This window comes from Symsagittifera roscoffensis, chromosome 4 (assembly GCF_963678635.1).
Source record: "Symsagittifera roscoffensis chromosome 4, txSymRosc1.1, whole genome shotgun sequence".
In the NCBI taxonomy this organism is placed as follows: Eukaryota; Metazoa; Xenacoelomorpha; order Acoela; family Convolutidae; genus Symsagittifera; species Symsagittifera roscoffensis.
Window position 1 is genome coordinate 67,629,758 of NC_087065.1, and position 69,920 is coordinate 67,699,677.

General features: G+C 38.2%; 3 protein-coding genes across 4 annotated transcripts; all 3 read left to right on the forward strand.

Moving 5' to 3' along the window:
• The first annotated feature begins 866 nt into the window (after positions 1-866).
• On the forward strand, positions 867-47,472 carry LOC134843987 (uncharacterized). The gene is made up of 8 exons (XM_063860414.1): positions 867-877; positions 32,143-32,329; positions 33,089-33,222; positions 34,233-34,348; positions 35,131-35,239; positions 45,221-45,573; positions 45,842-46,074; positions 46,983-47,472. The coding sequence occupies exons 2-8, from the start codon at positions 32,150-32,152 to the stop codon at positions 47,379-47,381; spliced, it is 1,524 nt and encodes a 507-aa protein (XP_063716484.1). The 5' UTR covers positions 867-877; positions 32,143-32,149; the 3' UTR covers positions 47,382-47,472.
• Positions 3,803-16,622, forward strand: LOC134843986 (extended synaptotagmin-3-like). Of its 2 annotated transcripts, XM_063860411.1 has the most exons (6): positions 3,803-4,066; positions 4,457-4,864; positions 9,609-9,746; positions 10,234-10,376; positions 12,198-12,432; positions 15,385-16,622. In XM_063860411.1, exons 1-6 carry the CDS (start codon positions 3,805-3,807, stop codon positions 15,807-15,809), a joined length of 1,611 nt encoding a protein of 536 aa, XP_063716481.1. In that variant the 5' UTR covers positions 3,803-3,804; the 3' UTR covers positions 15,810-16,622. The 2 variants fall into 2 exon arrangements, with proteins under 2 accessions (XP_063716481.1, XP_063716482.1); XM_063860412.1 differs by lacking the exon at positions 9,609-9,746 and having other exon boundaries at positions 15,385-16,621.
• Positions 18,651-28,744, forward strand: LOC134843988 (peroxiredoxin-like 2A). Its single transcript, XM_063860415.1, has 4 exons — positions 18,651-18,765; positions 26,887-27,024; positions 27,987-28,095; positions 28,323-28,744. Exons 2-4 carry the CDS (start codon positions 26,920-26,922, stop codon positions 28,457-28,459), a joined length of 351 nt encoding a protein of 116 aa, XP_063716485.1. The 5' UTR covers positions 18,651-18,765; positions 26,887-26,919; the 3' UTR covers positions 28,460-28,744.
• Positions 47,473-69,920: the final 22,448 nt, after the last annotated feature.

Below are 69,920 nucleotides of genomic sequence, written 5' to 3' on the forward strand. Positions count from 1 at the left end.
CATATGTGACCGAAGTAGGCGACTGTTACATTTCACATCTTTAATCGTTTTGTAAATATTGTTAAAAAATTTTAATCCTGATGATGCACAAAATGTGCGAAAACGTTTGAATTAATATTTTAAATTTCTTGGAACAATAATATGTCGTGCATTTCGATATACAAGCTAAGTGGTAGTAATTTGAGTCTGACAAGTCGATCAACGTATGACAGCTCAGTGTCGACAATCCAGCGTGTAGCTCGTTTCTGTACAAGTTCTATTCGTATCAGAGCTGTCTTTGTTGGGTACCATACTTGTGAGGCGTAAAAAAGTATTGGAACAACTATACCACAGTAAACATTGAGTTTTTTAGATTGACTCGCACTGATAGGGAAATTCCGTTTGATCAGAAAAAAGCAACCCATTATCTTAGAAAAATCGGATTCAAACTGTTAAGGGGGAATTGTTTTAATGCAGGTTCGTATTCGTTGAGCCACAAACTGGCCAATAATGCAATTATTATAATAGTTGTAATAGTTACAGTAATAATAATAATGATTTGAGAGTGTCTAATGTTGTGACGGGAATGTAGTCAGTTGATCGGCGTATTGAATAAATATCATTCAGCAGTTTGACCAGGGCATAAGTAGTTGAGGTTTGTTTTCGTACACAAGTCACCCGAACACTCGTGCAAGAATAGGAGTTAAAGAGATGGGACACAGGAGGTAATAAGTTATTCTAATGCGTTATGCAAACAGGAGGTAATGTGTTGTTCTAACGTTTTTTGACGTTAGAATAACGCATCTGAAGAACAACTCGAACTTAAATAAAATGACTGAACAAGTTCTGACGATAGATTAAAACGCAAAACGAAATTCCTGTTTGATTTATTAAATAGGTATTATGAAAACCTTTTTTTTTTCCAGATGAGATCTGGTTTTTTTTTAATTTTTTTATTTTATTTTATTTTTTTTGAGACGCTTTTTCGAAAAATTCGCTTTCCCAAAAAACTACCCGTCAGATTCTCATAAAAGTGGTACCAATGGATTCAGTAGCGTTTCACCTACCTGCCTGCATAAAATGTAGGGCAATTTTTACCCTACCCCACCCCCTACGGTCTTAGAAAAGCTTCACAACTCGGTACTTTTTTCACTTTTTGCCCATTTTTTCGGAAATTTTCGATTTCCTCAAAAACTACCCGTCCAGATTTGGGATTAAGGGTTTAATCGATAGACCAGGTTGTAGGAAACTCCCATGCACAAGCGGCTGGTCCCTAATTTGCTTAGGGGAAGAGCTATAGACTTAGGAAAAGTCACTTTTTTGATTTTTTTTGCCTATTTTTCGGAAATTATCGATTTCTTCAAAAACTACCCATCCAGATTTGGGATTAAGGGTTTAATCGATAGACCAGGTTGTAGGAACCCCCCCTACACAAACGGCTTGTCCCTAATTTGTCTAGGGGAAGAGCTATACACTTAGGAATAGTCAATTTTTCGGTTTTTAGGCCATTTTTTCAAACTTTTTCGATTTCTTCAAAAACTACCCATCCAGGTTTGGGATTAAGGGTTTAATCGATAGACCAGGTTGTAGGAAACTCCCCTGCCCAAGCGGCTGGTCCCTAATTTGCTTAGGGGAAGAGCTATAGACTTAGGAAAAGTCACTTTTTTGATTTTTTTGCCTATTTTTTCGGAAATTATCGATTTCCTCAAAAACTACCCATCCAGATTTGGAATTAAGGGTTTAATCGATAGACCAGGTTGTAGGAAACTCCCCCGCACAAGCGGCTGGTCCTTAGCTTGCCTAGGGGAAGAGCTATAGACTTAGGAAAAGTCACTTTTTTGACTTTTTTGGCCTTTTTTCAAATCTTTCCGATTTCCTCAAAAACTACCCATCCAGATTTGGAATTAAGGGTTTAATCGATAGACCAGGTTGTAGGAAACTCCCCCGCACAAGCGGCTGGTCTTTAACTTGCCTAAGGGAAGAGCTATAGACTTAGGAAAAGTCACTTTTTTGGCCTTTTTTCAAATCTTTCCGATTTCCTCAAAAACTACCCGTCCAGATTTGGGATTAAGGGTTTAATCGATAGACCAGGTTGTAGGAAACTCCCCTGCCCAAGCGGCTGGTCCCTAATTTGCTAAGGGGAAGAGCTATAGACTTAGGAAAAGTCAACTTTTTTGATTTTTTTGCCTATTTTTTCGGAAATTATCGATTTCCTCAGAAACTACCCATCCAGATTTGGAATTAAGGGTTTAATCGATAGACCAGGTTGTAGGAAACTCCCCCGCACAAGTGGCTGGTCCTTAACTTGCCTAGGGGAAGAGCTATAGACTTAGGAAAAGTCACTTTTTTGACTTTTTTGGCCTTTTTTCAAATCTTTCCGATTTCCTCAAAAACTACCCATCCAGATTTGGGATTAAGAGTTTAATCGATAGACCAGGTTGTAGGAAACTCCCCTGCCCAAGCGGTTGGTCCCTAATTTGCTAAGGGGAAGAGCTATAGACTTAGGAAAAGTCAACTTTTTTGATTTTTTTGCCTATTTTTTCGGAAATTATCGATTTCCTCAGAAACTACCCATCCAGATTTGGAATTAAGGGTTTAATCGATAGACCAGGTTGTAGGAACCCCCCCTACACAAACGGCTCGTCCCTAATTTGTCTAGGGGAAGAGCTATTCATTTAGGAATAGTCAATTTTTCGGTTTTTAGGCCATTTTTTCAAACTTTTTCGATTTCTTCAAAAACTACCCATCCAGATTTGGGATTAAGAGTTTAATCGATAGACCAGGTTGTAGGAAACTCCCCTGCTCAAGCGGCTGGTCCCTAATTTGCTAAGGGGAAGAGCTATAGACTTAGGAAAAGTCAACTTTTTTGATTTTTTTGCCTATTTTTTCGGAAATTATCGATTTCCTCAGAAACTACCCATCCAGATTTGGAATTAAGGGTTTAATCGATAGACCAGGTTGTAGGAAACTCCCCCGCACAAGCGGCTGGTCCTTAACTTGCCTAGGGGAAGAGCTATAGACTTAGGAAAAGTCACTTTTTTGACTTTTTTGGCCTTTTTTCAAATCTTTCCGATTTCCTCAAAAACTACCCGTCCAGATTTGGGATTAAGGGTTTAATCGATAGACCAGGTTGTAGGAACCCCCCCCCCCTACACAAACGGCTCGTCCCTAATTTGTCTAGGGGAAGAGCTATACACTTAGGAATAGTCAATTTTTCGGTTTTTAGGCCATTTTTTCAAACTTTTTCGATTTCTTCAAAAACTACCCATCCAGATTTGCATAATGAATGCATAAGCTTCTCTTTCACTTTTTTTGCGTAGGAAGGGCGCTATCGACTTGAGAAACCTGAAATTTTAAAACAATTTTAAAATAATCAATATTAAAATAATCAAACAGGTCTCTCCAGCTTTCAGCTGGGCCCCTAGTCAGTATGCTGAAAGAATTTTAAATGCGGAACTTTTAAGGGGGATATAATAGGTTCGAGTTCATCGATTAATGGAAGTTTGGTACAAATTTACTTGTTTGGTCCCGTGAGAAAACTAGTTAAGTTGATTGGTCCCGCCTAATTACTAAAAACAAAAGCAAGCGCGGGATTCGAATCTCACTGGGCCTGGATTACAAAATTCGTATCCGCTAAGCTATAACTAAGCCAGTTGTGTCATCAAGATAGAGAAATTAAGATGCTTAATGTGTGAATTAATCCAAATACTATATACTTAAATTTTTGTTAAGGACCACAGCAGTTTTGAGGGACTAAACAAGTACCGGAAGTAAACTAGTACCGGAAGTTTTTTATTCGTTTCACTTTGAATATTTAAGAAAAAAATGGCCGAAAAAGAACCGGTAATTGAAGAGAAGGAGGTCCATGGAGAGGAACTTATCAACTTAATTGTTGCAAGACTATGGAAACATTTAGAAGTTTATCTTAACCAAGAAGAAATAAAAGAGAAGGTTATGGCAGCAACCGACAATTTCGTCGAACTGAGAAAAGTAAAATTATGGGATCCTATGGTTCTTCTCCAGGCGAAAGTATTGAAAAGACCGTGGCACTTGAATCCCGCCGATGAGTCTATTGTCTTCGAATTTGGTCGGTAGATTTATCTATTCAGTTCATCAAATGGCTTCTGATCTGTTAAGTGGGTTTTAAAATCCATACAAGAAATCTCTCAGATTAAGGCAAAAATTTCAAATACAGAAAAATCTATCAAATTAGCGCGATGAAAATTTTTTAATAAACGTTCATATCAACCCTACAATTTCCCTTCCAAATCAAATTAGGGGGGAGAAAATCAATTAACTTTGATAATAGCCTATATTCATTCAAAATTAAGCGTTTTACTTAAAAAATTGAATAGAAACAATAATGTAAGCAATTACCAACAATACAAACGCAATCCCGCATACAAAAATGTAGAAACCGTTCAATAATAACCGTTCCAAGCCTTCAATAATAACATTGTTAATTTATGTTTTTCAGAAGCAGATTTCAAGAATATCGAAGTTTTGCTCGCTGACGCAAAAGTTGGAATTCCATTCGGGTTGGAGGTGTCGTTTAGATGCACAATCAGAGTTACATTGAATCATCTGACTTCGGATTTCCTGCCTCTGTATGAAGCTGTAACCATGTACTTCACTGAAGACCCAAAACTCCATTTCAATTTTCTCGACGCCGGAAACGTCTTAGACATGCCTGGTCTGAAGGGGAAACTGAACAGCATAACAAGAGACACGATGAACTCATTGCTCGTTTATCCAAACAGACTGGCGTTCAAAATGAACCGAGACGTGGAACTCTCGAGGTACCAGTTCCCATTACCTATAGGACTGCTACGTGTTCAGGTGGCACAAATCGAGAAGCTCAGTGACAACCACGAGGCATTTGGAAGTGAGTGAATTATTCCTGTTTGATAAAAACAGGTATCGTGAAAATATATGGGAATTTTATTAAAATTTTATTATCATTATTTTTTTTATTAGTACTTTTTGAGACGCTTTGTAAAATTTTTTCACTTTTATGCAAAAAATGTAGTTCTCAAAAACTACTCTATCGATGGTACCATTGGGAAGTCCGCCCACTACCCTGTGTGCAGGGTGGCCACTTGGTATCTTTTTAGATACTGGTATCTAAAAGTCACTATTTGGTATCTTTTTTTACGTAAGTATCTATTTTCAGACGTGAATGGGAAAGTGCAGGGCAACCAGGACTCTCAACAATTTTTGGATTTGTTGCGAAATATTTTCGATCAATTTTCAACTTTTCCCCCAGTTTTTTTGTGTCCTAAAAAAAAAGGTCGTCGGACCTAAAAAAAAAAGGTCGTCGGACCTAAAAAAAAAAAAGGTCGTCGGACCTAAAAAAGGTCGTCGGCTGCCAAGGTCTGTACTGTAGACACCCTGACTGAATGAGGTATCTTTTTTATTCCCAACCAAGTGGCCACCCTGCCTGTGTGCAAGCGTAATTCCCTAGGCTATTTCTTACAACGCTTTCTACAGCCTTCGAAGTGTGTGCGTGGATTTTTGACCTATTTTTCTGGATTTTTGACATTTTCTAGAAAACTAACTTTCCAAATCTCTGATTTTGAATTCAATGGATAGAACATGTTGTGGGAAGCTCCCCTGCGCAAGCGGCTACGCCCAATTTTTTTTACACTATAAGTTATGGCCCTCAGAAAAGTCAAATTTGAGATTTTTTGACAGTTTTTTGATTTTTTTTCTCTGAAACTACTCACCCAAATCTGAAGTTGTGGTTCCAATTGGTAGAACGGGTTGTGAGAATTTCCCCTGCATGAACAATTACGTCCAATTTATTTAAACGAAAATTATGACCCTCGGAAACAGTCAAATTTATGGTTTTTTGACCATGTTTCGATTTGTCCCGAAAACTACCATCCAAAATCTGAGGTTTTAGGTTCAATTAAAAGATAAAGGTTTGAGCAAAGTTCTCTTGTGTAAGCGCTCACGTCTAAATTTTCTATCAAAAAAGTTATCTCCTTCAGAAAAGTCAATGTTTTGATTTCTTGTCCGTTCTTTGACACTTTGATTTCTCGAAAACAACTCAATCTGCTATTAATTGTTAAATCGAGGCAACAGGTTGTCGGAAGCTTCCGTGCATTAGAGTCTACGCCTTGAAGTTTGTGCCAAAAAAGTTTTTGTATCTGGGAAAATTCCAAAATCAGTAAAATTTTTCACTCATTTTTCAATAAAGCAACAACTAAGGTTTTGGATGAAGCTCAATTTTTAAAAATTTTTTGAAAGTACCTACGTCATCCCGGATCAGTACAATAATGTCAAAATTATCAAACAGGCACCTCCAGCTATAGCTGGGCCTCTAGTTTATTATACGAAAAGTTTTCAATGTTCTGATATAAAATATATTCTTAACTATGTTTAAGAAAATTTTACTGCAAAGTATCAACTTTGTTCATTTTATCGAATATCACAAGAAACGTTTGATCTGAAATAGAACGCTGGTTCTGAAACAATTTAAAATTTTCTAGATAGTCGACAAAAAAATTTGATTTTGTATAATTATGTTTGATTTAAGTTGATTTTTTTCGCTTAAATGGGTGCGGTTACTGCTAGATTGACTTGGTTACCTGATTGTGCGTTGGTTGAAATGCGAGAGTACATTACTCTGCTTTTTGTGTGTTTCATAGAGAGCGTAAAAAGTCGAATTTCAATATTTTATTGCACTAACTTTCCTGTGACAGTTTGTTTTCAGCTCAACCGTGTCCGCTTAGTTGCCGCTCGGTTAATGATTTTGGATGCTAAAATAGCGGCGATGATTGTTTTCCTTGGCGTATCTTGCGATTTTTTTTTTTTGAAAATTCAATATTTTTTTTCGACTTGGTTGCTTCCATCTCATTTTCTGTCTGCTAATTTAAAATGCTATCGAAAGCTTCGACATTTTGTGAAATGCATTGTTGCCTTTTTTTAAACTTTCTTTAATTTAACGTGCGAGAGCTTTCCTTACAAAACCGAAGGAAATTGACCTTGCTTAATTATGGAACCTCAATCTATTTTAGACCCCTACTATTTTGGCCTAGGGTAGAAGCACACGTCTTTTGAACATAAGACTTCGAGGACCGATCAGAACTCGTTTTTCTTCAATATGTGTAGGAAAAGTTGGATTGTAGGTTTTTTTGCTATCTAAATTTATCATCATTTTTCGACTGATTTTAACAACTTAATTGTAATTGATAGTCGTTCTTTTCATGTAAGTCTACCCGCTCTGATTTTCTTAAATATTAGTTTTTCGATTAAATTCGATCGGTTTATGATATATGAATTTTTTATCGCAATAATTCTATCGGCTCATGTGTTATCTGCCAACGTATTGTAGGCTTGAATCCCGATCCGTAATTGATTTTAAATGCTTATGTAAGGGCGATGGTTGTTTTGACATGTTGTATCAAATTGAACATGTTTGGAGACGAATGTGAGTTTTTTCGAACTTATTTGAAATTGTTTCTTACATTTTCTCTGCTTACCTGAAATTAAAAACAAAGCGTTATTGTAATTAGCAAATTAGGGGCCTTTTACGCGATTTTCTTTGTTCTATTTACACAAGCAAAGCTTGTGTTAAAGCATGAACTCTCTTTTTTCCAACCTTAGTCGCAAATATTGTTGCGACCCAAATATTGTTGCGACAAAATGTGTTCATTTTGATCAATAAATAGCTATTAAGTACAGCCAATGCTAAGGATATTAACAGTGACTATTATATTACAAATAGCACTTTAGCTTTAAGGTATCATGAATCTGTAGCGTAGAGGTAGGGAAGGAGACCCGCAACAAAATAAGAGGGTTCGAACCTGGGCAGGGTCGGATATTTTTAATGAATTTTTTTTTCGTATACTAGTTAAAATGCGTACGCTCTATAAATTGAGGCATGTTAGTTGGTAATTTTTTTCTCAAATTGACTGGTACAGCTAATGCGTCATAATTGGCTTGCGTCACTTAGCAAATATGTAGACTCATAATTGACGTGCGTCACTTAAGAAATTTTTGGACTCAAAGTTTTGCTCATTCAGTATTTCCCTGTAGCGTTATCGGTCATATTTTTGCTTGTGTATGCGAAGCACAGTTTCGCCTCTTTGTAGATTTTAAGTGGCAATTTAATTCGGCTCAAAAAAGTCCAATTTATGCAATTTTTGCCATTTCAGTTAGTTTATAGACGAGAATTATGTCACGTTACAATTTACGCAGCGCGTGGAACAAGAATTTATTAAAATGAAAAAACTGTTTTTTTTTAATTTAAATGAATATCTGCAATGTAAAGTTTCTGATTTAAAAGTATCTCCATTGTACAGGTTCTCACTTAAATTCATTCGTATCCTTGCAGTTTTTCCTCAACTAGGCGAACGTTAACAAAATTCTCAAAAGTGGTTCATGCTCAAATTTGGTTTTTCGTGGTTTGTTATTTGATTATTTTCTATAGTCCAATTCATTTGTTCAAAGGGAGGCAAATCACTTTATCCAATTAAAAAAGGCGCGAATAAAATTACTTTCTTTTTTGCAAGTGAATTTTAATTTCAGATTTCCCTGCAGATTAGGAAAAATTTCTCTTCATCCAGTTTTCTCAAATTGATCCGGGTTAATTTAATGAAAAAGGGGCTAATATGTATTTTTTTTTAATTCAAAGAGTGATTTATATTTTTTCGATTTTTGAAAGTTCAAATTGAATCAACCTTTTGTTGGGTTTTTTGATAATTTGCCTCTTTTCCAACTGTCTGTTGACTTTGTTATTGTTAAAATTTGTTCTGGCTCAAATGTACTTTTTCGAAGCTAGACTTTTGTTATAAGGGAGGCAAACGCCATTATTGAACAGCAAAAAGTTAAAGGTCACGAAAAAGGTGATCGACTTCTAGTTTCGAAAAATATGTTTGTTTTTCAGATTCCCAGCGAAATGAAAACTTTACTTATTTAACCAGTTTTCTCAAAGTAGGTTAGTTTTATGAAAAAAATGCCAATTTTATATTGTTTTAGAAATTCAAAGAGCTTTAGGGGCATCTATTTTTTTTTAAATTCGAAAGTTGAGATTTTTTCAAAAAATTATTCATCCATTTTTTTCTGTTTACTTGCGTTTATTTACTCTTTTCCAACTGTCTGTTTAACCGTGGACAAGAATTTTTCGGTTGAATTCAAACATTTGAAATTATATTGCACCATACCCAGAAATATGTTTGCACGAAGAAATTAGCTTGATCCAAGTGAGGTAGAGGGTGTGCAAGATATATTAATCGTACCTTGTTTAAAGGAACTATGCAAGCGGACCGATCTTAATTTTCAGTTAGCACATGTAAGTATCGCAATACTTACATGTGCTAAATTAAGTTTGCAATGCTCCACATAAGTTCTGATTGAGTTTATTTTTCGAGTTTCCAATCACGACTGAAAGAGCTTCAAAAGAATGCAACTAACGATGCAACAGACGCAGTTTTTTTCTGAAAAAAATAATTGCGAGCTTCACAATAACTACCTTGATTTCTCACGTGATGTAAATCTGTATTTTGAATTCAGCGTTTCTGTGTAAGTTGTCTTTGGTTGTTTTACAATTCTGTCCATCTGTCTTTCTTCTGTCTGCTGTATTATGTCATTTTTGGGTGTGGTAGTTTGCATGTTCTGTTCAGAGTTCCGTCGGTTGCAGAAGAGCTTTCGGCGTGGCGTCAATTTCCTCGTGTTCTATTGGCTCACCTCTGCCCATTTCTTCCGCAGGGTTTTCTCCTTTCCCACTTTCTCTGTGGAGAAGTCTTTGTCAAAGTACACAGGTATGCATGCAGTCCATACCATTCTACCTTCTCTTATGCGGGTCTGGGTTTTTGTAATGCAGTCTTTGTTTGTTTTTTGATTGGGTTTCAAATATTGGGTTTTTAATTAGTTCTCGGGTGTTTGATTTTATGAAGCCACAAGCATAAGCGATGAGTAATGTTATATTAAGGTTGCGCTATAGGATTGTGCTCGCAAATTCGCAATGCAAAGTACGTAAAGCAGAAGTTTTGTCTGATACTCTTTGATAAACTTTGTAATACTACAGTTTACGGTGATATGGCTTCAGTGATGATGACGCATTGCCTGGATTCCTAGTTTGTCTAAAGCGTAGAGCCATAAAACTTAAAAAAAGCTGAAGAACATGAAAAAGAAAATATATTCCCAAATGTCTGTCATGTTTTTGAACTGTCTGTTGTCATAAAACAAAAAAACGTGATAGGAGTTGTTTATCAGTCATGTTTTGAACTGACTGTTGTGACCTTTCAGCGCCTGACTTCTTCTACCGTCTGTCCTGTGTGTATGGCCGTTTCAAATCAGAAGTGGTGGAGTCCAAGACTAAAGAGGGCGACACTGAGTGGAAACAGACGGTGGACATTCTGGTCACAGAGCCAGACTTGGAATACCTGAAGGTGAGAGAAGCAGTAGTACACAATTAGGGACTCGTCCCCCTGTCTACTAGATATAAAAATGAGCTTAACAGTGTGACTATTGACTTGATGAAAATGTGTATGAGGACAAAATTTGACTGTAATTTGGTAAATGACCCGCTGGCCAATTTTCATGAATATTGGAAAAGGTTCACAAAGGTTGAAAATATAAAGTTTTACTGGTGGTTATGGGTGAGGGGGTGGTGGATCCAAATAGATGAGTGTTGGTGAAGTGGATAACTATCCGCAATTTCTCTGTTGAAATGTCAGTGCTTTTTGCTTGAAGGTGAGACAGCAATAATCAGACGATAGATGTAACAAAAATTGCAGTTTTAAGCAGGGTCATAACAGCGGATCCCTCTAAACAGCTGAACAGCTTGCGTGTTTGTTGATTCACTCATGGATAAATTGTCTCAATTTTATTAAACCAAATTTAAATCACCGTCTGCCAACGTCGTTCTCGTCTATTCACAGTTTTCTTCGCGTCATCCCATTGAAGTGAAGAAAAAAATGCTTCATAAACTACACAATTTGGCTGGCAAAACATAGGCAACACTGTTAAACTGATCTGTGTGGCTGCTTAGAGAGTGTTTTCCAGGAATGGGTTGATTTGCTGAATTGAAGGCAAAATAAACTAGTTTGAGCTGCGGCTCTAAAGTTCCTGGCTAGAGGAAAGCTAATCAAATTTAATATTTCAAGTTTGAAGAGGCCTAAAATTGCTTTTCAACTTCAAAAGGTTAATCATAATCCAAAAGGTCACCAGAACAATTGCACCAAAAATCCGAATTTTGGATATTAAAATAGAATTTTTCCGGGAAAAAAAAACAGAATTTTACCGAGAAAATATATTCTGGCTAAGCTGAATTATCTGAATGAAGTTGATCGAAACTGTATTTCAAACTCTTGTTTTCAGTAAGTTTGTTATTTCAGGTTCCAGGTAAAGTTGCTCTTCAGCTTCAGAATTGTTGACTCATAAGTATTGAATCATTTTTTCAAATTATATTTAGACTCTAGATTAAATTATGCTTCGAGGCGATGCTATAGTAGTGAGTGAACAAATTGTTTATCAAATCCTGCTTATTTTTAATCAACATTCTTGGAGCTTGTAAATACACTTTTTGGCTCTTTTCCTTTTCCCCCCACCTCACTCAAACATGAACTTTATGGTCTAACGAGTGGTTTTACAAGGTTAATTATGATGACCAAATATGCTTGTTATGGCCTAATTAGTCTGCATGTCAATTTTTACGACAATCGGACAAAGTGAACAGTAACTTCAAATATAAAAGTTTGCAGGTGGGGGAAAAAAGGAAAAAGAGCCCACTTTTTTTACCCTTTGGAAGTTCCGATTCTGAAAAGTTCCGATTCTGAGTAAAAACGCATTTCCTTCTCGAAATTTGATAAGGAATTATTGATTTCTATTGTGATTTTTAGATAATTTGGAGAACGATTTTGGTTGCTAACTTTGATTGTTCAGTAGCTCTTTGATTGTTCAGTCTCAAATCCGCCCTTAGTTCGTCCGCATTGTCATATCCAGAGCTGGAATGGGGGGGGGGGGGGTTAAAAACTTTCGATAGTTTCGTGCGTTTTTTAAAGTCCAGCAAATGATATCTGAGCTTGCTGTTTGGCTATGTTTTACTAAAAAAATCCTGGCATTACTTCAAAGCTCAGAATTGTACCTTCATTGAGTATAAATAATAAATCAGCTTGAATTAACAAATTTTTTGACATGTGAAACGTTTTAATAGATAAAAAACTTGAATTTCAATTAAGTTTTGATTATGAATAGCCCGTTTTGATTAGATCAAAGTGTACGAAGAAGACGTGGTGTCTGATGACTTTGCAGGCGAAGTGTTCGTCCAAGATCTCAGGAACACAATCGCGCTTCCCTCCGCCGAAAAGAATGAGAGCGGTAAAGATGACTCATCGCTGACCAAGTTCAGGCTGAAGGGCGACAAAACGGGCGAAGCTACCATCTTCTTAGACTACATTTCATTCAATGAAAAGCTAATGGGCGAAGATGTTGTCCCAATCAAAAGTGAGTGATTGGTTCAAATCGTACATCTTTTATGGAGGTTGCAAATGAATTTTCGAATTGCCTTGACTGAAATATCGACTTGGCATATATCAGTTAAGCCTATAGCGCTCTGCTTTTTAATGTTCAACTAACTGACTTAGAAGAAGGATAATAGTATCTTAAACATGAAATTTCTGCTAATAATTGAATTGCAAGAAGATAAAACATTGAACTTCAATTCAAAAGACACATGACCTGTTTCAGTAAAGAAAAATTGAAAAAAAAGATAGGTTTCCAGACAAAATATATATCTCTGTAGGTTTGCCTGAAAGTTCGTATCCTAATTTTGATCAACCCTTGCAGATTTCTCTTCTAATTTATTTTTCTGGTTCAATTTTTTGATACTAATTCTTCTAGCGATAGCAAGTGTGTTGCAATCGGGTACTTCAAAGAATTCCTGCTCCCTTGTGTTGGAATACTACAAGATACATAATTACACAGTCTTAATTTAGCGAGCGTAGTGTAATACAACAACTGTTCTTTTTTTCCAGCCTAAGTTGCAAATATTGGTGCCATTTTTGGTAGCACCTTTAAGGTTTTTTGATAGCGTGTGCTTTGACATTCGATTCAAAATAAGTCAACACAGTTGATGCGTTTTTATGCGAATTTTCCAATTCAATATATCTTGCTTTTTCATTGAAATGCATAATATATAATTAATTTGGCTTTATGCTTCCCAATACATGCCAAGTTATGCTTTTAGTTTATTATATCCGAATTATTACATGCAAATTTTGTGTCTGTTTATATTTGTGACGGCTTTTTATGTACAACATTCGCAGTTTATTAACATATGTAGCTGCTCTTTTGTTGGATAGTGTTAGCAAATCTTCAAAGGCTTGTTGCGCAGATGCGAGGAGGTGCGACTACACATATCCTGGTCGTAGGTTCGAATCCGCCAAAGCAAAAGTTTCAAGGCTTATTTTAACTTTCCTTTATTTCATTGCTTACAGCTATTTTTTTTTTTCGTTTTCCCGTTTGTATTTTGAAGCGCAGCTTCGCCTCTGCTTTTCAGCAGGGCAGGATCTTGAATATTCTTCCTATTCGAAATTTGATTTTTTCAATGGTGGTTGTAATTATTGACTTGATCTGTTCAAGTTTGATTGTTTTGCGTGCAGCTTTTCATTTGTTTTCAAGTTAATTTTTTTCAAAGCTGGCTTTTTTCATTTTGGTAGTTTTTTTCGAATTTTTTTGATTTATTGTCTAATATCAGAACAAAACTTGTAGCCGGGAAAAAAAGTTGAGCTAAGTCACTGAATCTTTGCATGACGTGCAGTATGCATTAGGAAGCGCTAACATGCCCAAAGATTCAATTGAGACCACTGGTTGTGTTACACTGTAAGTTTGATATTTCAGTGCTCTTTTGAAATAGTATTTCAAATTTTTTCCTGGAAAATCTGATTAGGTGCCTATTGATTCTACAGTATGGAGTTATCTTCTGATCTAAAGCTTTTTTAAAACTAAAATAGAGTCATTTTGATTTGTTAACTAGCTGCGGTTTTGCACCATTTCTTTTTCTTTTTTATCATCTTATTGTTCCGACTTTCGATACGAAAGTAACGGAATATTTGTGCTCGGGGTGGGTTTTTTTTCTTCTGACAAATTTCACTTTTTAACTGGCCATTTTTGACGGAATATTTTTATATCATACGAAAGCTTTTGTTGTCATGGGCTCAAATTTGAAAAGATATTTCACCTGTTATCATTTTTCGTAAAGTTATGAGGGTTTAAAGCTTATCATTTTGGCCATTTTCACCAATTTGGGACAATTAACGCGCGATATATTTCGCGCTATTAACGCGTAAGCGGAGAGTTAATCCGTCTTATAAATCGTTCCAAATTGGTTGAAAGAAGCTTATTTGCCATCATTGATTTGTTACAAGGAGCGAAATCTATTGTTTTGTACTTAATATGAAGTGTGGGGGGATGATTTTCATCGAAAGTTTTTCAAATTTTAGAAAAAAAAGTTTTTCATTTATTTTATTTCATTTAATTTTTTTATGTTGTTAATGTTATTACTGCTCCATAAACGTTAAAAGGCAGTCGGAACTTTCAGGGCTTTGCCCTGATACGAGCAGTCTTGTTATTTTTTATTCGCATTTGTGTTTCGGTTTTTGCTACCTTGATTTAGTCATCTCCTGTTGCTTCAATTGAAAAAAGACAAAAGATTTTGTAGCTATTTACATGATTTTCTGTGTATATTTGCTCGATTTGTGTCGTATGTTTTACACGATAAATAGTGCACTTTTTACTCGAAAAAAAAAGAAATTTATCGTGTAAAAATTACTTGTAATCGTGTTAATCGTGCAAAAAAAGTTTTATTTTACACGATTTATGTAAAATAATTTTTTCGTACGTTTAACACGATTACTCCTGTGTGTTTTACGCGACAATTTTCCGGTTTTCGTATAAAAGTTACAGGAATTGTGTAAATCATTTATTTATTGTGTAAATCATACGAACCAAATCGCGCAAATTTACACGAAAAATCGTGTAAGTGGCCACAAAATCATGTCCCTTTTGTATCGATAAATCGTGGGAATGTGCACAATTTTTCGTGTGTTACAATTTTTCGAAGTTCGGGAGACGTAAGAACTTCGAGTTGCAAAACTTTGTTTTTTACAGTAATTTTTTTGTTGTAGGCTTAATAGGCGTCTGGATGTTGTTTTAATGCTGGCAATTGTTGTCCAAAACATGATTTTCCGAAATTGATTTTCATAGAGACTAAAGTATAAAAAAACTGTGTTATCCGACATTTTTTTGTCATAATTTAGCGACTTTGTTGTTTTGTCTCTTTTTTTAGTAAGCATGCGTGCCATGCTATGTTTGCAATGTATCGCAAAGAATGCGAGCCTGCTCTCTTCCTCTGTGATGACAATGCATTGGGTTTAGACCTTCTTGACTGTTTTTTAGCTATCCTTGACTCAGTTCCTCTGAGCAACCAGTTCTTTGTGAACTGTTACATCACAAAAGTAGAGACGAACGAGCTAGCGAAAGAAGATGAGCGTGAGGGCAGATCATTTGTATTCTACTGTCTCGAAGACGACGCCCAGATAAAGGACTTCAAGTCGTTCTCAGTTGATAAAAAGGGAGTCTACAAGGTCCCCATGGTCACACGAGTTCTGCTCAAATCTATGCCAGCAAAGTTAAATTTCGCGTTCTCAACTGACAAAGAGGAATTGAAAGAGTCGCAAATGGCGAAGTTTTCTCTGGACACAAATGACCTGGACCGGGATAACTTCGCTAAACGACAGTTGAGGGAGTTTGTCGTGGAAGGCGTGGGAACAATTTCGATGACATTGCAAGTCGCGACTCTGCAAAACGGAATGGGAAAGTAAACCCCTTAATCGACGAAACTGTGACTCCCATCATGTAAATGGATGTTATTTAAATTGCTTCATACAAAAATCCTACAAAAATTGCTTTTCAAAAAACAAAGAATGAATATGAAATTTTGCAATAGATGTAATTCAAATGCTTAGACAGTGCTTACTCAGATGTAGCGTGATGGTGTTTCTGGAACTGAAAATTAAAATCTAAAATTAATGGGATTTTGTTTTTTATTCTCTCCTATTTTTCCTAGTAAAAATCATTTTCCACCCATGTGAAGAACTAATTGAAAGAACAGCAAAGACGTGTTTTGTACTAAGAATTCCCCCCTTTTGCAATGATGGTTGGGAATATTTAACAAGATCCAAATAATGTTATGAGAGATCATGTTTTATTCATTATTATATATCAAAAGCTTCCATCAAATAAAGTGCTACTGAAAGAAAACTTTTTGCAGAAAACTTCACTGATTGAGGTTGTTCATTTATTTCAGTAGCAGTGAGATTTTCTGCAAAATGTTTTGTGCGGCAATGTTCGAATGCTGTTCTAATGTCCAATTAAAAGTGTCGCTCAAATTTGATTACGCTCAGTTTTTTGTAGCGGTTCAAGTTATGGTTTCTTGTTAAATTCATGTCAAATTTGTTTGCTAAAAAGAAATAGCGCTCTTCAATATATGCAAAGTTATGCTTTTATTTTTCAAGAGTCGATGAACGTAGTTCAGTCTCTTTTATAGGTCGCGATGATTTTTTTCATTTTTTTTTCAGGAAAAGCCGTTAAATTTGTTCAGGCCCAAAATTTACTTTTTCGCTGTTTGAAATTTCTTTTTAAGTTCACTTCATTGCCTTTATTAAATAGAAATCAAGCTCCGCTATCGAACAGCAAAAGTATAAAGGGCACGAAAAACGTGATCGACTTCTAGTTCGGAAAATGGAATTTACTTTTCAGATTACCCAGCTAAATAAAAGTTTTGCCTATTGATCCAGTTTATTCAAATTGGGTTATTTTTTTATCAATTAAGTGTCAATCATAAATTGTTCATGAAAGTCAAAGAGGTTTAACGCCATCTATTTTTTTTCTTAGATTTCGAAACAAAAAAATTAAGTCTCTTTTCCAACTGTCTATGTTTAATATAGAGAAAAACGGTACAATCTTTTTTTCGACAGCCCCTTAGCCTTTGCAATCAACATCTTCTGCCCTTGACATTTTTTGATAAAAGTTGTTCATCTGTTACTGCTTTTTTTATAATACTCCGTGAAGAACCAAGTTCTATATAAGGTTAAGTTTTATGTAAATAAAAAATATATACCGTGAAACTTTTGCGTTTAAAAAACCTTTTATAATTGACAATTTTATAATTAAAGTGAGCTTTGAGGGTTAGTACATATTTTGTCGCTCTCCTTGAGATCATTGACACTTTGCAAACGTTTTATTAGCTATGTGTGTTCATGTCAATTACCATCAAATATCAGAGTAAATGTTTCCTGTATTATTGATCAATAACGAAAGAGCTTGCTAACCTTTGTTGCTGTCAAAATTTGTATAAAGACTGTCTGTCAGTAATGAATTTGTACTTGTTGCTTCTATTTTTTGAAAGGTTCCATTTCTCTTTTCAAGCGCAACAGTGCTGCACGTGTCACGATTGTACGATACAAGGTATAAATTTCTTTGATTTGTAGAAATTTTTAGCTGATAAATTTTGTTTGCTTGTCTTTTTTGTCATAGTTTACTGCCAGTTGGTATCATTAAGTTTGTATAAATGGTGCTTTTACTTACAACTGTATATCACTGCTGAATATTTTGTATTTCGCTGATATCGAAATTATATTTCTTTAATGTTGTATGTATGTAGTTTGGGTGAAAAGTTAGTTCTATGCTTGTTTTCTATATAGACAGTTGAACCACGATGGAGCATTTGAAAGTAGACCTCTTTGTGAGGTCCAGGATTTGAGGTTTTTGGATTCATTGCAAAGGTGACCGTACCCAAAATTTACGAGAGTAAAACTTGTGAAGCTTTTTTTTGGACCAAGTGAACAACCTCCCCCCTAAATCAATATAGGGAGGAGAGTTCACTTGGTTACAAGTGATAGTTTTCAGCCATCATGTTTGAGCATATACCATGCAGGCCTTACTCCTTGAAATTGTCATTTAATGTTAGAGGGGAGATTGTTCACTTGGCCTTTTTACGGGCGAGATTGTTCTCATGGGACCTTTTTCTTACTGGGTTCCCTAAGATGTTTCAAAGTCATAAAGTTTGCACACTTTTATTCCGATCCATCCCCTGAAAGGCATAGAAATTTAGCTTTTATCCCGCTGATTTTTAGTAATTTATTTGCTATTTCAGATGAGATGAGATTTGAGCGGGGAGTATTTTGACTTCCAATTTTGAGAATATTTTGACGTTGAGTGATCGAAAAGTACACTGAAGTGTACTTGTGTTTAAATGAAAGTGACGTCGATCAAATACAAAGCGTTGATGAAATACACTCTGGCAGGTCCGAGTTCCATTCAGTTCACTTCACTTCATTGGCTGCAAAACTTTTCTTAATTACTACAAAATGTAGTTGTGCTGAAATCAAAGCATACAATTTTTGTTAGTTTACTCAAAACGTCCATTTATTTGCTTGAACGTTGTAGGCATTTACGGCAATGAGCTCAAAAAGGAAATATACTTCAAATGTTCCACTAGTATCGTTTTATATTTCTGCAGTTTTATCTTTTTTCCTCAGCTTAGTTATTGTTGTTTTGTCAGGAATAACCGCAATTACAGCCGCTTCATTAGTTTACTTCAAGCGCAGCTCCTACACCATGTCGAAGGAGATAAAGAAAGCGAGTGTTGACTATTTGACAGGGGCTCCTCTCAAGTTGAGAGATGGCACCCAGATCAGCTCCGAGTCTCTATGGGGAAATGGGAAGGGGGCCGTGGTGTTTGCGGTCCGGAGACCCGGGTGATCTTTGTGCAGGGCGGTGAGTTGGAGTTGTTACAGTTGGATGGTTCTTTAACACTTCCCCATCCCCGCACTTTATCTATCTAAACTAACTATTGTGAACACAGTTGTTCTTAATAATTAAGAGTCGATGAATGTAGCTCAGACTCTTAGAGGACTGGCCTACTTCCATGCGTGCCGTTTAGCATACCTCAGTTAGCGCAATTAGAAATGAGCTAATTGAGGCATGCTTTGTTTTCTCATTTTTTCAACTAAAACTTAACTGAAGCTTGCCACATCAATGTGAGTAATTACTTAAATTGCGCATGCTAAGCGACACATACAAGGCGCTACACCCCCAGACTCTTATAGGTCGTGATGGTTTTTTCAGTGCTCATATATTATACAAAATTGCATTTGTACAAATTAATGAATTCATAAATGCTTCGACGTATATATGCACTCTTAAGAGTAGTTCGCGAAGTGAAGACTCTTATATAGGTCTTGCTGATTTTTTTGTTTTTTTTTTTAAAGAAAAAGTCTTAAAATATTGATGCACTTAGGCTTAATGCACTTTTTGAGTTCAATTGGATTTCATCTGCTGAAAATGACTTAAATAGCACTCTCCAAATATGAACGCGGAAATGGCGCAAAAAACGCGAACGATTTCTAGTTTCGAAAGTCGAATTTATTTTTAAGATTTCCCAGCGGAATAAAAACTTTACCTGTTGATTCAGTTTTCTCGAGTTTGGTGCAATTTATCAAAAAAGTGCCGAGCATAAATTGTACATGAAAGCGCAAAACATGAATTTCAAAGAGCTTAAAGGGCATTTATTTTTTTCTGTGAAATTCGAAAGTTGAGATTTTTTCAAGAAAGTCCGTGTTTTTTTTCGTGTTTTTTTATGTCTACTTGCGTTCATTTCTCTTTTCCAATCTTCGATTGGCTATGTTTTGAGGTCCAATCAATTTCATCTGCTAAAAGCGAGCTAAGTTGCGCTCTACAATTACGAAAGTGTAAAGGTCCCGAAAAATGTGATAGACTCCTAGTTTCGAAAGTGGAATTTAATTTTCAGACTTACCAGCTGAATAAAAAATTTACCTTTTGATTCATTTTTTTTTCAATTTGGGTTAATTTTATCAAATTGCTCTGGAAATTCAAAGAACGTTAAGGCAATCTCTTTGAACGTTGAAATTTTTTTTTCGAAAAAGAAGTCTTTGTTTTCTGATCTCTTGCGCCCATTGACTCTTTTTCAACTGTCTGTTGGCTATGGTGTCAAGCGGTTTTCAAAGAGCTGTAAAATTATAGTTTTTAAACTTTGAAATTCTTAAGTTGCAGTTTTTTCATAAAACAAGTAGTTTTTCTGTTCTGTTTTCTTGCATTTATTGACTGACTTTTCATGTTTCCTTTGTGCGATTAAGTGTCTTCATCAGGAATTAGACTTTTTTTCCCTGTTAACAACTTTTCTTGCAAATATTATTTGTCTTTCTTACTTGCGTTATTATTGAAACTTAACAACTAACAAGGGTTTGTAAAAAGATGGCTGTTAAATACTCAATTGACTGTATTCTAGTTCGCATAAATAAGAGAGTGAACTAGAGGTCAACACATAACAGCTAGACAGCTTTTAGTTGATTGACAGGCAGGTACCAAACTCACACTTAATTAAAGTATGAGAAATAAGAATAGCAACTAAGATGATTGACAACTAGGATGATTGACAACTGAACATATTGTAGCCCCTGACATTTCCGTATGGATGTAAAATTTTAAATACATAGTACTTTAAATTTAAATATAATAACTACACCTTCAACCTGCCGCCTCAACTATAATGCAACAAACACTTGAGTTTTAACAATTTGAGTTTTAGGCTTATGGCCATCCCTCTCCCTGGGTTAACGAGTTTTTGAATAAATGTAGAAATAAGATTCATTTCCCTTCTCCCCCTGGATTTTTTCCTGTTTGTTCCGCCCCCTGGATAGTTTCAATCATAACTCCTCCCATTTTGTCTACTGGCTTTCTCCTTCTAGTACTCCTTCTGGTTCCCGAGCTTTCACTTTGACTGCCTGATTCAACGTCTTCTTCTTGACTGCTATTTACAAGACACTCCCGCGCCACTAACGCTGGACGTTCCTGGCTTTCGTTCGCTTGTTTTCTTTGGCCCCCTTTTCCTCGCTTAGCTCTTGTCACTCTGGATTTGGCTTTAGCTCCCGTTCCTCCTTCCATTACTGTCGTACTGCCGCTTGGACCTTGTCCCGCCGCAATTGCTTCGCGTCTTGCTAGCATTTCTACCGGTAGTCTTGCCGGAATGTTCAATGGCCGATTGTCTTCAGTATCCGAACTGTCGGACTCGAAGGTGGCTACTTGTACCGTCCGCGTAGTCTTAGCTCTTTTTGATTTCGGGCTCACGACTGCTCCTTTCTTTGCGCTCGCTAGCATATCCTTGAGCGTAGCCGGTTTCCGTTTCTTGGGAAGGTCAGGTTTCGGTTTTGATGCCACTGCACTTTTCCTAAGAACGGATCCGTTTTTAAGTTTCAAAGTATGTTCGGATTCAGAGATTACATTGGATTTTAGTAATTTATACCGATTTAGGGTCTTGCTGGTAGTACGCTGGTATAGGGTGCGTCCTTCTCCACTCCCCTGGATGTTAGGGCCAGTGTCTCCACTCCCTTGGATTTGTGGTCCAACTTCCGATCCCTCCCTTGGACATGCGTCCATTTGTTGGTCACTATCCAGCGTGATAGGGGCCCTTCGCAAAGTTGGAGCGTATGTTAGATCCGACCTCTCCTCCCAATTCGAATGCTGAGGGAATGCAACTTTACTCATCTCAGGATCAGTTTCGTCTAAACACAAACATTTTTGTTGTAAGACGTTCTTCCAATTCAAGTTTTTCAAACTTGGTTTTTTCGTAAGGTTTCGTAAAACGGTATTGGCCTCCCTGCCGTGGTGAGCTTCAAAAGGTGTTAATTTAGTAGTTGCATTTTTTGAGAATCGTAGAGCGCCTAGCGCTTTATCGACCATAGATTCTAGAGACTTATGTTCTTTTTCTGTCGCATATGTTAAGACAAAATTCTTCAAACTTCCTATTGTCCGTTCAACGGACCCCGTGCCTCGATGATCATTCACTGGGGAGTATATTAGCTCGATGCCTTCTTCGTTACAGAAGCTTTTAAATTTATTAGAAGTAAAACATGATCCCTGGTCGACGTGGATCTTCCGAGGTACTCCATGATGCGATATGTACTTATTAAGGAATTTTAAGACCTTATCTGACGTATTAGTGGTAGTAACCATTGCTGACGGCCACCTTGAGAATCGGTCCGTAGCAACCAAAACGTATTTCTTACTTTCGTTCAAGTAATTTATCGGCCCCCAGAAATCCAACTGTAAACATTCATTGGGTTCCCTTGGTTCTGGGACCTTGCCCATGTCTCCCTTGGGTAATAACGGTTTTAGATTCTTACCCGCTTCCGTGCATTGCTGACAGTACGTGGCCTTTGCTGCCAAACTGCGGTACATATAAGGATACCAGACGTCACGCGCTGCTTCGAACATATTTCTTTTACCGTGATGGTAATAGTGTATCCGCGATTCAACTGGGACTTGCAAAGGTAAAGGGATGACCAACCGTCCATCCAACCACACACAATCGTCCCGTAACGACAGATCGTTAGCGTATTGAGCCCAGTACTTCCCCATCTTTAGGAGTTCTTCTTTCAAGTTTGTCTTCTTCTCCAATGCTTCTTTTACTCGTACTAAGTTCACATCCGCTGGTATGTTCGAGGCAACAAATTCTAAATTAAAAAGTTCTGGTAACGATTGAGACTTCTTGATAACCTTGCAATCACGGGGAATGATGGACATAATTTGCTGATTCGGATTAACAGTAGGAAAAAGCTCGCCTGGAAATTTCGAAGGTATGGAAAGTACTGTATTAATTTTGGAATCCCGTGTGTTTTTAGTAATCGCAACAATTTCAGGGTTAATGACAGTTATTTCATCGCTACTCAATAAGTTTTCATCTAATCTAAGCGGAGAGTTGATCTGAGGTTGTAGTATATTCGGATTGTTAGTTTGGGAATCAATTGTATCGTTTTCAACATTTTCAATTTCAAATACTGGGAAAGAACAATTAGAGTCGCTATCCATTTTGTTTGAGTGTTTGGATGTAGGCAAATTTAACCGTCTTCCCAGGGAACAATATATAGAGCACACTGAATGTCCCTTGGATTTATTTGATTTACGCGTTATGCAAATTGATCGTTTCCTATTGGTCGTTGTCTTCACGCATGACTTTCCGCCCTCAACCGTCGCTGGTTGTATGCATGTTATTCGTTCTCGCTTGTGATTGGATGAAAACCGTCTAGACTGTTTAGAACCAGTTTCTCGAATATTCTGATAATTTCGTTTACCAAGGGGTTTTAATTCATTTGTAAAACCAAGGGATTTTCTGATCGAAGCGATTTTTGCCACGGTGAACAAATTATCATATTGACTTATCGGTTTAGGGGGTTCGCTAGGATGCCTCGACAAATAATCTGCCAATCCAATCTTGGCGCCCGGTTTGTGTTCTATTACAAAGTCAAAAGGAATCAGTCTGTCCAGCCAACGTGTCAGTCTTGAAAAAAGTGCTTGAACTTTGTAGTTCCTAATTTTTCCAACTCTAGTAAAAAGTTTTGGGAATAGCTTACTGAAGTATGATTGCCATTGATCCATCTGCTCATCCTCCGGTTCATCGTGCCCCTCCTTGCATGAATTGTCCTCCGCCCCCTGGATGTTCATGACTTCCCCCCTTGGATCTGCTTGCATCAACTGGAGTCCAAGTTTCCCCATCAAATCACGTCCCACGATGGATGGTCTGGTCCCCCCAATGACTCGGACTTCTGCTGTCGTCTTCCAGCCGTTTGATGCTAACTCGAGTTCCATTCTGCCCAACATCTTGATCCGATTGTTACTGTAGTCTCGAAATTCGTCATCGTCAGTGTTATCCTGCTTCAAGTTGATTCCCGCTCTTCCCACTGTTCTTCTCAAATCTTCTAGTGTTAGAATGGAAATCGGCGATCCACTGTCGATCCAAATGTTCATCGGATGCCCATTAATGAATATTTTGAGTTTAGGCCCGGCAACTTTCAACACTGTTTCTTTCTTCCGTCGAATTGCCATAACCATGTAATCGTCTGAACTTTCTGATGACCAGCTGTGGTGTTCTCGTTTAACGAAACCTACTGAATTTGCCGCAGCTTGGGGCTCCACGTCATCCGAGGGGGTATCTTCTTCGTCGAAGAGTTCATCCCCTTGGATCAGTCCAACTGGTTGTCCCCCCCTGGATTGTCGTTTTCCACGGCAAGTCCTCTCAAAGTGCCCAATCTTTTTGCAGAAGTTGCATGTGACGGCTCTTGCTGGGCATCGTTGTCGGTGTTCTGGGGTGAAGTTCGGTTGATCGCAGTTGTAACATCTGCGCTCCTGCATTCGATCGGCTGTTCGACCTCCTCCACGATTTGGGTATTGACCCCGTCCCCTTGGCATTCCTCGTCCCCTGGATCCGCGAATATTACTGACTGGTTCCGTTTTGATCTGTAGGGAACCCCCTGGCGATGGATGCGCCATTCCCGTGGAACCGGATACGGCGCCCTTGTAGCTCCTTGCGTATTTGTCTCCTCTTTCATATGACATTGCGATGCGCAATGCTTCTTCCGGGGTTTTAGTTTCCCGACACAGCTCGTTCTGTGCGTCCCTGTTCCTCATGTTGAAAATAAATATGTCTCTCACCATTTTCCGCTCCTGGGTGCCCAAATTGCATCTTGCCGCCATTCCGCTAAGTTCTGCATAGAACGATTCTAGACTCTCACCCTCCTTTTGTTTCTTCGACAACATTTGGTACATCTCGTACGTTTCGTTCCGCTCTTTCTGAAAAAGAGTTACACAGGTATCCAAAAAACGTGGGTATCGTATTGTTTCCATATCTAAGTGTGGATGTTGATTATGCAAGGCTCTCTGTCCCTCATGTCCCAGGCATAAATACAGATTCGATATCAGTGTACGTTCACCTTCTGCCCGTGGTTTTCCACCAATGTCACCCAGGTCTGCGATCTGTGCTTCAGTTAATGTCGATGGAAAGTAGTAGTCTGACGAGACTAGTCCATGTTTCGCCACCATTGCCCAATGAAATCGTTGTTTCCAGTGTTCCCATAAAAGTTGCGGTTCCGCCTGAGTTGGAGGCCAGAAAGCCACAATTCCAAGGGGGTTTTTTTCCCCACCATCCACTGGCTGCGCCATAACAAGGGTTTGTAAAAAGATGGCTGTTAAATACTCAATTGACTGTATTCTAGTTCGCATAAATAAGAGAGTGAACTAGAGGTCAACACATAACAGCTAGACAGCTTTTAGTTGATTGACAGGCAGGTACCAAACTCACACTTAATTAAAGTATGAGAAATAAGAATAGCAACTAAGATGATTGACAACTAGGATGATTGACAACTGAACATATTGTAGCCCCTGACACAACTTCCAGCCTCCTTCCCACTTCCCTAAGGTCTGGCATTCGATTCTCAGTAAGATTTTTCCGCTGAAGTTCGAAAATGGAAAGTGTTTTAAAAAGTCATTTCTTTGGTTTCCCAGTTCATGACACTTTCCCAACTCTGTTTTGGCTTTGATTATTTTTTCTAGTGAAATTCCAGTATTCTTTCACTCACCTGCAGAGAAAAAAAAATGAAATTCATTTTTCATTTGATAATTCAATTGCCTTAAGTATTTTTTTTGAACTTTTATAATTTAAACATAAATTCGATTATTTGTTTTTTTTTGCCATTTGTCCAACTTTTTTCAAACTTTGTTTGAGTTATTTCATTTGGTGGATTATTTGCCGATGTTGAAACTATGATATCTCTGACATGAAAAATTCGGTTATGAATAACTTCGTTTCTTAATATTCTTGATAATAAAATTTAAATGTACTTTTTGTGACCGATACAGCGCCGGATATAAGAGGGGATGGGTGAGACGCGCCTTTCCCTCAGGGATTCGTCCCTCTCATCGCCAGAGTGGTCCACCCTTTGGTACTATTTCACGGCTATTTTCGGGCGACCGACGCTGAAGTTTTTCTAAAGGCGATTTCCGCGCCAATATATACTAATTTTGAGTGGAAGCGTGCGGAATTTTGAGGGGCAATTTTGTCTAAATCGGGTGTCGATGGTGTTTGTTGAAGTTCAATTTTGTTTGCAAAGAATTTTCGTTTGTATTTCTATTTTTTAGACATGAGTTTTTAGGAACTTCATTTCGAATGTAATTCCTTGAATTAGCATGGAATTCCAGTTTACTCCTGGTTTTCAGGAGCTATAGCTCTTATTTTTGTTGTTAAATTGCATGTGACGCGAAGATCAGCTTTGCCTTTGTGTAATTTTTTTTTCATTTAGGGGTTAAACCAAATTAATCTCCGAGCCTTTAATACCATGAGCGCTTTTTTCAAGTTTTGTTTTGTTGCCGAAAAAATCATGAGATCACCTTAGTAAAGCTTTGGCAGTGGCGAAGTTTTAAACTGAAGTATAGGGTCTAATTTTGTTTTGACGGTTACAGATTTTCAAACTAAATATATTGGCTATTGCTTCTCTGTAATTTCAGTAAAACAGGTCTGTCTGAGTTTGACAGTATCATGTATTTTTTTTTGTTTAAGTAACTTTTTATTAACAAATCACTCGAATTCTTTCCTCGGCACTTTTCGTCGGCTCTGTTATTTCTTCAGCTAACAGGCTTGATTTGAGCATTTTGCACCTTGACTGCTTCCAGGCTGACCACTGGTCTTTCAAAGTAATTATTTGGTTTGTAATTTTTAGGAAGTCTATATTTTCTGGAGCTGAATGATATTGGGAACGTTGCGTGTCTTCAGATACGAATGGGAACATCCAAAGTAACTTGATATTTGTTTCTTCGAAATCCGAAAATTGAAAAATGTAAAAGTTTTTAATCATTTTTTTGGTTTCCTTGTTCTTTTACATTTTCCCAGTGTTTTATCCTGAAAAATCTTAGATGCTGCTGACATGAATTCGCATTCTCATTGTTTTTATTTTGGGGTGATTTTAAATCATGCTTGGAAGGTCTATATATTTTAGAGAAAATAGAAAAAAGTGGCCAGCCTGCCTGCTTCTATACGTTGTGTTTCAGGAAGCCTCGAAGCTGTCCGCTCTGAGTGAAGAGATGGAGGCCAATGGCTACTCTCTCCACGCTGTGCTGCACGAGGAGCTAGGCTGGGAGGAGTTTGCAACTCTGTTCCATCCACACCCCGTCTACCACGACGTCCAAGTGAGATAGAAATGTTACAACAGCGTTGTAGTATTTACTATATACTATATATTATTCTTATTTTTGTTTACTTGTTGCTTTCATTGACTCTTTTCAAACTGTCTTCTGTTGTCTATGTTTATTTAGGCTAGCGAGCAGCTAGTGTTTTAGTACGAACCTTCTTTTTTCTAACCTAACTTGCAAATAATAGTGTTCACTTCTGTGCCGTTTTGCTATTAGTCACGATCTGTAGCATTGGAAATTTCATAGCATCTGTTTTCGGCTTTATTTGTGACTAGTGTTGGTGATGGACTAAGCGTCCGTGGCTGAGTGGCTAGTGCATAAGACTCTTTATTTTTTTGGTCACAGTAGGTCGTAGGTGCCGGGCCTCGCCGGATTTTTTACTAAGTCGAGGCTTATTTTTACTTTTTCGTAATGCACTTTTTAGAAATCGAGCTGCATTTGCTTTTTAATTAAATTACAAATACTGTTCGTATAATACAAAGCGATTTAACTTGAACCTGCCACCTATATATATCCCTGCTTTTTTGCCATGTACAAATTTTATTTAAAATTTTCGTATGACAAATGAGCTGATCACTAGCTGTTCTTTGTTTTCGAAGCGCTTAATTTGCATTTTCAAAAAAAATCTAGGTCAGGCGGGTTCGGCTACTCATAGATATCGTAAACTTTAAGTGTAGGAAGCGTTCCAATTTCCCCTTGAAGCTTCAAAGCAGCGTTATCATGACACGACCCGCGAACCCATTCGGTTGTTTTGTTTTGAGGTGCCTTCGCGAATTTAGAAGCACCATCACCGTTTTTTTTATTTCTCATTTTTAAACTTGCGAGAGAGAAAGAGAGTGCCTTTAGTCTGGAACTAGATTTTTCCCATGAAACATTTTTTCTTACGCATAGAAAACATCCATATTTAAAGCTATGATAGATTTAGTATCATTAATTTTGACGAAATGACGTGTGTTCAGCGTCGGTTCTATGGGCCCGACTTAAGACGAGAGAGCACGGCGAAGCTGCTGAATCCTTCTGTGATGAAAAAGGTGTTCCAGTCGCTGGGCTCGTGGGGAAACTTGAAAGGTGAGACGAGCCATAAAAAGTATTAGCCAACTAGAATTAGCTTTATCACCTATTGCAACAGTGGAAAATATTTGTCATAAAATATGAGAGTTGAAATTTGACAGCGCAATTGGCTCGATGGATATTTGATGCAACCGTTTTATGATAGCTCACTGAATTGCTCAATATAGTAAAAGTTTGAAAAAAATGGTTTGCTTATCGAATTAGATAATTTTATAATATTGCAGGCGATGGTCTTCTCATGGGATCCGTGTTTGCAATCTCTTCCTCCGGAGTTATTTTTGAGCACCGAGAAAAAACCTTCGGAGACGAAGCGGACAGAACACAACTCATAGAAGCGATTAAACAGCACAAGCTAAACTAATACTCACTTTGCCTTCAGACAAAAACTAACCCAGAGAAGCGTCATATCCCCTCAGAATCAGTCGCTAGTTGTCTGAACACTTGGTTTTATTTGGATGATGATGTCTGACCGAATGACGAATGCTGATCTAACCCGAAGCGGAAAGGGAGACTGCAATCCGACAAATTTCAGACGCTCATCTGAATTTCTATGTGCTTCTTGCATCTGCGATGTGTATTTGTGTAGAGTTTAATAGTTAGCCAATATTTTCTACATGAATTAATTTTAATTGAATATTTTAAATATATTTGTCGAACTACTCACTAGGTCCAATCCAGGATCAGGTGCGAAATTTAGTTTAATCTGGAACTATTCTGAAGTTAATTGGATCAGATGTTATATTTGCCATGACTCATGTCTGAACATCTTTTTGAGAGTCGAGCCATCAGATCCTTGATTGCAATAAAAAAGAAGTAAGTGAAAGTTACGGAGACGTGATGATAAATAGATAATTTGCAAGATCAAGTAAATAGATTGAATGATCGAGTAGCAGAAGTGTTCGATTGGCGTCGTGCGAAAGTGAATATATGTCTTTTTTGAAGATTGTTAGCTGTCCTAGATGAGTGACGAAATCAAAACATGTCTCATTAATTTCTATGTATGAAGGCAGAATCGATACATAAAACATCCGTAGACATTAATAGTCTTAAAATCGTTTTTTATTAAGTGCCAATGAACGTAGTGAATACACTTGTAAACCCGGGTTGAGCTCACATTGAAAATTAGCGATAAAAAGTGAAAAAAAAACAACTATGGCCATGGATGAATTATCATCGTTACTGATATAGCTCTGAAACATCGCAGTTTTAGCTGTGCAAAAAACTCTGAATTATACATGAATCAGCGCTGGAAAATAGCGATCACTGGGATACTACAGAAAAAGGAAGTTTTTTTCAGGAAGGGGTTTCCATTTGTTATCGCCAAGTTTGATCTACTGCGGTTTGACTTTGATCTCTTTTTAATTCTATTCTAACTTATTTGATAAAAGCATGCAAATTGCGCGGAAATGGCTCCAAAAAACGTTAGCGTGTCAAAAGTTGATTTCAATTTTTAATTTCTCAGTGGAATAAAAAGTTTACCTATTGATTCAGTTTTTTCAAGTTTTTTTCAACAAAACGTTTATTGCAACAAAAGTTTGCCAATCATTAGCTGCTCTTGAAATTCGAAGAGCTTTCATGTCGTCTATTTTTCTTTAAAATAAGAAAGTTTTTTTTTTTCGAAAACAAGTTAGTAGTTACACCTGCGAGCGTTTGTGTATTAGTAAGAACATTCTTTTTTTAAACCTTATTCGCAAGTAAAAGTGTTTATTACAAGTGCTCAATTAGTTGGTGGCACTTCTGCTGTAGTGACGATCTGTAGCATTGGAAGTTTCATAGTCTATGTTCTCTGTTTTGTTTTTGGCTAGTGTTTGTGATGTATAAAGCGTCCGTGGTTCAGTGGTTAGCGCGTGAGGCTCATAATATCTAGTTCTTCATAGAGCTCCTTTTTTGTCGTGTTCTGGCTAGTGTTGGTGAAGCGCAGCTTGGTCTCTGTAATTTTTGGTTTCCTACCATTTGTTGTTTTTTTTTCTAGCTGTCTTTTCCATCTGTTTTTATTTCTCAGCTCGAATTCTTGATAGAAAACCCTATGATCAACACGACTATTGCGATGCGTTTGTTTATTTTAAGCATTGCAGCTCAATGGAAACATCAATTTTGTGGGTTTCTGTTTTTTAATTGTAAAATACTTTATTTAATTGTGAATTTTTCTAAATTTCTTTCCAAGACGCATCTGCTATTGTGAATGCCCTTTCCCCATTTCAAAGGAAGAATTCGGTTTATTACTGCATCCATACAATTTCCTGAACGGTTAAGGATTGATTTTGAAATATCGAGCAGAAGTGCTTTCCAGTCAAAATCCAAAACAGTGCTTGTCAAAGGAAGAATTCGGTTTATTACTGCATCCATACAATTTCCTGAACGGTTAAGGATTGATTTTGAAATATCGAGCAGAAGTGCTTTCCAGTCAAAACCCAAAAAAGTGCTTGTCAAAGGAAGAATTCGGTTTATTACTGCATCCATACAATTTCCTGCCTGAACGGTTAAGGATTGATTTTGAAATATCGAGCAGAAGTGCTTTCCAGTCAAAATCCAAAACAGTGCTTGTCAAAGGAAGAATTCGGTTTATTACTGCATCCATACAATTTCCTGAACGGTTAAGGATTGATTTTGAAATATCGAGCAGAAGTGCTTTCCAGTCAAAACCCAAAAAAGTGCTTGTCAAAGGAAGAATTCGGTTTATTACTGCATCCATACAATTTCCTGCCTGAACGGTTAAGGATTGATTTTGAAATATCGAGCAGAAGTGCTTTCCAGTCAAAACCCAAAAAAGTGCTTGTCAAAGGATGAATTCGGTTTATTACTGCATCCATACATTTTCCTGAACGGTTAAGGATTGATTTTGAAATATCGAGTAGAAGTGTTTTCCAGTCAAAATCCAAAAAAGTGCTTGTGAAATACTTTTTTTTGGTGGACCACTCAGTTTACTGGTGACACAAAACAGCTACAAGCTTGATCCAGAAGTTGAGCATGTTCTGATTCTACTGAGTACAATTTTAGTTCCAGTAAGTGATTAAGAACCAAAAGACATACCTTTCGATAGCTTGCCTCGTCTTCAAGTACTTTAAGAAAGATCGTTTTTGTGGATTTTAGACAGCAACCGGAGCTCGTCAAAAGTCCAGATTTGACAATGATAACTGGAGTTGCCATCAATGTGTTGAGTTTCAGAATAACAACTATGTTGAAGTAGTGAACGCAAAGCTTCCGTTCTAACCGAATCTTATCGAAAAGTTTCAGCACGAACAGTAAAACGCCTAAATCTTATGGAGAAAATGTGCGCCGGGCAAAAGGTTTCCCATAACAAAAAAAAACATCTGATAAAAGGAAAAAGATGCAGCCTTGAATTGTTGCAGTCTCTGAACCGAGAAAAATGCGCAGCATCTAGCTCCCAAAAGGGCCATAATGATTTCGATTTTAAAATGGTTTTTTGTTGCTTCGAAATTTGTCTCGCCTATGACGTTCTAGGGTGTTTGGCCCACATATAATCTATAGTTAAGGCCAAATAGTTGTCAATATCCTTTATAGACAACAAATCCCAACGAAGTTAATTAACAAAAAGTTGCTTATCTGTACGCCGGAAATTGATGTTTCGCTCTTTCCACGGAGTTAAAACCGTGTCCAAAAGAAAACTTAAATGTACTGTTTTTGAACGATTGGTTGTACAAGATCACCGATATTGCCAAAAATTTGGCATTAACTGTTAAAATTGAACTATCAACCAAACGCTGTAGATCAAAGTTTTAAATATCACTAAGAAAAATCGAAGAAAAGATTTATGGAAAATTTTTTCTGGGACACGCGTCTAATATTCATCTTTTTGGACTCAGGGGTTTTGTTTTAGTCGAAGACGAAATGTCTTTGCACTCTATGTCTATGAACCATGAGAGGTTACCTTTGCAATACCATATATCCTTAATAAGTTCTGGTGAGGCCTCTGAAAATGGCAGAGATGTCTAATGAAAATCTCAGTTCTGGAAGCGTGCTCATAAACTGTACCCCAAATTGCTGTGAACATTATAAATTTTTTCGCTGTAAAATTGATTTCAGGTAGCCAATGTCTGTCGAGTTCGAGGCCAGTTTCTCCGATAGACTGGGTGACATCCTGACTGGAAGACTGAACACTGGTACTCCACAATGGGTGTTGGAGAAGACTCAAGGCATGCACTTCTCAGACGGCCAGAATGTCCTCTTTCTCACTGGACTTCTGCCTGTGTCTTCCAAGGAGGAGAAAAAGGTCAACTTGATAAATTATTATGATACAACATCGTTTCAAGAAGGGAACAATATTTTTTATAATTTGTAAAAACATAATATAAAAAATCTCATCTTGGAAGAACTTCAAAAGGGCCGTTTAGTTGCTTGTCGAGTTGTGTGGTGTTCAAATTTCAATCGAAAATAAACTTTGGCATCGCAAACACTTTAAAACAGTTTAGAATATCTCATAACATTCTGAAATATGAGATATAACAAAAAAAATAGTTTAAAGAGGAAAAAAGGTGCGATGAATACTGTTCAAAGTCAAGATTGATACATCAATGATTGATATATAAAACGACTCTATTAATCATCTTTTACCAAAATAACTTCCGATCACGCCCTTCCCATTAGTCTCGAATGCGTGGTCATCCTAACGCTGTCGGTCAAGATTCGGATTTGCCGTGTCTAATTGTAGCGATCGGAACATTCTTTGCTACTTGTACAACAATTGGCTATTCTTGTTACACTTGCGTGTTCTACCTCATATTTAAAAATTAGGATCTAGTTAACAATTCCCCTCCTTTCCAGAAAAGGGGGCAATTGTTAAGTAGATCCAAAAGGGAGAATTTTCGACCAATGAGAATGCAACGAATTTCGAATTAGAAACGGAGAGCTCTAGTTTTAATTTACTGTATTTATTTATAGGGCTGACAATTTTTTTGGTAGATACCATAGATGGATTGTTTAGTAGATCCAATAGTTAAACTGCCAAGTTTGTTAACAAATGCGCTTTTAGATATTGAGGGGCGCATCTAGTGTCAAGCAGGACTACCAGTGGACGCCGGAGCCACCCTATAGGGCTATTGGGAGACCCAGTTCCAGAGGAAGTGGATGCAACGTGTTCAATCGGGACGACTATTTTGGATACAAGTCAGTCATTTAGATCTTATTTATTAGAGATTGAGGGTTAGGTTTGCATGGTGAGTCACTAAGGGTGTGGAATCAACTCAGGAAAACTGATCATGTCATTATATTGGCGACTTACTGAGTTTCATTCAAAGAAAATAATGTTAAGCTTGTATAGGTAAAACGGGTGCCGGACATCAAGCCGACGGGACATCAAGCCGAATAGTAAAATTAGGGACTTCAAGACTAACATTTTGGCGAAGTTACACATGAAGTATAATCATGATCTTTCTTTACCAGTTGTTGGCTTTTTCGTTAATTTTGAGCCTCCAATTGAGAAAGAAGAAGAAAGAAAGATGCAAAGATAGCGTAGACTAAACTTGCCTTAGTTTTTGAAAACTAACATTTTACACATGAAAAGATAGCGTCTTTGGTGCTCTCGTAAAATTAAATTTTAGGCGTGAAGTCCCTTCGGTTTGACTTCCCGTCGGCCTGTTTTTCTAGACCCTGTTAAAAGGATCCAATTCAGAAGTCGGGATGATCTAATCTTAATTCTAGTTAAGAACAATTAAGTTGCCCTGTTCATCATAATATAAATCAATACGCATACATGTGTCTGGAGAAATGTTTAGTGATACATTAGCTTAAGGTAGTTTAGTAGGGTAGTACAATTTCATCTAAATGAAAGGATGCTCTAACTGTGACAAAAATTCTGTTTCCAGGTTATCAAAATAAGATTAAAATGACAAGAACTCTTTGCAAAAAGCATCAATGAAAATTTAGTAATTTTTTTGGAGCAAAAATAGTTCTAAATAGAAGTTAGGTTTATGATATGTTACATTTTGTTCAAATTTTTGAAGTGATTCACGAAGCTTTTTGGTGCATCCAAAAAGTAGCATTTGTGATGTAACACCTATTGTAATATTGCCTGTGTTTGTTATATTTGTGATATATTGCCCCCAAACTTCCTTGAATTTGGTTCAAATGAAAAAGCTAGTTGTTTTTTTTTCATAAATGTATTTTCCTAATTTTAGACCTCCCCCTACCCCGAGTAGACCGAAAAGTACTCCTAGTCCGAAAGTAGGCAGGAGGCCCGCCGATTATGAGCAGCTGTTGCGCAGTGAAAACGAACGATGGAACAATTGTCAAAGTAAGTTCAAATTATTCAGAAATTCTTGCATTGAAAAGTACCTTAAATCAATATTGCTTTTCGAAAAGCTTCGCCATTACATAGGCGGACCATAAAATTCTTCAACGGAAAATTCTTGTTATTTTTCCTCGCGCGATAGGTTTCACTTTAGCACGTTTTGAGTTTTTGTTCATCTTGTTCGCATTAATTTTTGCTTACGTAATGCCAGGGGCGGATCTAGGTTTTTCCCCCGGGGGGGGGGGGGGGGGGATTTGGCGTTTCAAAAATTTTGTCGACCTTTTAGGTCAACCGATCGACCGAATTGATTTTCCGAGCTCTCCCAAGGCACTAAAAAGACCCTGTTTTGATCAAATTTTCTGCGCCGTTTGTAAGCACTTTTTAGAAAATTTTGACCAACAAAATTGCGTTTTTTTTGGCCCGCGCTCCCCCCTCAAAGTAAGTATATATTGGCGCCAAACGCGCCTTAAGAAAATTTTTAGGAGTCCGTCACCAAATATGGATATCTCAAAATAGTACTGAGGGGGGACCCTGCGTAATGCTGATTTTCTCAATTTTTATTGGAATTGAAACTTGTTAGCTGTATCATTGGCAAGGAATGCAACATTTATAAGCGTGTTATTTCATCAGTGAAAAAAATTTCAAATGTATTTTATATCTCGAATACCGGATTTTTTCCAATTTTCATTCCAATTTTTCTAAAAGCTGAAATCTGTGTGGCTGAAACAGCTGTCGATGTCTGCTGTTGTGTCTGTTTTTTATTCGAAGTTCTATTTGTTTTGTAGGCCAGCGTAAGTTTGCGGAAACTGTGAAGAGACCGCAGCTGCACCCCCTGCATGCTCCCTTCAACGGAGAATCACTCCATTCCTTCTTAGTTGGATCCAAATACAACAGGTTAGTTTTAAGTTATTATAAGACGTTTGTCTCAATATTTGTTTTTTTTTGGACCAAGTGAACAATCTCCCCTCAAATCAATTTAAGAGGGATAAAGTTCACTTGGTTAAAAGTAATATTTTTCAGCCAATCAGATTTGAGCATATACCATGCAGGACTTACTGCTTGAATTTGCCATTTAATTTTAGGGGGAGATTGTTCACTTGGTCTATTAAGGGGGAGATTGTTCACATGGTTTGTTTTGTTATTGAAGGGATTTAAAGCTATAATACTGAAGTGTGCTGACCTAGAGATATAGAAAAGCTAGTAGATAGTTTTTCTAGTATGTACATGATGTAGAAATGTTGACAAAATGCTTGAAGAAGTCCCAATTTACGTTCAAACAGTCTTGCTTTCAAGTCGTCGTGGTTCAAGAAGTCTACTAGGCTTTTAATTATTATACTGAGCAGGGCGCGACTCTGGTACTGAACTTGTATAGTTATAAACTGCAATTTTTTTGAACTGCTTCTCAATTTTTCCCGACGAGAATGAAGAATAATGGAAATATGAGGTGAAGAAAAAGTTTCGAAGAAAATTTTGATGGTTATCAAATTAAAAGAGTCAATGTTTAACCTATAGTGCGTATATTCATGTATTCATGGATTTATTGCATTTTTGAACTAACTGAACTGTTTTTATCTCTCATTTCTCTTCTTTTTCTAGCGCAATCATAAATTGAAAGGTAAGTAATGGTTTGTAATTGAACCCCTGTATGTCTCACCACCAAACAAATCAGTCTCATTCAATGTCAACTATTCATTGTTATCCTTCGCCTTTGTTCTGAATATTGTTCACCCTTTGTGCGTCTTGTTTTGATTTGTTTTTTATATCAATTATTTGTCGCTGGCTCTTAAAGCACTAAAGAGAAATTAACTGATTATCATATTTACATACAGTTGACACACCTCCTTTGTATTCAATATTTGCGTGTGAGCATGGTTTTGTTCTTCCCCATTATAGCCTAATCCTACCCCGGGTCATTTTTGGAGAGGAAGTCTCCTCCGGCTCGGACATATGAGATCTCGGTTTTACTCATCGTAAAAGCTTCAAAATTGGTCCTCGAGGGAAGCCCAGGCAATATCTAGCCTACCTACCTGTTTTTGGCAATTTTCAGACAATTTAAACATGTCAAAAAAATTTAGGGTTATGACCGATCATTTTAGGAGGGTGAGTTAGGGGTAGAATTTTTTAATATGTGTTAGTCGTAATTTTTTTCATTTTTTTGAAGATTTTGGTCTAAAAACAGTATCAAACCTACAAACTGTGTAGGTCTAGACCCCAGATTTCTGTAAATAGGCGCCAAATGACGCACACATTAGGTACTTAAACTGAAGCTCAAAAAATAAAAGCAGTCAGAAGGCTGGCTCAAGAGGCACAGCCCACTGACTTGTACCCATATGCCAGAAAATCTGACATCTGGGTACAAAAAAATCATCAAAATTCATCAGAAACCGTTTTCTTATTTAAAAAACTCACTCAGGAAGTGGAAAAGAGCTAGCCTTAACAATAAAAATTGTTTTAGAGGATCTTTCGAACTCTCATTCAAGAATTAAAGAGAAAAATGTTTTTTTTGAAAAAAAATCAAAAAATACAAGCGTTAAGTCTGTAGATCTAGACCCCAGATTTCTGGAAATAGACGCAAAATGACGCACACATTAGGCACTTAAACTGAAGGCCAAAAAGATGAAGGGGGTCAGAGAGAGTCTTGACCTCGTTGGTTTCTGCTCTCTTCTTGAGAGACATTCAGTATGGCAAATGAAATTATCACAGTCGATTTTTCAATGGCTGCCGAATTTCGACTCAGGAATTTGGCAAAGAATATCTTCAGATCTCTGAGGATATTCTGTATAGATGTAGACGCTTTAATTTGTGGATAAGAAGTCACCCATCGCTCAACGCCTGTTGCATCGGTGAGTCATTTCGTCATTACGATGGCTTCTCTGATTCTTTCCGTCGACATTTCCGTTCGTGAAAGGCGTCGACTTTCCATTCTCATAGTTAGCCACTCGTAGCTCTCTGAATTCTTCCAGCAATGGCAAGAAATTTAGGGTATTCGAAGTCAAATGGTGGCTTATTACTTGTTCGTCATCTAGTTTCTTCGCCAAAGCCAGGATGGCATCTGGGGAATCGTTCAGCGCCCGAATGGTAACCCATTTAGGATCGTGCTTGTCTCCAAGATTCTGTCTTGACCTCTTAGGTTTCTGCTCTCTTCTTGAGAGACGTTCAATATGGCAAATGAACTTATCACAGTCGATTTTTCCATGGCTGCCGAACTTCGGTGTCAGGAATTTGGCAAAGAGTATCTTCAGATCTCTGAGGATATTCTGTATAGATATAGCCGCTTTAATTTGTGGATAAGAAGTCACCCATCGCTCAACGCCTGTTGCATCGGTGAATCCTTTCGTCATTACGATAGCTTCTCTGATTCTTTCAATCTTTCCGTCGAATAGTATTTGGCAAAAATGTTATTTTTGGTTTTTGAAAACAATTTCATCTGCCAGAGTAATGTATTTACAAAAACTATCTTAGTAGTATAAACAATTGGTTGAAAATGAAACGACTATTTTATGCATTATAGTTATGCAATTCTAATTTCAGAAGACGACAATGAAACTATATTGTAGTGCTGGTCTTCTTGATTTGTGTTTTTTTTTGGTTCTTTCAGGGGCTGATGCTGCTTCGTACAAATGGTGACCCGAATAAAGATCTAAGCGATATACAAAAAAAAACAATGTGAACATCATTAATAAGTTACCACGACAAAAGAAAAAGAGGAATGTTCAGTGTGGAACCCGGGCAGTACAGAACATTGTAATCGTAGCCCAAAAAGATGAAGACGATTACTGGAGATCGAAGATACAAAATACTGTAGATGGACAACATCTCAGCATCCAGACTAACAGTCCTAATACAGCCAGATAGATCACAAACGAGACTAAGCTGATGTCCGGTGCAGACTACATTAGGGCCCTCAAAGTACCATCTAACTCAATAATGACTAAGCACCGCCGACGAAGTTACACCAAAGTCGGTAGCACTGTCTCCGATGCGGGTTGCATGAGCCAGGAGAGCGTGAACCACATTGTACAGAAATGTCCTTAGACCTGGAGTGCCCGAACCAAGAGACACGACGAGTTATGTAAGTCCTTGAGCGAATCTTGACCGGAAAAGGCCTAAAAACCAAACGTGAAGCATCCTTTGGATGTGGAACCTCCAAGGAAGAAGGTCTCAAGCCAGAACTCGATATAGCTGTTAAGGAAAAGCAGACAGTAACGAGGAAGGCATGATGGCAGCGTATAGGAAAAAGCGGGAGAAACATCAGAGTTAAATGATCAAAAGTCCAAATTCAGCAATGTGCAATTGACGACAGAAGGAACTTTCAAAGACATCAAAGTTTTCAGGAAACGGCGTACTCGAGATTTCAAAGAGACATTCGTTAAATATTAAAGATTCTTGAGTGCTAAAAAGCTGAAGAAAGACCGCGATGAATAATTTTGTAATGATGTGGCCATTAGGTGCCAATTAGGTTTCTAAGCGAACGAGCATAAGACCGCGATGAATACTATTTACGCGTTACAGAGATACAACTGATTAGCTGTGGCAGTGACATTGAGAAGGCGATGAGAAGTTTCGGGATAGGAGATGGAAAAGAAAATATCGAAGAACTAGGGAGGGGTGGGAATGGATGCCATAATAAGGGTGTTAATAGCGTATACTCGTAAAAGTGACAACTGTTCGTTCAGCTGATTGGTCGCGATTTTAAGCTCGGTGAAATAAACATTGAATTGAAAATGGAAAACAACCCTAACTAAGGCATAAACGTGCAAAAAAAAATTTTTTTTCTTTAAACATGCCAAAATAATACGTTGACAAAGAAGCGAAGTTGCACTTCGCATACACAAGCAAAATATGACCGATAACGCTATTGGGAAAATTGAATGTGTAAAACTTGGAGTCTACAAATTTCCTTAAGTGATGCACGCCAATTATTAGTCTACATAGTCGATAAGTGACGCAAGCCAAGGCTCTTGTACAGTGTCCCCCCTTTCAAATTCAGTTTTTAAAGTTGATTTAACGTTTTCATAATGCAATGAAAATTGGCGTGGTGAACAAATCGACAACGGTGTACAGATTTGTTCTTCATACTTTACAGCGTAACATAACGCATTTAGCTGTAATAACTTGTTAAACAAACCTAAAACTCGGTATTTTGAAAGAGGGAACATAATTGGCTTGGGCTGCTCTCCAGTTCCCCCTTTCAAAATACCGAGTTTTATGTTTGTTGAACGTGTTATTACAGCTAAATGAGTGAAGTTACGCTGTAAAGTATGAAGAACAAATCTGTACACAGTTGACGATTTGTTCACCACGCCAATTTTCGTTGCATTATGACAACGTTAAATCAACTTTTAAAACTGGTTTTGAAAGGGGGGACACTGTAAAAGAGCCTTGGCTTGCGTCACTTATCGACTACGCAGACTTATAATTGGCGTGCGTCTCTTAAGGAATGACGCATTAGCAGTACTATTATGGCCTTATCGAAAAAAATCGAATAGTGACAACTGTTCGTTCATCCGATGGTTCTCTAAACCGAAACGAGATGAGAACCACGGAAGCTTTTAAAAGTGTGAACGTTGATGCAATTAATGATCCATTGTCATATTTTTCGGATTTAACAAAAAGTAGTCCAAGCACAAATCAAATTACATCTGAAAACAGCGCTAATATTACTTCTTTACAAATAATAGCTTCTCAGAAAACGTCAGTAACACGGTAGTCACAGCAGTTTCAACATCCACGTGAAGCAGAGAAGAATAGACTCTAGATATTCACTTTTGGTGGGATCCGAAGTAGTTCAATTAGTCGTACAAAGATGATTCTAGAACTGATAAAAGACATTCTAGCTCATTTGATTAGTTTCTCGTCAGTTTTTTTCTAGTTGATCAGTTTCACTGTTAGTTGATTATTTTCTCGTCAGTTTCTCCCTTGCTGATTAAATTCCCGTCAGATTCTTTTCAGTTGATCAATTTCTCCCTATTTGAATAGTTTATTGTCAGTTTCTCCCTAGTTGATTAAATTCCCGTGTTTTTTTTTTCAGTTGATCAGTTTCTCCTCAGCTGAATAGTTTCTACTGAATCACCCTGAGGCATAACTTCACCATTTGTTTTCAAATAACCTAAAATAACCGAATAGTTTGATCTCTAGGTAATTCAATATCTAATTTTCAATTCTAGTCAATCAATTCAATTGTCTCGGGTTCGGGAAAATATCGAACACAAGACGCTAAAGACAATAACAGAAAACTTAAGACACTATCAAAAGACATAAGTTGAACGCCGGCTAATAATGTCTACTAAATCCTTTTTTTCAGTCAACAAAAAAGAACTTTTTTTTTTCATTTCTAGCATTCGAATTTTAAGATTTTTGCTTTTCGTCCGTCAGTAGGAAATCAGGATGAAGTCAAAATATCCAAACAATAAACACTGACTTCTTCAAAATTAGGAAAAAAACTAAAAATAAACCTAGATTTTTGAACCCAATCTGATGGGTAATAAATACAATCACTCCTCACTCAACCACAATTTAAGCAAAACGAAAATTTTTGAAAATAGTTTTTCAAATGTACAAATCAAATTCGACGTTTTTTTGGCCTTTCTGCCTGATGCTGTCGCACGATAGCCTCCATATTGATGTAGTTATGGTGTGGCAACGGTGAACAGTGCATCTTCCATTTTATCCTTGGACGTGCAGCCTCCAATTGCAACTGTTCCACCAACTCCGCTTTGGGCCGAGCTGTAGAAAGATAGCACCAGCAATTCTTCATTATTTCGTACATGCTAATGGGGGCAACCAGCGAGTTTTTGTAGGATTTGATGATCCAAGATAAGATCCACTACGTAATCGTTGTGGTCGTTGTCATACGGCTGAGACCCGAATTGTAGAGTTGTTGTACAAGATACCACTTTCATCTTGCGATGCATAATTGTGTTGGCAATACTCTCCCTCTTCTAGATCTTCATCAGGAAACTTTTTTTACGGCATTTAACACAGCAAAAGATTTGGAGGACAATCAGAACTGCAAGCACACAGAAAAAGATGACATATGAAATTGTTGAAAGATAAGACGTAGGAATATCGTGACCAGCAGTCAAATCTGAGTGCTGAGGACTTTTCAGCTCATGTGCTAGTCCCACAGATAGTGTACACAAGAAGTGTACTGTTGTGAGTACTCCCTTAGTTGAAGCCGTTTTGAGCGCAAGGTTTATTTGTGGCTTGGCTGGTATCATTATTGCTGGAGTGTTTTCTATAATACTTGGTGGAGCAGTGAAAACTGATCCAGGTGCGGTTCCATCTGGTCTGTTAGGATTTCGACTGCCGAGAGGTACTTGGTTTCCACGAGGAGGAGGCATCATTGGATGTGCTACGCCTGGAGGTAGAGGTTCATCTACTCTCGTAGGCAATGGGCGCATAGGTTGACCTGATTTCGGCTGTTCAGCTAGAGCCATTAGTCTTACCTGAACGGGAGGATCAAGGTTTCTACTATTTGGAGGCATACTTAGACTCCCAGACATCAGACTCTTCTCTTCAAATTCACTGTAACGCGCTGACGCGTTTTGCTTGAACTTCTTCAAAGGGAGTTGTCCAGGTGGCGGACCTGGGGGAGATTTGCCACTGCTCGCAATTACAGCTGAGGTGGCAGTTGCGTAACAACTGTGATAGATCCGGGTGCCGATGGTTCATCGGATGGCAAGGGAATGTCGTTGAAGTTCACGAACATCGTTTGTCTAATTGCTTCGAAATGATGATCCCTTTGTCGTTTTTCTTGTTCGTACTGCTCTTTCAGGATCATCTCGGTTGTACAACTTAAGCACTCTGTCCAATGTCTCTACCATTTTCTTCTTTTTTCTTTGATGACCATGTCTTGCACCACAAGGGGACCACGAAGTTCTTCATGTTCCGGGTCATATTCCCGGCGATCAAGATCGCGCATGTCGTTTAAAATTTGCTCAACATTCTTTTTCTTCAGCACAGACGCCCTCACTGTCATACGCGTTTTCTTGTTCTTTTTTCAATCTTTGCACCGCGCTTTTTTCCTGGCTGGATCTGTAGGCTTCATGAATTTACCACTTTTAGTGGTAGTTTAGGAACGTTTACCAATGATTATCTATCTGGAAATAGTACTTTTCTTCAATAAAAACAACATATAAACCACATATAAAATTGAGAGTTGTCCAACTATCATAACAGCCCCTTGGAAAAACATCGGATGTGCACTCCGTACATCTACTTGACAAAGTCTCTAGACAAGAGTTGGAATTCACATCATTTTACACGGAAGTAGAGGAAGCCCAGTCTTCAATTTTCGTTCTGACCATGAACAGGTGAATCTTCGACAGTCCGGAAAACGGAGTCAAATCTGTAGATGACTGGCGTAGTGGATATTGTGGTCCCTTATATAATTATGGTCCCTTATAAGGATCCTCAAAACTAACATGCAGGTCTTCACATGAAAACATTCAAAGACCTGTCAAAACAAGCAAAAATGGGTACCGGCACTCGGTATAACCCACGGCTGACTGACTGGTAGCTTTTTTTTATCAATCAAACTGATCTAATTAGCAAGGTTTTTTTAATATGCACTACTTTAATTTTGTTTTTATGAAAAAAACACTTTGAGTCGAGTTTGCACAAAAAGCACCTACCCTGAGTGTTAAGTTGAAAAAACTGTACAAATTAAAAACTATGAAAAAGTCAGTTTTAATCATCCAAAGGCTCAATTCTATCACATATGGATGTTTATAGGGGTGGGTATTCACAAATACCAAAAAGATAAATCAGTCCCATTTGTTCCAAAATAAAAAATCCATCGCGTTAGTACCAAAAATATTCAATTGGCCAATGACTACTAAGCCGACTATTTTAAGCTCTTGGTTTAAGGTCGCCGGTGGGCGCGCTACGCGCGCGTCGCCGCTTTGCGGCGATAACCGACTCTAATTTTCGTATAGAATCCTACCCTCTGTTGGCAAGCTCGCAACACGTTGGCGCGACTGCGGCGGTCACTATTCTGCTGCTTAGTTTTCTTGTTTGAAGAGTAGAAAATTTTTGTTATAATTCGTCGGCTCACTATTCGACCAATCAGAAAACCAGTTGAATAATTTTGGTACAAATGGGACCGATTTTTCATTTTGGTATAAATGAACGTTGGTACAAATGGGACTTCACCGTTTATAGGTGACAAACTTCATCCAATGCAGCATTTTAGATCATATTACGCGAGACATCGCGGACAAATCAAGCATGAACTTGTTGCTGAGCAAATGTAAATACAAGTTTGAAGTATAGTTGAATATAACAAGTTTGAACTATAATTGCATACAGAGACAGTAGCCGAGCTTATACACAGTGCATCATGGGGGGGGGTTCAGCGCAGGTTCAAATCCCGCCTAGATCATTTCCGTTCTAAAACTCAAATATGCGCCGAACTTGATGGGACATAAATTTACGCTTCGTAACTAGATAAGTAGAAAGCGCTGCTTATTCTACTTTTATCTACTTTCGAGGATTATCTTAAAGTTCAATTTTTTTTAAAACTAAAGATACTCCTGGATAAAAGATAGGCAGAGCTTTTCGTAAATACCCTTAGTTCATCAGAAAAAAACTCTCTATAAAAAATCTTGACCCTAACTCACCCTCTAGAATTGATCTGTGTTGGTTTCAATTTTTATATCCATTATCAAGGCCGTATTCTGTTTTTGTTAGCCTTTTAAGTTTATCATGATGTTTTGGACCATTGTTCCATAGAGTAGAATCAATTCACCATAAAAAAACTTTTTTATTAAGCTGTCAGTGTTAAGGAAAATGACGATTTCATGACAAAAAGTAGTTCCATTCAAAAATTTTCTCAAATTAGCTCACAAAGAGGTTTTGATTTTCCATCATCGAGTTTTTTGACCTTGAAGAGGTTATTCAATGTAATTTCGGTGTTAATTTTGCTTGATTTGGGTGAATTTGCGGTTTGAAGACGTTTTTTGAGGTTTTTGGGGCAAGATGCATTTTTGTCAATGTTTTTTTTTTCTCGAAAATTCTGGGCCATTTTTTGGTTTTCTCGGTTATTCAAGAGTGTTTGACGTTGTCTAGGATCTTTCCGGGTAATCTCAATCTTTTCCGGCTATTTAAGTAAATGTTTGGGAACTTTGGGGTTGAAAGTCGTTTTTGGACTTATATTAAGCTAGAGCCATTTTTGTCAGTTTTGGTCCTTTTTGGAGGACTATGGCACATTTTGCGTTTTCTAGATTTTTGCGGGGATTTGATACGTTTTGGGGGTAATCCCTTATTCTTTTTGATACGTTTTGGGGGCGATACGTTTTGGGGGTATATTGGTCGATTTTGGGGTTTTTGAAGTCAGAATTCATTTTTGGAGGTTTTAAGGGCTAGAAACAATTTTGTCAATTTTTGGTCGTTTTTGGAAAATTCTGGGATCTTTTTTCGCGTTTTCTCGGTTTTTCAGTGCTTTGTGACGCTTTTTAATTGTTTTGCGGTAATCTGATGGTTTTCCTGCGATTTTGGTTGATTTTTGGTGTTAGAAGTCAATTTTTGGAGAATTTTAGGGCTAGCAGCGTTTTTTTCATTTTTTGGGTCTTTTTGGTAAATTTTGGGCCCATTTCTTAGATTTTTTGGGTTTTCCGGGGATTTGTGACGCTTTGGACGTAATTCCATGTTTTTTAGTCTTTTTTGGTCGATTTCGGGTTAGAAGTCGTTTTCGGATGTTTTTGGCACTATTTCCGAAAATGACCCGGGCTAAATGACTCAAGTCACTTTTGGAGGGTTTCGGAGTCATTTTTGGAGAACGGTTGAGGCGATTCATTTTTGAAGTACAGTACCTGGTACAATCGACCATGGCTTCATCTAATTGATAATCTATGAAAATTATCTTTTTTATAGGAAGAACTTCACCAGTCCCCATCATCTGCAGATCTTCGATTACTACTCACCGCCAACGCCACCGGAGTACATAGACAATAAGTACCGCCGATTCAGGAGAAAAAGCGCCAAGTGCCGTGTCATATCAAGCGAGACTGAGCTGACATCGCGTCTGAAGAGCCCCCTCCCCAGGGAAGTGTTCGATCAGACCCCGACCCCAAGTCGCCCAACTAGCGGGTACTCGACGAAAGGAACCTCCGTTAGCTCGACTCCAAGGACGCCAACAACACAGCTGGGAGAAGGGCAGATAAATCCCCGGAATATAAAAAGGCTGAACAGTGCACACACTGACAGGCAGATTTCCCATTTGCAAGGTAAGTCATTTTCAAAACGGTAACTAGTGGACATTGAAGAGCCAAGATCATCAGTAAACTTTGGTTCTGTTCATAAATTTAAAATTTGGGTGATTTCGGTCAAATTTAGTATTTGTGAAAGCAATATACGTTTCCCATAAAATGCTATCTGAGATGATTTTTGATGTGTTGATTGTACGTGGTGAAATTACGAAGGAAAAATTTGCATCAGATCTCAGCAAGCTCAACAGGAATTCTCAGGTTTTATTATCAATTTTTTACTGCGCAGGTTTCCCGAAGGAAGTATTTGACAAAGCGCTGTCGAAGCACTCCAATTCCAGACCTCAATCGGCGACTGTCGCCAGGAGTGGGTCCAGAGCCAGCGACTGTGTCATCTGCCAGTCTCCGGATGCATGGAGGTCAAATGTTGACAAGCAGAAGAACGAAGGGCTTCCCCCCATTTCTACTCAAAAGGAAAGTGAAGTTGCAGATGGCACGGAGAAGAAGACTGATGAGGATCCGGTAAGATACTTGATTGAGTTTCCACTTGTTTCGAATATTGAAATGCATTCAAAGTTCAACTTCTAAGGAAGGAGTTCTAAGTTAGGAGAAAAACGGATAGCAAAATTGATTTGAAATCCTATCAATTTTTTTCACATTCGTTACTTGTGAAGCGAGATTAACATTTAATATAAAACGGAAGGAAAGACTCATAATCTCGGTTTTTTTGCAGACCGGTTTTTTTGCATACAAATTGAAATTTAGGTCTTTTAGCAGACATTGAGTGACAGGTTTGTGGAGGCAGCAAAAATTGACGCATAATTGATTGATTGAAGTAAAATGTCGTGTAATCTGGGGTTGAGCTTCTCTAATTAATACAATTATCTCACGGTTTCTCAACAAAGTTCTAAGCAAAACAAACAAGTTTAACGGCAAACACTGGTTCCTTTCGTGTCGGATGTAAGCGCAGCGGAACAAGCGTATTCTACTTGCAATGCCGCGATTGAAGTTAGCGTTCTGACTGTTTCATTGTTTCGAGTCAACTAAAAAAAACCGGACTGCTAGAACACCTAGCCGCATAAAGGCCTCCTAAATCTCCTAAAGGCCAAGATAATTGTCCGAAAAATCAATTTCCAGCAAGGATCAAGGGGTTTGAATTTTTTCACCATGATGTTGAGCAAATTGATTTTTCGAGCTCTCACTTAGCCGTAAAATAACCTGCTTTGCTAAAACATTCTTACCTAAATTTTAAAAAAAAAACATAAGGACACGTTTAGTCTCTTTTGGTTAGTTGACGAAATAACGTTTTTTTTTTAAACGCGCGTTTAGCTGTCAATGTAATCATACATTGGATCATAGTGCGGCTCTGCTGTGTAAATTAAGTTTTGTGTTCTACAATTAAAATGGAGTGGAATAAATTTTGTATTTAGCCACAAACAAGTGACTTTGGAGCCCAATCGGACTCTGAAAATATTCACAGTAAAGAAGAAAATAAAGTGGAAGAAAAGCAGGAAGAACTTGAAGTTGAAGCAGAAACTACTTCAATCCGGGTGTTCGCCACCGAGCCAGTGCTGGATGACGAAGGAGACGACCAACCAGCGGTCATGGGTGTCGAAATCAGAGTCCGGGACAGATCGCTCTCGGCTGAAAGACGACAGACGTCATCAACTTGGTCGGAGGAGTTCAGAGGTCAGCCGAAGTTGATCATTAATGAATATTCGCTTGATGGAGAAAATGAAGAGTTAGCTGGTAGAGGATTTAACACAGAGAAAGTTTTCGAAACACGCCATGTATCGAGCCCAGTTCCAGTTGATAACGTCGAAAACTGAAATCAAACAGCGATTTTAGCTGGTTTTAACTGTTTTAATAATTATTGTTCTAAGTGTCAATGAAGGTAGTGAAAATATATAGGTTGTGATGCTTTTTTCTTCGTTTTTTCAGTAATTTTTTAAAATTGATTTTTTCGCGGAGTAAACTTCGGTTGCTTTATAAGTTCAATTCGAATTCATTTGCTAAAAATAAAAAGCATTAGGCTCTCGGATAACTCAAATTCAATATTCAAATGGACCAAAAAAAATGAGACTGACTTCTAGTATGGAAAAGGCCCTTTAAATTTCAAATTTCCCTGCAGAATATAAAAAAAGAAGCTATTGAACAGGTTTTCTCAAACTAGGTTGCTTTTCAGGGGCCGATTGGGGGGAGGTGCTTCCCGTTATGGATTCATTCTGGCCAACATTTTCCAAGAAGTGCCTAAAAAGGCCTTTTTTGGCCTATTTTTTCAAACATTCGACTGCGGCGCAAACATTTGGCCAAAGTAGGGCCTTTTAAGCGATTTGGGAGAGCTCAGAAAATAATTTGGTCGACCTAAAAAAAAAGGAAGACATTTTTTTCGAAGTGTACGATCGGTTATCCCAGCCTTTTTTTGCCAAACTCAGACTTTGACTGAGAGTTTTACCTTGAGTAATGCATGCAGTGTAGTGAAGGTCAATGAGTTGTACGTAGCTCGGTATTGACGAATCAATACGATAAAGCAGGAAAGTGAATAATTGGTTAAGTTGCAAAATCGACCAAAACAAACTAAGATTAGTCAGGATTTTAAAAAGGTACCAATTGTGATAACCCACCCAATTGGAAACTACCGTGGCTAGCTTTATGAAACTGCTGGGATGGTTACTAGAGATGATTTGACCCGGGATTGCAAAAATCCAGACCCCTCGAAACCCCCGGGGACAAGTGATAACGGTTCCCGGCCCAAGTGATAACGGTTCCCGGAAGTACAAATAGCGATTGGAATAGAACCAAAATATATTTTGTTTTAGACTTAGTCAAAGGAAGGGTAAGTTTAGAATCCCGAAACCCTGGACCTCTACTTCCGGTGTTATGCCCTATGCAAATAGTACACACCCCGACTTCCGGAAGCCGTTTCTCAGGCACTAATGAACGCAGGGGGCTATAACTTTACGATATCATAGATAGTGGCAAGGTACATTATGTGTTATAGTTTGAGCCAAATCCAGCGGTTCGACAGGAAGCACCTGGGGAAATACTCCTTAGACCGTAAATATGCAATTTGCGCAAACTAACGAACGGTGACAATGATTTTACGGAGGCAATAGACACTACAACTCATTCCCCAAAAAAAGACCCCCTGTGAGTAAAACCCCTCCGACAGCTCCTTCCTGTGTTAAAAGCCTTTTCCCAGGAAAAGTGATAATGGACATTTGAAGTGGGATAACTTGAAGTATTTATGGGATAAAGATGAAACCTGGTAGGTAGAATCCCTATGGGATTTTGAAACTGGATATGGAAGATTGACCCCGGAATGACCGTTGGGCGTTTAGGTCGTAAATAGCGTAGAAAACCCTTGGATTAACACCGGAAAGTGGCGTATTCCCCAACCCCTAGCCCTTGGGAACGAGAATCGGTCACCTTACTCATAATTGGGAGGAAACTTACCTTTTGGGAAATGAAGAAGAAGCTGAAAGAGGTATCAGTTTCTAGATTAAGTTATCGAAGTAGTGGAACTAATTAAAGTGGTTTTGGCAAACATTGGGTTCAACATAACTTGGCGAATGAGCTATTAATAGAAATTCAATTAGACTGAAGTAGTCTTAGAGAAAATTGGCGATAATAGGAGCATAGCATGCAAATTGAGGCTCCTAAATAACATGTAGGGACGGGATGTTTACGCAGCTCCCCGGAGGTGGCTTCTTAGCACAATTTGACCCTTAATAAACAAATTACGTTCCCCTTATAGCTTGAAGGTCGTAATTCGAAAAGAGTATAGAGCGAAATTTTAGACGCTCGGAATGAAGCAGCGACCCATAGAAAGGGTCTTCCCCTACCCTCGGGAGGTCGGAACGTTAATGGGATAACTAAATTAAAACCTAGGTAGACATGTTGATTAAACATAACTCGGTTTGGAGGTGAAGTTGTACTTGGTATTTGCATAACTTAGTTAGAGATAGCTATAAGGAACTTGGAACACAAGACTAGTGTTGTCAGAGGAAGAATTCAATGAAGACCTTGCGAAAGGGGTACCAACGTAAATGTCAGGACTTGTAGGGACGACATAACTCTGACTATCTAAAACTCAAATAGACAATCATTATCGAGACTAAAAGTAACCTACCCTTAGGCAGAACATTTGATACTGAGACAGAGTTAAGTTGTTTCCAAGTTAGAAAGAGAACGATTGAGCAAGATCAGACGAATAGTTGGTCCGTGGAGGACGCTATTGCTTGAAGCGAGGCTAGTTCTGTCTCACAGTTGTTAGTTAATTAGTTTAGCTGATTTTAACCCGAGTTTTGTACCGGGTTCAATTTGTTGCATGAACGAGTTGCGCGGTAGAGTTGGTACTCGTTCGCGATTCTGGAATCGATTCAAATGGAAAACGACGAGCGAGTTGGCGAAGCGATTGAACGAAACGAGAAGCGGGCTCTGTACGGAAGTAGTTAAAAGTAGGTAGCTCATTAAGGACACTATAATTTTTTATTGTGATTGAAGAAGTTTTTACCTACTGAGCCCACGATTTGCTGAGCTAGCTAGTCAGGTCAGAGGAGAGCCGAAGAGAGCGCAAACTAAAGGGGAAATAGCCGATACAGTCTGACTATCAGCATAACTCTTTCAGAATTGTAGAACACCAAGTATTAGAGTCCTGCTCTTTGACAATTTTTGCTTAAGAGGGTGCAAAAAAGTGCCAAAGAGCAGAAAAACGCTCTAGCAAAAAATGCCACAAAAAAGTGCCATGTAGCAAATTTTTGCCATCAAAAATTGCCATAGTTCCCTAGTCTAAAAAAAGTTAGGGGCAAGCAAAAAAGTTCCATAAACTCAAAAATTATGGGTAACTCATCAAAAGTTGGGGATATAGCCTAACTTAGGTGGATTAATGTTGGAAAAGCCATCAGACACTAGAAAGTTAGCAGTAAAACGAAAAACAACCAAATTGGTTTAAAACTGGCTTAAAAGCGAAAGTTAGGGGTAATAGTTAAGAATAACAAAAATGTGCCATAAACAAAAATTTGGGGTAAGTCAACAAAGGTTGGTGGTATGGCCTAAGTTGAGTAAAGTTTTTTTGGGAAAGCCACCAGACAAAAGAAAGATAAGGGTAAAACAAAAAACAAACAAATTGGTACAAGTTTGGGTTGAAACAACGAAAATTATTGGTAATTGTTAAAAACAACAAAAAAGTGCCATAAACATCAAAATTAGGGTTAAGTCAACAAAAGTTGGTGCTATGGCATAAAATAGGTAGAGTTTTGTTGGGAAAACCACCAGACACTAGAATGATAGGGGTAAAACGAAAAACAAACAAATTGGTACAAAATTTGGTTGAAACAACTAAAATTTGGGGTAATAGTCAAAAATATCAAAAAAGTGCCATAAACACCAAAATTAAGTCAACAAAAGTTGGTGCTATGGCATAAAATAGGTAGTTTTGTTGGGAAATCCACCAGACACTAGAATGATAGGGGTAAAACTAAAAACAAACAAATTGGTACAAAATTCGGTTGAAACAACTAAAATTTGGGGTAATAGTCAAAAATATCAAAAAAGTGCCATAAACACCAAAATTAAGTCAACAAAAGTTGGTGCTATGGCATAAAATAGGTAGTTTTGTTGGGAAATCCACCAGACACTAGAATGATAGGGGTAAAACGAAAAACAAACAAATTGGTACAAAATTTGGTTGAAACAACTAAAATTTGGGGTAATAGTCAAAAATATCAAAAAAGTGCCATAAACACCAAAATTAAGTCAACAAAAGTTGGTGCTATGGCATAAAATAGGTAGTTTTGTTGGGAAATCCACCAGACACTAGAATGATAGGGGTAAAACTAAAAACAAACAAATTGGTACAAAATTCGGTTGAAACAACTAAAATTTGGGGTAATAGTCAAAAATATCAAAAAAGTGCCATAGACACCAAAATTAGAGGTAAGTCATTAAAAGTTGGTGGTATGGACAAAAATAGGTAGAGTAATGTTGGGAAAGGCACCAGGCACTAGAAAGTTGGGGGTAAGATGAAAAAACCCGAAATGGGTCTAAATTTGGGTAAAAATAACGAAAATTAGGGGTAAGAGTCATATAAAGCAAAAAAGTGTCATAAACACCAAAATTAGTGGTAAGTCAACAAAAGTTAGGGGTAAGGCCTAAATTAGGCAGAGAATTGTTGGTAAAGGCACCACACATTAGAAAGTTGGGAGTAAGACCAAAAACAACGAAATTGGTATAAATTTGGGTAAAAATAACGAAAGTTAGGGGTAAGAGTTAAAAATAGCAAAAAAGTGCCGAAAAACACCAAAATTAGGGGTAAAACCACAAAAGATAAGTAGATGACTAAAATGTTTTTATTTTTAGCTCCTTTTCAACAATTATAGAGATAAGGCAAAACCAACCTTTTTCTAAGGTGTTTTTGGCCATCAGTTGCTCTTCTATTTTTTGGTTTTTATTTCAGGTCGAAGTTTTTTTGATTCGTTTTTTTTTTTCAAATCAAAGATTTTAGTGCCTCTCAGTTCACCCTGAAAGTTCACAGGGCTATCCAGGACCGCCAACGAGGAGGCGGGCACCATCGGTCCCAAAAAACGTTTTTGGCTTTTTTTCAAAAAAAATTTTTGTGAGAAAGCTTTTTTTGGAACTTTAAGTTCTCTTTTTTTTCGAAGCCAAGGCTTTCTCTTTTTTTAATGATATAAATATTAAACAACAATTAACTGCAAAAGGTGAGTTGTAGACAACTAAGCCCCTCCTAGCACAACTAAGGCTTTTGGAGGCACAAAGTCAAAAACAACTCACCCAATCACTCAACTAAACTCCTCCTAGCACAACTAAGGCTTTTGGAGGCACAAAGTCAAGTGATCAAAATCAATATACGGCAACAACAACAATCAACTGCAAATGATGAATTGTAAACAATCAAGCCCCTCCTATCACAACTAAGGCTTATGGAGGCACAAAGTCTTAAACAACTCACCCGATCACTCAACTAAGCCCCTCCTAGCACAACTAAGGCTTTCGGAGGCACAAAGTCAAGTGATCAAAATCAATATACGGCAACAACAACAATCAGCTGCAAATGATGAATTGTAAACAATCAAGCCCCTCCTATCACAACTAAGGCTTATGGAGGCACAAAGTCTTAAACAACTCACCCGATCACTCAACTAAGCCCCTCCTAGCACAACTAAGGTTTTTGAAGACACAAAGTCAAGTGATCAAAATCAATATACGGCAACAACAACAATCAACTGCAAAGGATGAATTGTAGACAACTAAGCGCCTCCTAGCACAACTAAGGCTTTTGGAGGCACAAAGTCAAGTGATCCAATCATTATACTGCACGAAAATGAGTTACTGTATTTGAAGACAAAATGAAAAAATTTTAGCAAGTTAATTCATGAAGTCGCGTGTTCAATAATTCACTGCTTAAAAGTTTTTGAAAATTCGTTGCAAGAAGTTTTCATTTAGATTACAAGGCTTCACCATATGTTGGGAGCTCCCTGAGAGATCCAGCGGTCTATCTGCTCAAAGATAGCTCGAGCTTGATCAAGGGTCATCTGGATCTCATTGTCCTCCGGGCGAGTAATTGCTGCTCGCAAACTGAATTTGATACCCATCGGTTTCTTGCGGTATATTTTTGCGAGGTACAAGCGACCTGCAGTATTCAAAGTGTATCTCTCAGTCGGCCTTCGAGGCCGATTTTTGATGAAAAGAGCAATTTTACCAGCTGTTGGCAGGCTCTTAGCTGCTGATTCCTGCTCCTGGGATGGGCATCTTTCACGCTTAACAAGGGACATTGTCTCATCTTCACTTTCGCCATTACCATCGACTTCCTCATTTTCTTTCTCATCTTCTCCGATCTCGAGTGTTTCATCTTGCATCTCGTCGTCCTTTTCTTCTTTTAAGATGTCCATTGAAGCAGAGGTTACAGCTGCTTCTTGAATGGCTCCTGGGTGTTCGATCCTTAGACTGGCTCCCGGTTGTTCGCCTTGTTCAATGGCTCGTGGTTGTTCCGAGAACTTCTTAAGGTCCTTGTTGATAAGCAGAGTCATGTGTGCACTATTTTTGGCCTTGTCTCTGGCCACTTCATAGTGCATTGAGGCCACGCCGCGCGAGTGACCCATTGCTTGATCAATAGATCTTATTTGGCGAGGTTCGGAAATGTTTTCTAACCAATACGAGTTCAAAATTTTCCTAACTTTGTTCGAATCAAAGTTCTCAACATCAACGCTGTACTGATTTTGAATCGTCCTCTGGTAATTTTTTGTCCTCGACTCCAACTGGTAGAGCGAGGGATCTTATAAACCTGTTGGGCAGAAGAGGAACTTCTCATCTCCCTGCCCTTTTAGCTCTCGTATGTAAATATATACTTCGAGAAAGTCCTTCTCATATTGCAACATGGAGAGAAACTTTTTCCCTTCGAACTTGAAATTTTTGTGGCTCTGTGACAGCTCTCTTGCAATTTCAAGGTCGGTTTTCTCCTCTCCATCATCTCCAAACTCCGAGGGAAGCAACTCGAAAGTATATACATAAGTTTCGTCATCATAAATCATTCGGTAGAGATAATCTTTGTGAAGTCGGTAAATCGTCCCTGCTCGTGCTCCGTTTGAGATTATGAGCAAAGCAATCAAATTATGCTGAATTGTCCGAAGCTTTTGGTCGCTCACTTTTTTGCCGGTCAAGGCTGCTTCAAGAAATTGAACAATCTCTTTCCTCAATATTTCAAGTTCTTTCATCGATGGCAGGTTTTTGGCTTCTCTTTCATTGTATGTAGTTTTCTCATTTTTGAGATTCGGTTTAATGCCTTGATTCTGTCTTGAATTGTTTTCTCAATCAATCTGCATCCCAATTTCGTTTCATCTCCTCCTAACTTCAGGTGAACAAATTTTACAAATTTTTGGAGATCGCCCAACAAATTTTGCTTACTCGACGCTTTGTTCACAACTCCTGGGTAGGAGTTCACCCAATCTCTTATTTTTGTCAAATCCCTGAATTCATTGGTTTGCTTTATGCAGTCACTTAGTTTGCGTTTCTTTCCGTCAATGTTTTGATGGGTGAATGTTATTTGCTCATTCAGTTCGTTTTCTGTCAATTTGGACTGCTTGAACTCCGTCAGCATGCTCGAAAAATCCAGTCCTGGTCTGTTAAATTCGTGGAGCTCACTCGGTTAGTTATCAATGGGCTTTTCTGAAATGAATTCGGGCAAGTCAGTAAATTTCCGAACAATAATTCGGAAATCTTGGTGGCTAGAATTATGTTGTCTTGGTCGTTGATAGAGTTGTTTGCAGTTCTCCTGGGTGCAGAAATATCTTTTTTCCAAGTTTTCGACTTAATTGTTGTTCTGAAGAAGCTGAATTTAGTGAAGTGCATTCAGGTCCTTCTTTGGCATGTTCTTCAGGTTATGTTCAACGCGTAGGTGCCTCAACAAGTTCGGAGCTCTCGTGGAGTTTTTGTTAGGGCACACTCTGCATCTATAGAGTCCATTTAAAGGTTTAGTTTTCGTTGATTTATCCTTTCTCTCACTCGGTTTCTCTTCTTCCTCGTCTGAGCTTGACTGTATGTCGTCATCACAAAATAACAAAAAAAGTGCCATAAACATCAAAATTAAGTCAACAAAAGTTGGTGCTATGGCATAAAATAGGTAGTTTTGTTGGGAAATCCACCAGACACTAGAATGATAGGGGTAAAACTAAAAACAAACAAATTGGTACAAAATTCGGTTGAAACAACTAAAATTTGGGGTAATAGTCAAAAATATCAAAAAAGTGCCATAAACACCAAAATTAAGTCAACAAAAGTTGGTGCTATGGCATAAAATAGGTAGTTTTGTTGGGAAATCCACCAGACACTAGAATGATAGGGGTAAAACGAAAAACAAACAAATTGGTACAAAATTTGGTTGAAACAACTAAAATTTGGGGTAATAGTCAAAAATATCAAAAAAGTGCCATAAACACCAAAATTAAGTCAACAAAAGTTGGTGCTATGGCATAAAATAGGTAGTTTTGTTGGGAAATCCACCAGACACTAGAATGATAGTGGTAAAACTAAAAACAAACAAATTGGTACAAAATTCGGTTGAAACAACTAAAATTTGGGGTAATAGTCAAAAATATCAAAAAAGTGCCATAGACACCAAAATTAGAGGTAAGTCATTAAAAGTTGGTGGTATGGACAAAAATAGGTAGAGTAATGTTGGGAAAGGCACCAGGCACTAGAAAGTTGGGGGTAAGATGAAAAAACCCGAAATGGGTATAAATTTGGGTAAAGATAACGAAAATTAGGGGTAAGAGTCATATAAAGCAAAAAAGTGTCATAAACACCAAAATTAGTGGTAAGTCAACAAAAGTTAGGGGTAAGGCCTAAATTAGGCAGAGAATTGTTGGTAAAGGCACCACACATTAGAAAGTTGGGAGTAAGACCAAAAACAACGAAATTGGTATAAATTTGGGTAAAAATAACGAAAGTTAGGGGTAAGAGTTAAAAATAGCAAAAAAGTGCCGAAAAACACCAAAATTAGGGGTAAAACCACAAAAGATAAGTAGATGACTAAAATGTTTTTATTTTTAGCTCCTTTTCAACAATTATAGAGATAAGGCAAAACCAACCTTTTTCTAAGGTGTTTTTGGCCATCAGTTGCTCTTCTATTTTTTGGTTTTTATTTCAGGTCGAAGTTTTTTTGATTCGTTTTTTTTTTTCAAATCAAAGATTTTAGTGCCTCTCAGTTCACCCTGAAAGTTCACAGGGCTATCCAGGACCGCCAACGAGGAGGCGGGCACCATCGGTCCCAAAAAACGTATTTGGCTTTTTTTCAAAAAAATTTTTTGTGAGAAAGCTTTTTTTGGAACTTTAAGTTCTCTTTTTTTTCGAAGCCAAGGCTTTCTCTTTTTTTAATGATATAAATATTAAACAACAATTAACTGCAAAAGGTGAGTTGTAGACAACTAAGCCCCTCCTAGCACAACTAAGGCTTTTGGAGGCACAAAGTCAAAAACAACTCACCCAATCACTCAACTAAACTCCTCCTAGCACAACTAAGGCTTTTGGAGGCACAAAGTCAAGTGATCAAAATCAATATACGGCAACAACAACAATCAACTGCAAATGATGAATTGTAAACAATCAAGCCCCTCCTATCACAACTAAGGCTTATGGAGGCACAAAGTCTTAAACAACTCACCCGATCACTCAACTAAGCCCCTCCTAGCACAACTAAGGCTTTCGGAGGCACAAAGTCAAGTGATCAAAATCAATATACGGCAACAACAACAATCAGCTGCAAATGATGAATTGTAAACAATCAAGCCCCTCCTATCACAACTAAGGCTTATGGAGGCACAAAGTCTTAAACAACTCACCCGATCACTCAACTAAGCCCCTCCTAGCACAACTAAGGTTTTTGAAGACACAAACTCAAGTGATCAAAATCAATATACGGCAACAACAACAATCAACTGCAAAGGATGAATTGTAGACAACTAAGCGCCTCCTAGCACAACTAAGGCTTTTGGAGGCACAAAGTCAAGTGATCCAATCATTATACTGCACGAAAATGAGTTACTGTATTTGAAGACAAAATGAAAAAATTTTAGCAAGTTAATTCATGAAGTCGCGTGTTCAATAATTCACTGCTTAAAAGTTTTTGAAAATTCGTTGCAAGAAGTTTTCATTTAGATTACAAGGCTTCACCATATGTTGGGAGCTCCCTGAGAGATCCAGCGGTCTATCTGCTCAAAGATAGCTCGAGCTTGATCAAGGGTCATCTGGATCTCATTGTCCTCCGGGCGAGTAATTGCTGCTCGCAAACTGAATTTGATACCCATCGGTTTCTTGCGGTATATTTTTGCGAGGTACAAGCGACCTGCAGTATTCAAAGTGTATCTCTCAGTCGGCCTTCGAGGCCGATTTTTGATGAAAAGAGCAATTTTACCAGCTGTTGGCAGGCTCTTAGCTGCTGATTCCTGCTCCTGGGATGGGCATCTTTCACGCTTAACAAGGGACATTGTCTCATCTTCACTTTCGCCATTACCATCGACTTCCTCATTTTCTTTCTCATCTTCTCCGATCTCGAGTGTTTCATCTTGCATCTCGTCGTCCTTTTCTTCTTTTAAGATGTCCATTGAAGCAGAGGTTACAGCTGCTTCTTGAATGGCTCCTGGGTGTTCGATCTTTAGACTGGCTCCCGGTTGTTCGCCTTGTTCAATGGCTCGTGGTTGTTCCGAGAACTTCTTAAGGTCCTTGTTGATAAGCAGAGTCATGTGTGCACTATTTTTGGCCTTGTCTCTGGCCACTTCATAGTGCATTGAGGCCACGCCGCGCGAGTGACCCATTGCTTGATCAATAGATCTTATTTGGCGAGGTTCGGAAATGTTTTCTAACCAATACGAGTTCAAAATTTTCCTAACTTTGTTCGAATCAAAGTTCTCAACATCAACGCTGTACTGATTTTGAATCGTCCTCTGGTAATTTTTTGTCCTCGACTCCAACTGGTAGAGCGAGGGATCTTATAAACCTGTTGGGCAGAAGAGGAACTTCTCATCTCCCTGCCCTTTTAGCTCTCGTATGTAAATATATACTTCGAGAAAGTCCTTCTCATATTGCAACATGGAGAGAAACTTTTTCCCTTCGAACTTGAAATTTTTGTGGCTCTGTGACAGCTCTCTTGCAATTTCAAGGTCGGTTTTCTCCTCTCCATCATCTCCAAACTCCGAGGGAAGCAACTCGAAAGTATATACATAAGTTTCGTCATCATAAATCATTCGGTAGAGATAATCTTTGTGAAGTCGGTAAATCGTCCCTGCTCGTGCTCCGTTTGAGATTATGAGCAAAGCAATCAAATTATGCTGAATTGTCCGAAGCTTTTGGTCGCTCACTTTTTTGCCGGTCAAGGCTGCTTCAAGAAATTGAACAATCTCTTTCCTCAATATTTCAAGTTCTTTCATCGATGGCAGCTTTTTGGCTTCTCTTTCATTGTATGTAGTTTTCTCATTTTTGAGATTCGGTTTAATGCCTTGATTCTGTCTTGAATTGTTTTCTCATTTAATCTGCATCCCAATTCCGTTTCATCTCCTCCTAACTTCAGGTGAACAAATTTTACAAATTTTTGGAGATCGCCCAACAAATTTTGCTTACTCGACGCTTTGTTCACAACTCCTGGGTAGGAGTTCACCCAGTCTCTTATTTTTGTCAAATCCCTGAATTCATTGGTTTGCTTTATGCAGTCACTTAGTTTGCGTTTCTTTCCGTCAATGTTTTGATGGGTGAATGTTATTTGCTCATTCAGTTCGTTTTCTGTCAATTTGGACTGCTTGAACGTCAGCATGCTCGAAAAATCCAGTCCTGGTCTGTTAAATTCGTGGAGCTCACTCGGTTAGTTATCAATGGGCTTTTCTGAAATGAATTCGGGCAAGTCAGTAAATTTCCGAACAATAATTCGGAAATCTTGGTGGCTAGAATTATGTTGTCTTGGTCGTTGATAGAGTTGTTTGCAGTTCTCCTGGGTGCAGAAATATCTTTTTTCCAAGTTTTCGACTTAATTGTTGTTCTGAAGAAGCTGAATTTAGTGAAGTGCATTCAGGTCCTTCTTTGGCATGTTCTTCAGGTTATGTTCAACGCGTAGGTGCCTCAACAAGTTCGGAGCTCTCGTGGAGTTTTTGTTAGGGCACACTCTGCATCTATAGAGTCCATTTAAAGGTTTAGTTTTCGTTGATTTATCCTTTCTCTCACTCGGTTTCTCTTCTTCCTCGTCTGAGCTTGACTGTATGTCGTCATCACAAAATAACAAAAAAAGTGCCATAAACATCAAAATTAAGTCAACAAAAGTTGGTGCTATGGCATAAAATAGGTAGTTTTGTTGGGAAATCCACCAGACACTAGAATGATAGGGGTAAAACGAAAAACAAACAAATTGGTACAAAATTGGGTTGAAACAACTAAAATTTGGGGTAATAGTCAAAAATATCAAAAAAGTGCCATAGACACCAAAATTAGAGGTAAGTCATTAAAAGTTGGTGGTATGGACAAAAGTAGGTAGAGTAATGTTGGGAAAGGCACCAAGCACTAGAAAGTTGGGGGTAAAATGAGAAACCACGAAATTGGTATAAATTTGGGTAAAAATAACGAAAATTAGGGGTAAGAGTCATATAAAGCAAAAAAGTGCCATAAACACCAAAATTAGTGGGAAGTCAACAAAAGTTGGGGGTAAGGCCTAAATTAGGCAGAGAATTGTTGGTAAAGGCACCAGACACTAGAAAGTTGGGGTAAGACGAAAAACAACGAAATTGGTATAAATTTGGGTAAAAATTACGAAAATAGGGGTAAGTTAAAAATAGCAAAAAAGTGCCAAAAAACACCAAAATTAGGGGTAAAACCACAAAAGATAAGGAGATGACTAAATTGTTTTTATTTTAAGCTCCTTTTCAACAAATTTAGAGATAAGGCAAAACCAACCTTTTTCTAAGGTGTTTTTGGCCATCAGTTGCTCTTCTTCTATTTTTTGGTTTTTATTTCAGGTCGAAGTTTTCTCGATTCGTTTTTTTTTTTCAAATCAAATATTTTAGTGCCTCTTAGTTTACCCTGAAGTTTCACAGGGCTATCTAGGACCGCCAACGCGGAGGCGGGCATCATCGGTCCCAAAAAACTTTTTTGGCTTTTTTTTTCTTTTTTGTGAGAAAGCTTTTTTTAAACTTCAAGTTCTCATTTTTTTTTCGAAGCCAAGGCTTTCTCTTTTTTTAATGATTTAAATGTTAAACAACAATTAACTGCAAAAGGTGAATTGTAGACAACTAAGCCCCACCTAGCACAACTAAGGCTTTTGGAGGCACAAAATCAAAAACAACTCACCCAATCACTCAACTAAGCCCCTCCTAGCACAACTAAGGCTTTTGGAGGCACAAAGTCAAGTGATCAAAATCAATATACGGCAACAACAATCAACTGCAAAAGGTGAATTGTAGACAACTAAGCCCCACCTAGCACAACTAAGGCTTTTGGAGGCACAAAATCAAAAACAACTCACCCAATCACTCAACTAAGCCCCTCCTAGCACAACTAAGGCTTTCGGAGGCACAAAGTCAAGTGATCCAATCATTATACTGCTTGAAAATGAGTTACTGTATTTGAAGACAATATGAAAAAATTTTAATAAGTTAATTCATGAAGTCGCGTGTTTATTAATTCACTGCATAAAAATGTTTGAAAGTTCGTTGCAAGAAGTTTTCATTTAGATTACAAGGCTTCACCATATGTTGGGAGCTCCCTGAGAGATCCAGCGGTCTATCTGCTCAAAGATAGCTCGAGCTTAATCAAGGGTCATCTGGATCTCATTGTCCTCCGGGCGAGTAATTGCTGCTCGCAAACTGAATTTGATACCCATCTGTTTCTTGCGGTATATTTTTGCGAGGTACAAGCGACCTTCAGTATTCAAAGTGTATCTCGCAGTCGACCTTCGAGGCCGATTTTTGATAAAAAGAGCAATTTTACCAGCTGTTGGCAGGCTATTAACTGCTGCTTCCTGCTCCTGGGATGGGCATCTCACGCTTATCAAGGGATATTGTCTCATCTTCACTTTCGCCATTACCATCGACTTCCTCATTTTCTTTCTCATTTTCTCCGATCTCGAGTGTTTCATCTTGCATCTCGTCGTCCTTTTCTTCTATTAAGATGTCCATTGAAGCAGAGGTTACAGCTGCTTCTTGAATGGCTCCTGGGTGTTCGATCTTTAGACTGGCTCCCGGTTGTTCGCCTTGTTCAATGGCTCGTGGTTGTTCCGAGAACATCTTAAGGTCCTTGTTGATAAGCAGAGTCATGTGTGCACTATTTTTGGCCTTGTCTCTGGCCACTTCATAGTGCATTGAGGCCACGCCGCGCGAGTGACCCATTGCTTGATCAATAGATCTTATTTGGCGAGGGTCGGAATTGTTTTCTAACCAATACGAGTTCAAAGTTTTCCTAACTTTGTTCGAATCAAAGTTCTCAACATCAACGCTGTACTGATTTTGAATCGTCCTCTGGTAATTTTTTGTCCTCGACTCCAACTGGTAGAGCGAGGGATCTTATAAACCTGTTGGGCAGAAGAGGAACTTCTCATCTCCCTGCCCTTTTAGCTCTCGTATGTAAATATATACTTCGAGAAAGTCCTTCTCATATTGCAACATGGAGAGAAACTTTTTCCCTTCGAACTTGAAATTTTTGTGGCTCTGTGACAGCTCTCTTGCAATTTCAAGGTCGGTTTTCTCCTCTCCATCATCTCCAAACTCCGAGGGAAGCAACTCGAAAGTATATACATAAGTTTCGTCATCATAAATCATTCGGTAGAGATAATCTTTGTGAAGTCGGTAAATCGTCCCTGCTCGTGCTCCGTTTGAGATTATGAGCAAAGCAATCAAATTATGCTGAATTGTCCGAAGCTTTTGGTCGCTCACTTTTTTGCCGGTCAAGGCTGCTTCAAGAAATTGAACAATCTCTTTCCTCAATATTTCAAGTTCTTTCATCGATGGCAGCTTTTTGGCTTCTCTTTCATTGTATGTAGTTTTCTCATTTTTGAGATTCGGTTTAATGCCTTGATTCTGTCTTGAATTGTTTTCTCATTTAATCTGCATCCCAATTCCGTTTCATCTCCTCCTAACTTCGGTGAACCAATTTTACAAACTTTTGGAGATCGCCCAACAAATTTTGCTTACTCGACGCTTTGTTCACAACTCCTGGGTAGGAGTTCACCCTGTCTCTTATTTTTGTCAAATCCCTGAATTCATTGTTTTGCTTTATGCAGTCACTTAGTTTGCGTTTCTTTCCGTCAATGTTTTGATGGGTGAATGTTATTTGCTCATTCAGTTCGTTTTCTGTCAATTTGGACTGCTTGAACTCCGTCAGCATGCTCGAAAAATCCAGTCCTGGTCTGTTAAATTCGTGGAGCTCACTCGGTTAGTTATCAATGGGCTTAAACTTTTCTGAAATGAATTCGGGCAAGTCAGTAAATTTCCGAACAATAATTCGGAAATCTTGGTGGCTAGAATTATGTTGTCTTGGTCGTTGATAGAGTTGTTTGCAGTTCTCCTGGGTGCAGAAATATCTTTTTTCCAAGTTTTCGACTTAATTGTTGTTCTGAAGAAGCTGAATTTAGTGAAGTGCATTCAGGTCCTTCTTTGGCATGTTCTTCAGGTTATGTTCAACGCGTAGGTGCCTCAACAAGTTCGGAGCTCTCGTGGAGTTTTTGTTAGGGCACACTCTGCATCTATAGAGTCCATTTAAAGGTTTAGTTTTCGTTGATTTATCCTTACTCTCACTCGGTTTATCTTCTTCCTCGTCTGAGCTTGACTGTATGTCGTCATCACAAAATAACAAAAAAAGTGCCATAAACATCAAAATTAAGTCAACAAAAGTTGGTGCTATGGCATAAAATAGGTAGTTTTGTTGGGAAATCCACCAGACACTAGAATGATAGGGGTAAAACGAAAAACAAACAAATTGGTACAAAATTGGGTTGAAACAACTAAAATTTGGGGTAATAGTCAAAAATATCAAAAAAGTGCCATAGACACCAAAATTAGAGGTAAGTCATTAAAAATTGGTGGTATGGACAAAAGTAGGTAGAGTAATGTTGGGAAAGGCACCAAGCACTAGAAAGTTGGGGGTAAAATGAGAAACCACGAAATTGGTATAAATTTGGGTAAAAATAACGAAAATTAGGGGTAAGAGTCATATAAAGCAAAAAAGTGCCATAAACACCAAAATTAGTGGTAAGTCAACAAAAGTTGGGGGTAAGGCCTAAATTAGGCAGAGAATTGTTGGTAAAGGCACCAGACACTAGAAAGTTGGGGTAAGACGAAAAACAACGAAATTGGTATAAATTTGGGTAAAAATTACGAAAATTAGGGGTAAGTTAAAAATAGCAAAAAAGTGCCAAAAAACACCAAAATTAGGGGTAAAACCACAAAAGATAAGGAGATGACTAAATTGTTTTTATTTTTAGCTCCTTTTCAACAAATTTAGAGGTAAGGCAAAACCAACCTTTTTCTAAGGTGTTTTTGGCCATCAGTTGCTCTTCTTCTATTTTTTGGTTTTTATTTCAGGTCGAAGTTTTCTCGATTCGTTTTTTTTTTCAAATCAAATATTTTAGTGCCTCTTAGTTTACCCTGAAATTTCACAGGGCTATCTAGGACCGCCATTGCGGAGGCGGGCATCATCGGTCCCAAAAAACTTTTTTGGCTTTTTTTTTCTTTTTTGTGAGAAAGCTTTTTTTAAACTTCAAGTTCTCATTTTTTTTTCGAAGCCAAGGCTTTCTCTTTTTTTAATGATTTAAATGTTAAACAACAATTAACTGCAAAAGGTGAATTGTAGACAACTAAGCCCCACCTAGCACAACTAAGGCTTTTGGAGGCACAAAATCAAAAACAACTCACCCAATCACTCAACTAAGCCCCTCCTAGCACAACTAAGGCTTTTGGAGGCACAAAGTCAAGTGATCAAAATCAATATACGGCAACAACAATCAACTGCAAAAGGTGAATTGTAGACAACTAAGCCCCACCTAGCACAACTAAGGCTTTTGGAGGCACAAAATCAAAAACAACTCACCCAATCACTCAACTAAGCCCCTCCTAGCACAACTAAGGCTTTCGGAGGCACAAAGTCAAGTGATCCAATCATTATACTGCTTGAAAATGAGTTACTGTATTTGAAGACAATATGAAAAAATTTTAATAAGTTAATTCATGAAGTCGCGTGTTTATTAATTCACTGCATAAAAATGTTTGAAAGTTCGTTGCAAGAAGTTTTCATTTAGATTACAAGGCTTCACCATATGTTGGGAGCTCCCTGAGAGATCCAGCGGTCTATCTGCTCAAAGATAGCTCGAGCTTAATCAAGGGTCATCTGGATCTCATTGTCCTCCGGGCGAGTAATTGCTGCTCGCAAACTGAATTTGATACCCATCTGTTTCTTGCGGTATATTTTTGCGAGGTACAAGCGACCTGCAGTATTCAAAGTGTATCTCGCAGTCGACCTTCGAGGCCGATTTTTGATAAAAAGAGCACTTTTACCAGCTGTTGGCAGGCTATTAACTGCTGCTTGCTGCTCCTGGGATGGGCATCTCACGCTTATCAAGGGATCTTGTCTCATCTTCACTTTCGCCATTACCATCGACTTCCTCATTTTCTTTCTCATTTTCTCCGATCTCGAGTGTTTCATCTTGCATCTCGTCGTCCTTTTCTTCTATTAAGATGTCCATTGAAGCAGAGGTTACAGCTGCTTCTTGAATGGCCCCTGGGTGTTCGATCTTTAGACTGGCTCCCGGTTGTTCGCCTTGTTCAATGGCTCGTGGTTGTTCCGAGAACATCTTAAGGTCCTTGTTGATAAGCAGAGTCATGTGTGCACTATTTTTGGCCTTGTCTCTGGCCACTTCATAGTGCATTGAGGCCACGCCGCGCGAGTGACCCATTGCTTGATCAATAGATCTTATTTGGCGAGGGTCGGAATTGTTTTCTAACCAATACGAGTTCAAAGTTTTCCTAACTTTGTTCGAATCAAAGTTCTCAACATCAACGCTGTACTGATTTTGAATCGTCCTCTGGTAATTTTTTGTCCTCGACTCCAACTGGTAGAGCGAGGGATCTTATAAACCTGTTGGGCAGAAGAGGAACTTCTCATCTCCCTGCCCTTTTAGCTCCCGTATGTAAATATATACTTCGAGAAAGTCCTTCTCATATTGCAACATGGAGAGAAACTTTTTCCCTTCGAACTTGAAATTTTTGTGGCTCTGTGACAGCTCTCTTGCAATTTCAAGGTCGGTTTTCTCCTCTCCATCATCTCCAAACTCCGAGGGAAGCAACTCGAAAGTATATACATAAGTTTCGTCATCATAAATCATTCGGTAGAGATAATCTTTGTGAAGTCGGTAAATCGTCCCTGCTCGTGCTCCGTTTGAGATTATGAGCAAAGCAATCAAATTATGCTGAATTGTCCGAAGCTTTTGGTCGCTCACTTTTTTGCCGGTCAAGGCTGCTTCAAGAAATTGAACAATCTCTTTCCTCAATATTTCAAGTTCTTTCATCGATGGCAGCTTTTTGGCTTCTCTTTCATTGTATGTAGTTTTCTCATTTTTGAGATTCGGTTTAATGCCTTGATTCTGTCTTGAATTGTTTTCTCATTTAATCTGCATCCCAATTCCGTTTCATCTCCTCCTAACTTCAGGTGAACCAATTTTACAAACTTTTGGAGATCGCCCAACAAATTTTGCTTACTCGACGCTTTGTTCACAACTCCTGGGTAGGAGTTCACCCTGTCTCTTATTTTTGTCAAATCTCTGAATCCATTGGTTTGCTTTATGCAGTCACTTAGTTTGCGTATCTTTCCGTCAATGTTTTGATGGGTGAATGTTTTTTTGCTCATTCAGTTCGTTTTCTATCAATTTGGACTGCTTGAACTCCGTCAACATGCTCGTAAAATCCAGTCCTGGTCTGTTAAATTCGTGGAGCTCACTCGGTTAGTTATCAATGGGCTTAAACTTTTCTGAAATGAATTCGGGCAAGTCAGTAAATTTCCGAACAATAATTCCGAAATCTTGGTGGCTAGAATTATGTTGTCTTGGTCGTTGATAGTTGTTTGCAGTTCTCCTGGGTGCAGAAATATCTTTTTTCCAACTTTTCGACTTCATTTTTGTTCTGAAGAACCTGAATTTTGTGAAGTGCATTCAGGTCCTTCTTTGGCATGTTCTTCAGGTTATGTTCAACGCGTAGGTGCCTTAACAAGTTCGGAGCTCTGGTGAAGTTTTTGGTAGGGCACATTCTGCATCTATAGAGTCCATTTATAGGTTTAGTTATAGTTGATTTATCCTTACTCTCACTCGGTTCCTCTTCTTCCTCGTCTGAGCTTGACTGTATGTCGTCATCACAAAATAACCAAAAAGTGCCATAAAGATCAAAATTAGGGTTAAGTCAACAAAAGTTAGTGCTATGGCATAAAATAGGTAGAGTTTTGTTGGGAAAGGCACCAGGCACTAGAAAGTTGGGGGTAAAATGAAAAACCTTGAAATTGGTATAAATTTGAGTAAAAATAACGAAAATTAGGGGTAAGAGTCATATAAAGCAAAAGAGTGCCATAAACACCAAAATTAGTGGTAAGTCAATAAAAGTTGGGGGTAAGGCCTAAATTAGGCAGAGAATTGTTGGTAAAGGCCTAAATTAGGCAGAGAATTGTTGGTTAAGGCACCAGACACTAGAAAGTTGGGGGTAAAACGAAAAACAACGAAATTGGTATAAATTTGGGTAAAAATAACGAAAATTAGGGGTAATAGTTTAAAAAAATGTGCCAAAAACTGCAAAATTAAGGGTAAAACCACAAAAGATAAGGAGATGACTAAATTGTTTTTATTTTTGGCTCCTTTTCAATAAATTTAGAGATAAAGCAATACCAACATTTTTCTAAGGTGTTTTTGGCCATCAGTTGCTCTTCTTCTATTTTTTGGTTTTTATTTCAGGTCGAAGTTTTCTCGATTCGTTTTTTTTTTCAAATCAAATATTTTAGTGCCTCTCAGTTCACCCTGAAATTTCACAGGGCTATCCAGGACCGCCAACGGGGAGGCGGGCACCATAGGCACCAAGGGTCTCAAAAAACCCTTTATATATTATATAAATATTAAACAACAATTAACTGCAAAAGGTGAATTGTAGACAACTAAGCCCCTCTAGCACAACTAAGGCTTTTGGAGGCACAAAGTCAAAAACAACTCACCCAATCACTCAACTAAACCCCTCCTAGCACAACTAAGGCTTTTGGAGCCACAATGTCAAGTGATCAAAATCAATTTACGGCAACAGCAACAATCAACTGCAAATGATAAATTGTAGACAACTAAGCCCCTCCTATCACAATTAAGGCTTATGGAGGCACAAAGTCATAAACAACTCACCCGATCACTCAACTAAGCCCCTCCTAGCACAACTAATGCTTTTGGAGGCACAAAGTCAAGTGATCAAAATCAATATACGGCAACAACAACAATCAACTGCAAAGGATGAATTGTAGACAACTAAGCCCCTCCTAGCACAACTAAGGCTTTTGGAGGCACAAAGTCAAGTGATCCAATCATTATACTGCACGAAAATGAGTTACTGTATTTGAAGACAATATGAAAAAATTTTAGCAAGTTAATTCATGAAGTCGCGTGTTCAATAATTCACTGCTTAAAAGTTTTTGAAAATTTGTTGCAAGAAGTTTTCATTTAGATTACAAGGCTTCACCATATGTTGGGAGCTCCCTGAGAGATCCAGCGGTCTATCTGCTGAAAGATAGCTCGAGCTTGATCAAGGGTCATCTGGATCTCATTGTCCTCCGGGCGAGTAATTGCTGCTCGCAAACTGAATTTGATACCCATCTGTTTCTTGCGGTATATTTTTGCGAATATATAGCTGATTTTTGATGAAAAGAGCAATTTTACCAGCTGTTGGCAGGCTAATAACTGCTGCTTCCTGCTCGTGGGATGGGTATCTTTCACGCTTATCAAGGGACAATGTCTCATCTTCACTTTCGTCATTACCATCGACTTCCTCATTTTCTTTCTCATCTTCTCCGATCTCGAGTGTTACAGCTGCTTCTTGAATGGCTCCTGGCTGTTCGATCTTTAGACTGGCTCCCGGTTGTTCGGCTTGTTCAATGGCTCGTGGTTGTTCCGAGGACTTCTTAAGGTCCTTGTTGATAAGCGGAGTCATGTGTGCACTATTTTTGGCCTTGTCTCTGGCCACTTCATAGTGCATTGAGGCCATGCCGCGCGAGTGACCCATTGCTTGATCAATTGATCTTATTTGGCGAGGGTCGGAAATGTTTTCTAACCAATACGAGTTCAAAATTTTCCTAACTTTGTTCGAATCAAATTTCTCAACGTTGTACTGATTTTGAATCGTTCTCTGGTAATTTTTTGTCCTCGACTCCAACTGGTAGAGCGAGGGATCTTACAAACCTGTTGGGCAGAAGAGGAACTTCTCATCTCCCTGCCCTTTTAGCTCTCGTATGTAAGTGTATACTTCGAGAAAGTCCTTCTCATATAGCAACATGGATAGAAACTTTTTCCCTTCGAACTTGAAATTTTTGTGGCTCTGCGACAGCTCTCTTGCAATTTCAAGGTCGGTTTTTTTTCTCTTTAGCACAACTAAGGCTTTTGGAGGCACAAAGTCAAAAACAACTCACCCAACCACTCAAATAAACCCCTCCTAGCACAACTAAGTCTTTTGGAGGTGTGATCAAAATCAATTTACGGCAACAGCAACAATCAACTGCAAATGATAAATTGTAGACAACTAAGCCCCTCCTATCACAATTAAGGCTTATGGAGGCACAAAGTCATAAACAACTCACCCGATCACTCAACTAAGCCCCTCCTAGCACAACTAATGCTTTTGGAGGCACAAAGTCAAGTGATCAAAATCAATATACGGCAACAACAACAATCAACTGCAAATGATGAATTGTAGACAATTAAGCCCCTCCTATCACAACTAAGGCTTATGGAGGCACAAAGTCATAAACAACTCACCCGATCACTCAACTAAGCCCCTCCTAGCACAACTAAGGCTTTTGGAGGCACAAAGTCAAGTGATCAAAATCAATATACGGCAACAACAACAATCAACTGCAAATGATGAATTTTAGACAACCAAGCCCCTCCTAGCACAACTAAGGCTTTGGAGGCACAAAGTCATAAACAACTCACCCGATCACTCAACTAAGCCCCTCCTAGCTTAACTAAGGCTTTTGGAGGCACAAAGTCAAGTGATCAAAATCAATATACGGCAACAACAACAATCAACTGCAAAAGATGAATTGTAGACAACTAAGCCTCTCCTAGCACAACTAAGGCTTTTGGAGGCACAAAGTCAAGTGATCCAATCATTATACTGCACGAAAATGAGTTACTGTATTTGAAAACAATATGAAAAAATTTTAACAAGTTAATTCGTGAAGTCGCGTGTTTATTAATTCACTGCATAAAAGTTATTGAAAATTCGTTGCAAGAAGTTTACATTTAGATTACAATGCTTCACCATATGTTGGGAGCTCCCTGAGAGATCCAGTGGTTTATCTGCTCAAAGATAGCTCGAGCTTGATCAAGGGTCATCTGGATCTCATTGTCCTCCGGGCGAGTAATTGCTGCTCGCAAACTGAATTTGATACCCATCTGTTTCTTGCGGTATATTTTTGCGAGGTACAAGCGACCTGCAGTATTCAAAGTGTATCTCGCAGTCGACCTTCGAGGCCGATTTTTGATGAAAAGAGCAATTTTACTAGCTGTTGGCAGGCTATTAACTGCTGCTTCCTGCTCCTGGGATGGGCATCTTTCTCGCTTATCAAGGGACATTGTCTCATCTTCACTTTCGCCATTA

Coding starts and splice junctions, on each gene's coding strand:
- LOC134843986 (XM_063860411.1), top strand. CDS start 3,805: ATGGCCGAAAAAGAACCGGTAATTGAAGAGAAGGAGGTCCATGGAGAG. Junction 4,067..4,456: donor GTCTATTGTCTTCGAATTTG/GTCGGTAGATTT, acceptor TATGTTTTTCAG/AAGCAGATTTCAAGAATATC. Junction 10,377..12,197: donor CAGACTTGGAATACCTGAAG/GTGAGAGAAGCA, acceptor CGTTTTGATTAG/ATCAAAGTGTACGAAGAAGA.
- LOC134843988 (XM_063860415.1), top strand. CDS start 26,920: ATGGAGGCCAATGGCTACTCTCTCCACGCTGTGCTGCACGAGGAGCTA. Junction 27,025..27,986: donor CCGTCTACCACGACGTCCAA/GTGAGATAGAAA, acceptor ACGTGTGTTCAG/CGTCGGTTCTATGGGCCCGA. Junction 28,096..28,322: donor CTCGTGGGGAAACTTGAAAG/GTGAGACGAGCC, acceptor ATAATATTGCAG/GCGATGGTCTTCTCATGGGA.
- LOC134843987 (XM_063860414.1), top strand. CDS start 32,150: ATGTCTGTCGAGTTCGAGGCCAGTTTCTCCGATAGACTGGGTGACATC. Junction 32,330..33,088: donor CTTCCAAGGAGGAGAAAAAG/GTCAACTTGATA, acceptor ATGCGCTTTTAG/ATATTGAGGGGCGCATCTAG. Junction 33,223..34,232: donor GACGACTATTTTGGATACAA/GTCAGTCATTTA, acceptor TCCTAATTTTAG/ACCTCCCCCTACCCCGAGTA.